Here is a 72,089-nt window from a genome sequence, read left to right on the forward strand (position 1 = left end):
ATTGAACTTTTGCACAAAGTAGATCACTTTGAGAGCAATAGGCATTTCTTGTGAAACCCTAAAAGTGATTCTTAGATGTAACATTTCAAAGACCATTTAAATCCTGCTAACAAATGGAAAATAACTGGTAGTGTTTCCCATGTGTATGGTTGGGTGAAGAATTGGGCTTTGTAGAACCGAGATCAATGTGAACGGTTTCTAATCTTAGACGTCTTCTAAAAGCTTTGTTGACTAAACAACACATGTTCATAGAAGAAAGTTGTTACACCCGGGCTGGGAGTGGCTTCTGTTCCGATGTTGACCCAGGCAGCCAGCACATTCACACTACTTCCCAGCCTACTTCCTATCTCATGCAAACTTGCTTAGGATGTATCTCCCAAAGGCCATTAATTTTTACTAATCAGCTGGGTCATCTCAAAATCAATCAGACAGTTAAGGAGACTATTTGAGCATGTTTCCCTGCTTATTCAGTGCTCCAACATTGAGCTAAGCACTCAGTGCTAAGCTTCTCAACACGAGGCAAACAACCCAGGAATTAGTCCAAAAGGAGGGAATAAGGGAGAATCCAAAAGGAGGCAAAAGTCCAAAGCTGGGCGGTCCATCCAAGACAAACGGGGTTAAAAACAGGAACCGGGACGGGACCGGCACGGGAACAGGAACAGGAACAGGAACTAAAACCTTAACAGGACCAGGCGCTTCCAGGTCCCGGACTCGCCTGGTACGGAAACCAGAGCAAAGCCCGAAATAGAGTGAGCGCCTGGCTTTTAAGGAGAACTGAAAAGGGGGTTAGAACAGGTAGAAAACAAGGAAGGGCTGGAGCGTCCTTAAGAGGAGGGGCTAACGAACGTAACACACACAGTGGTATGAACAGCAGCAGCAGCAGCAGCCATAGTTGCAAAGAACTATAATGTAAGGTGTGAGTAGATTAGGTTGAAATAATAGGTTTTCAGTCTGGATTTAAATCCTGAGATTGACTTGGCTGTCCAGCAGACTGTTCCACAAACTAGGACTGAAGCACAGCAAAGGTAACAAAAGTTACAGATCGGAGGAAGCCACTTGGTCCATCTTGCTCAGAAGCTTGTGGATCCAAGGATCCAGCCATTTTTGTGAAGATTCCAGGGAATCAGTTTCAGCAACCTGGCTGGTACCAGTGCACGTGCCTGACAAGTCACAAAACCCTCCATTTGCAGGATAGCTGACAGACCACAAGCTGGCCAACTCCCAATACAACTGTGGCAGCAGTCTGCCAGTTAGGGACTGCTGTTTGGAAAACCCAGGATGTTTTTTGGATTTCATCATCATACTGAATGGAGTGAACACTCTGTCCTTGAAAAATTTGCAATGCCTGAAGTGCTGAGAGGGCCTTGATTTAAATGAGCTGATATTCATTTCCTGAACAACAGCAGCATCTTTTTTTAATCTAAGATGATTTCTCCATTAAATAAAGTTTCTAAAGAAAATGCTTTCTTTAGGAAAAGGTAAAAGTTCATAGCAGAGCTTACAAGAAGTATAGAATTTCTTCCAATTAATCAAAAGGTAAGGTTGAGACAAAAAAGATTAAAGAAACAGGGAGCTTGGTTTGAAAAGTCAGAAGACATCACTGCCCCACAGGAATTGAGTAGGATTCCCTGGTATGAAGTCTCATCTAGAAAATGGTACCTCCTATAGCATAGTACTCACTCTTTCCTTACACATATAGCAGTCATACAGGTACATCAAGACCAGCACCCTTGAGACATTGAGTCTTGGGGTCAGGGGAATTTAAATGGTTTGTGACCTGTACAAGATGGTGCACGGGGTGCTGTTGTGAGGAAATGAGGCACAGTCTCTACTAAGTGATAGTAGTTCTTTCATCTGGCTCATGTGAGAAGACACACCTCAGATCATCTCTCATCACTAGCACTAGGAAGCTGTATAAATAGGATATGCCTATGTACTGGATGTTTATTGGTGTAAAGAATCTCGCTTACAGTGACCTGTCTCAGTGTCACATATCTGTTAGTTCTCTGTCTAGAGCTAGACAACGTTCTGACAGCTTGTTGTTGCCTGAAACGTCCTGAGAACTTCTCGTTTTCTTCCACCTGATATTTACATGTGGAATTTCTAGTCACGATTGAAGAGCACCACTTACCAACCCCTAATTCTCCCTTTTTGATAACATCCATCTCAGTACTGACCCGTTACCACACGTCATCTGCAGCTGCAGTAAGATGCACTTAGGTTGCATAAAGATTTGGTGAATGATTATTGTGTGTTACAGGGATTCCTCAAATACAGACTGTTCATTTTAGAGATTATTTGCATTACCATTTAACAGCTGTAATGTGAAACAACGTCTAAACTTTTCTGATATCTCTTGATGTTTGTTGTAAAATATGACAAATGACCCTTTTGTGTCATTTTTTTTTTGTTTTGTCAGAAGCTGCTGCTATGGTACATACTGTACCTAAAAATGTAACCACACCATATATATTGTTCATTCTTACGGCTAATGAAATGCGTGATTAGAATATTGAAGTACCGTTTTAGTGTATATACTCTACACGTCACTGTAATTTTTATATAGATGTATTCTGTATGTACTTCATTTCATGTTACACTAAATGATTTGAAACATTTACTTCTGCTTTTAGTGTAAAAAAGAAACACGAACAGTCCGAGAGGGAAGAGGGGAGGGGTGTGTGGGTTAATTTATGAGCCGATTTTATTTTACAGTCACTTTAACAAGGCGCTACAGTATTATAGAATGCAATTATGAGTCGGGTAAAGGTAAAAAAAAATCTGAGAAGAAAAAGATCAGAGAATAAGAGTACAGTAAATGAAAATTTCAAATTATACCCAGTTATGAAGTTAATTGCAAATATTCACTGTAATAGAATATAAAACGCACAGGACACACAGCGTATTGAATGCCCATGTCGCATTTATCTACGGGAAGCGTGCGTGATCAACTACCTTCTTTATTCTTGCATATGTTGCATATGTTGTAAACTAATTCTAGTCTACTTAGACTAAAATGTTAGTAGACTAACATTTTGAGGGATGAAATTGAACACAAACATACAGTATATAGTAACCAAGCAGCATCCTCCGCACTTCCACAGCAAGACGCGGACATTTGATGTTTGTTTCACTAAGGCGCTCCAATACTGTAGATGTATGTTACACATAGCAGCGAAATGGATTGTTTTCCACAGGGTTAGAACAAAACGTGACGCTGCGTTTTTCGATCTTACTTTGAACATGTATTAAAAGTACATCAATTGAGATCGGCGTTTTGTAAAGAACACAAACCACCTGCTTTAACATTTTGCCTGCTGATCTGATTGCTGCTGCCGGGTAGAAGAGTGGGGAAAACAAAGTGAAGGAGTGTCACTTCAGTCGGTGAAGACAGCTAATGTCTGCAGTATGTCCAAAATTCCTGAGCTGTCCGTTCCTTGCTGTGATTAGACAAATACCAGTTTTCACAAGTCCACAGGTAAGAAAATAATTTGAACATAGCGTTGCTGTTTTAATCGCATGTACTATAAATTGGTTTGTTTGGGAACATACAGTAATCTGAAAAAATGTCCTTTTTTTGAATTACTCAAAATGATAGCAAGAGGTTAATGGATATGTAACTCTGTTGAGTAATTATATTTTCTTGTAGTATGAGTCTTTTAAAATGTAGTAGGCAATTGTATTACTTGATGTAAGATCCTGAAAGTAAAAGCAATATGCAAAAAAAACTTGAAACCGTGTTTCAGTCCAACTGGTATGTTTGAGAGCGACATGTGTACAGTACTGTATATTTTACCAAACATTCTGAAAATGAATTGTACGTTATGTTCTTCTTTATAGTGTTTTGTATCCAAAATGTCAAAAAGCAATGTCAGTGTTCCAGCTGAAGCCCTGATATTTGCCTTTATCACGTTTACGTCAGCTCAAGGTAAGTTTCTTCAGTTTCCGATTTGATTTTTTTTCGACTTATTTACAATTGGTAAGCACATTATGCAAAACATAATATTAAGAAGATTTCAGAGATCCTGATGTTTGTACACCTTAACTACATCTAAAATGTGGTATTCTATTTTGTGAGTTACTCTAGATTATTATTACATTTGAACACTTATCAATGCTCAATGTTCAGAGAACATAATTTGCTACTTTATGCTTTCAATAGAACTGCTTCAACAAAATTTCTTGTGATAACATGTGAAAAGATAAGGAGAAATATAACTGACACAGATGACACTCACTTTATGTTAATTTTTAATTTTGGAGCATCTGATATTAGAGAAAAAATGACAGCCTTTCTGCAGCAAAACCATGTACTGCTGAGTACGCAGCATACAGTTGTCCTATTGATTTAGCATGAGTTCTAATAAATGTTTCTTGATTACTGGCACAATGTTGTCATTGGAATAATTAAGAGATGTGCAAGTAATAGGTTTATTCCATGCTGAAAAAAAGAAGAAAGAGAACACAACGTTTCGGCCGTGGAGCCTTCTTCAGGTGTGAGAGAGACAGGGCAGTAGGCAAAGGTAAGGTAGCGGGAGAACAAAGGTTGGGAGGGAGGAGGAGTGAGAGGCGGGAGCAGGGGACAGAAAGAGAGGCCAATCAAGAGGTGTGAAGTCAGAATGGGTGCAGAGAGGTGTGAAATGAAACTTCCAATGAATGGAGAAAATTTAAAAGAACAGTAATCTGTCGTTAAGGGAAGGGAGAATGTGTGATCCTAGTTGCAGAATAATTTTAGTTTCGGTGGTCTTTCTGATGTATGAGTTCGGAAAACCGTCTTTGAGAACACAGACGGAGAGATTAGAGTGGTCGTGGCCGTCAGAGGTGAAATGAGAAACAATGGGCTTGGAGAGATCTTTAATCTTCACAGCCCTGACGTGTTCTCTGAAGCGGTCTCTGAGTCTCCTTCCTGTTTCCCCAATGTAGATGGCTGGGCATTCACTGCAAGAGATACAGTAAATGAGGTTGCTGGAGGTACAAGATGCTGTCTGGGTGATGCAGGATTGTCCTGAGGGGCTTGAGTGAGTGTGGTGGCTGTGTACTTGCAGGTGATACAGCGAGCTCTGTTGCAAGGGAAAGTGATTAAGAGATGTGTGTGAGTGTGAGTTGACGCATGACTGTGTAACAGTTGATATCATGCCATTCTTTTCTGTATGTGCAGAATGAAGGCATTCATATGAAGTTTCCCCATACAGACCTACAGTATGCAGATATAATATGCATTGCCCTATAAATATATTGTATCAGTATAGGAACAAGTAATAGGTTTGTCACACCTGAAGGAGGCTCTACGGCAGAAAAGTTGTGTTTTCTTTCTTCTCTTTTCAGCATGGAATAAACCTATTACTTGTTCCCTTGCAGCCTACGCATGCTGACGCAGCTACCCACCTGAACTACTTGTATCTGTATATATCATCCTACTAACAGTTTGGGAGGATGATATAGCATTGAGCTCACTATATTCTCATGGATGTCCATCATAATGGAAGTCTGGACTTTGGCTTCTAGCCTGAATTGACTGAGCAATGCTATAACCATTTCAGTGTAATCAACTGCTAATATTTGACCTAGATACAGTGATTGATTTACAATCTTTCAACATCTTTCAGACATACTGTATAGTCTACTTAAACAATTCCTCTTTAATGCAGTGGGATGCAGTGTTGGGAGGATTAACAATTAAAGGGGACTAATATTTTATCTTGCTATTTGCAGTGTCTCACTGCAAATGCTGCGTTCTGTGCACCTGCTCCCTAACGCCTTCCAAAACCAGCAAGCTCATTTTAATGAGAATCTTGTAACATTATAAAGAAATTGCAACTTCAATGCTCAATATGTCAAACACATACTGTAAGTGGTTGTTTTTCGGACTGTCTCAGGAACAAACTAAGAATGGGGGAATCTCTTTATCAGGATACTCTATGGAGATTTAACTGACATATTCTACATTCTCAAAGAAATTGACAATCATTACAGATTATCTCAAAATCAACAGTGGTACAAGGAGCATGTAAAAATGTGTCTCAGGAGCTTTACCATACCTTTCACAATTGTTTGTTGTCAGTGCTTTAGTTTTTCCTTTGTTGTCTCCAAATATGTAGCATGTACATTAAATACAATGTAGAATAAATACAATAAGTATTTATTGTCTATAGAATATTTTTGTGGATGCCAAAAAGCATGTAAAATATTTATTTCTGTTCAAAATATATTTAAAAAGAACATGATAAAAAAAACTCAGGAATATTGGAATGAAAATGTCTTGGACAAATGGACGACCCTTATAACCATACTCTGATGATCATACAGGCCTTAATTAACTATCCACGACTTTGATGGCTTTGATGGTGGTGAAACATCAATGCTGTAGATTTGCATTAAACTGTAGATGCTTGAAACTTTTGCTTACCTCAAAAGTGCAGGCAGTAGGCTTTCAGTCTGTCTGAATAAAAACAGTGTGATGTGTGAAATGATGACATAGTATTTGAGTCAATGGACAGTTGGATGCTGCACATTGGTGGTGGTGGAGGAGAGTACCCATTACTTGTAAAGTGCTTTGAGTGGAGTGTCCAGAAAAGCGCTATATAAATGTAAGCAATTATTATTATTATTATTATTATTATTATTATTATTATTATTATTATTATTATGACTATCTGATCTGGACTGAAAGAGTCTCTGAAAGTAGCAGTTATCATTTCCTTACAAAATCAAGTACTCAAAATGCCCAGTAATCCCTTGCTGTACGCAAATTTACCTTACGCGATTTCAAGTATCCGTGAATTTCTGTATACTATTTTGTCTTGCACGACCCTCCAATTTAGAGTATCCGCGAAGCTGAAAGTCATCGATGAGCTACGATGCATACTCGGGCGATAGTTTTTTTTTTTCCCGCAAGGAAGACAGTACCCACACGGTCTGATGTTTTTTCTCACTCAGTCTCCTTTGCCAGAAGACGTGTCGGCATTAAAATGGCTCTGAAGCAAATGAGAAAGGGTAAGGGAGTCTAGTGTTTTCCTAGGCAATCTACATCCGTGATGAATTTAGAAAACGAAATTAAAGTGCTAAGTAGGTTGTATGAAAGATCAAGTAATAGTGCTGTTGGGCGGTCTGTACGTCATACAATAAGCGAGGAAGCAATCCGACCGAGTGTTAACAACGACGTCATACATGACATGTGACTCAATCTACTTGGGCGTTATTGTAGCAACAAGGGGAAAAGTATGTCAAAAACACTTTAAAAGCTATCTAGAACTGTTTATACCATATTATTCCCGTACTGTATTATATTTTCTTTACTTTGATGTTATTATTTTATAAATGAAAAAATGTTTGAGGAATTTTAAAGGTTGAATCGTGACTTCAGTTCCCCTAGCCCTGTTTTTTCCTATAAATTTACCAAACGCAAATTTTTGTAGTTTTCAGAAACGTAACCTTCGCGGTTGGCAGGAGATTACTATATTTACTTTTGTAAAATTCCAAGGTATTATTGCCATTCTTATACATTTACGTTATTTTTCCATGGTTTAGATCACTTTGCCTTCACTGTGGTTAGCTGCAATGTATTTGGCTTTTGTGGTGGTATGCTAACAAAAACATTTCTAAGGAAGTGGAGATTTAAACTCTCTTAGCTCTTAGCAGCTGACAATGACAAATGTCCCTAGAGCTGCCTTTCTAACTCGCCCATATTGTCCACTTTGGGCAAGCTGGAAAAACTGCCAAGTGTACTGTATAAGGGATGTTTACTGTTATTTGGTGAGTTTACCAATTCTTTGGTGAACAGTGGGCTTTTGGGTCAGTGAATTATGTTAATAATAATAATTCCTTACAATTATATAGCACTTTTCTGTATAGTTCATTCAAAGCACTTTACAGGTAACATGTAAATGTGCAACATCCACCTGGATGATGTGACTGCAGTCATAGTGCACCAGTATGCACACCAGCTAACAGTGAGGAGAAGAACCCATGAGTGATGAAGCCAATTCGTAGATGGGGATTATCTGGAGGCCATGATTGGTCAAGGCCAATGGGAAATTTGGCTAGGATGCCAGATTAACACCCCTACTCTTTCTGAGAAACATTCTGGGATTTTTAATGACCACAGAGAGTCAGGACCTCGGTTTTACGTCTCATCTGAAGGACGGCACCTGTTTACAGTATAGTGTCCCCGTCACTATACTGGGGCATTAGGACCCACACAGATGGCAGGTTGAGCTCTCCCTATGGCCCCACTAAGGCCTATTCAAACATTAAGGGCAATTATAAACTAATTGAATAGCTCTGCCGTCTTATATAATTCTTGTGTCTTGGGATCATATAATTACCTCCCCTCTTAAAAAAACAGCAGTCTTTTTACATTGTGTCTCACATGCATGCATACACATGCCTGCTCACATTAATGATTACTATGTACAAGTACATGAAAAAGACCATACATGGAGAAAACCTGTCTGTTTATAAAATTGTGCAGCTGCTTGAGGAACATAATGATTTTGTTTCCTTTTTAGATCTAGTTTTATATGTGCCTTTTTCACTTTACATAAAGCAAAAATTAGTATGAAAATAGGTGAAAGTAAGAGTATGTATGATAAAAGAATATTGTAATGAAACAAACAGGAAATAAAAGGGTCAGAGTAACATCTCCCATATACATTTTATATCTTCAAATTAATACAGTGCTTCTTAAAGTACGAATGCCAGGTCACAGTAAATGTGATTATTTTGTATAGAAATATCCACAAATGTGAATTGAAATAGCACAAACTATATAATCACTCTCAAAAAAAGCTTTCATTTAATATCTTTCGGAACCTTTGTTATTGTTGCCTGTACTAATTGATTGCTTTATTGAATGGCAATTCATCTGGTAGCAAAGATTCCAACCAATAAATATGTCTCCACAGCAATCTATACATCTGTAGAGATGTACAATCTATAATACTGTATATACAGTGTAAGAGGACCCGGGGAAGGGTCATCTATAACCGGTATTTCCAGAACGAAACACTGAAAATACTAGATATGGACCTTAGCAAAATGGCGGCCAAAAAGAATCAGCTGACCGGTAAATGGAAAGGGTCTACCCTGAGAAACAATGGGACACAGCTGAGCCGCATCAGGAACCGAAATATAAGTGCCCCGGAGGCAGTGAACAGGGCGGAGGCCGATAAGGTGAATGCGGTTTGGAGTAAAAGAGAGGAAAGAGGTGGATGTTAAAGATCGGGCTAAAGAATAACGGACTTCTGAAAGGAGAAAAGGTTTATGGTTTTTGGATTACGGACACTGGATAAAGATACATCGCAGATTGGCTCTATTACGGACTTTTGGAACTCGGATCGGATCAGGGTTAAGGGAACGGATTACGGACTGTTTGGAAGACAGTTGGAGGAAGAAACGCCACGAAACTCAGGAAAGAAAAGTGTGGTGTGAGTATTACTTTCATTTACATAAACTTTCCCCCGGAGACACCACAACAGATTTATTGTACTTTGTCCCTATCAGACTATAAAATTATAAACTGGTTCTTTCGTGTCAAATGCAAGAAAATTATATTACAGTCCAGTATATAGAGGTCATGTTCAGTAAATGCAAGTACAAGTCATTGAAATCATTTTTAAATACTTTTTTTAATAAAGCTGCTTATATAAAGTTGACTTTGAATATAGATAAATATTCAAATTCTATGTCAAATATTAAAAATTGTTAGTCCCAGGAAATTTTGTGAGCTTAAATTGCTTAAGGCAAGGGAGAGTTTTTTTTTGTTCTGTTCTGAGAACTCCTTAAGTACAAACTGCCCTTGTGCCCCTGACTGCTTGTATAACTATTGATGTTGAAGATGTTCCTGAATTGATTGTCACTAATCAATTCTTTAAAGAATTGAATACCAGCATCAAATCCCCATATAATCTTCCGTGTTCCAGGCTGACAAGCTTCCGTTTCTGAATCTATTTGAATATGGCTTTCACTTTAATCCCTTTTAAAGGAATTATTTTGGTTGCTCTTTTTTGTACTGCCAGCTCTGAAAAATCTTTATGTAGCATTCAAAATCAAATGTACTGTAGTATTCCAAAGAGTTATTGTAAAATTTCTCCCATTGGATAGCATGATGGCAATTGGTATTGGTGCCTCGCAGGTCTTGGTTCTTTGGTTTGACTTTGGACCAGGACACCTTCTGCATGAAGGTGACATGTTCTCCTTATTCTTTCATGGGCTTTGTCTCATAAAATAACAGGCTGCTTTCTTAATTAGAGTCCCTAAATTATTTCTTTGTACGTGTTTCCTCAATCAGTCTTTTATTTGCTATGTAATTTTTAGAAGAAAATTACATAAGTTAATATTGTACAGTAACAGTTGCCCAGTGGGTACAGAGGAGGTACAATTATATACATTATATATCTCCCAGTGGGGGAGAATAAAACACTGGGTGTCCCAGGCCTGCTGGTTGTAGCTGAGGTTTACTGGGTCTGTCATTTTGAGTGGGGACTTTCAGGTTCTGATATCAAGACACGCATGCTCCCAGCTCAAGGAACTCAATCTCTTATGTGATTTGACAATTAACGCCACTGGTTAATAGTCCTCTGAAAGCTCAGTGAAGTTGGCTGCCCTACAAACACCACAAATGATGAAACCCACCTCATTCGTTAGTGATGTGTTTGTGCCTTTGAAAGTACTGTTCGTGCTGCTTTCGCTTCAGAGATATTGCACCTTCTTTTTGGGGGGTGTGACGTCACCCAGCCCCCATACAACGTCGTAGGGAACCGAACCAGTCTCATTCATCAGTGCTGCGTTTGTGCCATTGAAAGCAACATTTGTTCTGCTTTCATTACAGAGATATAGCGCCTTATTTTACGGGTGATCACATGACCAAACATGGTGACGTTGACCTCCAGTGACCCCCCGTCTATCAAGATCAAGCCCTCTATTAGTGGTGCAGGGAAAACAATTCTGCAATTTTGTTTCTCTGTTTGCCCAGGTGGAGGGTGGCGGTGGATTTTTTTATTTAATACTAATATCTTCTGTGCATTTCAGTAGGAAAATTAAATTTGTCACCAATATCATACTCTAATCAAAAGAGTTGCGGGTGTAGCCTTAAAAAGCAAACATTAGCAAACAAATACACGTTCTTACCAAGAGGATTTAACAAGCACATCTTAATACTTTGTAGTGGTGTCCTTTTTTAAAATCTGAAGAAGTAATTAGTTTCTTGCTGTCTCCTTCTTAAATAAACATGCGCACCAAGGGACGTGTAAAGATTTGACCAGTCTACAGAGCCACATATTTAAAAAGTCTTGAATTTGCAACTTAATGAGTGGAGACCACTGTTGCACTTGTTATGCAAAGCACATTCGTCAACATGAAAAGAACCAGGATGTTTTAGGGGTACTATGTACAAAGTTGACACAGGTAGTTTGTATAACATCCGAGAAACAACATTGGAAAGTCTGCTGTCACACACAAGCAGACCGTGGCAGTATTGGAAAAATATTTTTATTTTCACATAACACAAGTGAACGTATATCTGAGTTCTTTAATAAACTGTCATTATCCACCTGTTTGTATTTGCAGGGTTCTTATGCGCAAAAATTAAATGATTAGCTCAAAGTCCTTTTATCTTTGTGTTTCTGGTCAATCCTTGATTTAGAATAGTGCGAGGGCACACCTTGACCTCTGAAGACACAGATATGAGTGCTTTTGTTAGATCATCATATTTTTCCCAGGTGAAGTCATGTATGTTGTATGTAGTGTGCTCTCTGAAGGCACCAGTTCTGTAGGGTTTGGGCATTTACTGGGACAATTATTAATTGTAGCAGTAAATCACAAAAATGATTCTTTTGATGGTCTTAGAATCCAACCATGCGATACAACGCACACACACAGGTACTAATACACGAGGATACATTTATTAATACATGGAATATGCATGTAAACCTAACAGATCTTATCGAGAGGGTTATCAGAATACAAAAGGTATATATTCAGTCGGTTACAAAGAGTTACACATCAAGAGGACATATGTTCAGTATATCATTCATTTAGACCGTTTCATAATTGAACTTGATTACAACTTCTACATTAGATACTCAAAACAAGTACATAACTCTTAGGAATTAAATTGATATCAACTGGTTGGGATAACAATTGAATTCTCGAGCAGTAATGCAGAGAAGTTGAATACTTATCCAATCTCTGGGGATTCAGATCTCCTGCGGGCACAAAGAAACAGTTGCAGGCTGTTGCTGTCCAATCCGCGCTCTCTGGCTCGGTGCCAGGCTGTGCTGTGCGGCTTGCGACGGTGCGCTGCTGATGCTCACTGACCGGTTAGTTAGTGTTGGCTTTAACTAGCACAGTTTGTGCACAGGAGAAAAGATGACTGTGGGTCCCAGCAAGTCGGGAAGAGGACCGGTTCGTTCCTGATGAAGAGCTAGTTCTGTATAGTGATTCAGCTGTCCACAGTTCTGACCTGTTCACGAGGCCTGCTGCTGGTGCTAACCTTGGGTGGATCCTCTGGTTACTCTCTGGCAACTAGACTCTTAGAACAAAGGAAAGTTCTGGCACTCGGACACACTGGCCGTTCCGTGGTTGTCCGGGCTGAGTCTCAGGATGGTCAGGAGGCGCGCTGTGAGAATGTCCTGCCCTTGGGAGCCTTCTGCTCCTGGGCCGTCCTGCCCTGGAATTCTCCTTTGAATTCCCTTTAGAATTGTCCGAAATAGTCCACTGAATCCCACCACAGGCTCTCTGTGTTGCCTGTTTTTACCTGGAGGAACTTCAGCTCGTGCATTGGCTGAAGGTTTCATGGGCATCAGAGTCCCACGTGGGTTACTTGGCCCTACCAGTCCCTGATTGGTTGATCAAGGTGAGATATGAGTCACTTACTCCTGACGCTTAGGAATGCAGTCCAGATGTCCATCTGGCACTCCCTAGACTGATAGGCGCCAATGGATGACCATTGATCATGATGGCCAGGCTTAGCTAAGTGCATCCCCATTTGGGAGCTGTCCCTTATCAAAAGAAAACATCTTTAAATCAGCCTGCATGAATAGTTTGATGAACAGAGAGATGAGGCCTCATTTGGGAAAGCACAGAAACACTTAATTCTGTCTTATTAATAAGCATTGCCGCTACATGTAGTATCTTCTCACGAGGCACCAGTAAATGTAGGGTTTGTGCATAACTGGGACAATTATTAATTTTGGCAGTAAGTCACAAAATGATTCTTCTAATCTGATTAGAATCCAACCTCAAACTCAACTCTAACAACACACAGATACTAATACATAAATACATTTATTAATACATAAAATGTGCATATAAACATAACAGATCTTATCGTGAGGGTAGCAGAATACATAAGGCATATATTTAATCGCGAAGAGTTACAAATACCAAGAGGGACATACGTTCAGTATATCATTCATTTAGACCGTTTTGTAAATGACCTTGGTTACAACTTCTACACTAGATACACAAAACAAGTGCATCACTAATAGAAATTAAATTTATATCAACTGGTTGGAAAAACAATTGAATTCTTGATCTGTAACGCAGAAAGTTGAATACTCATCCAATCTGTGTGGATTCAGATCTCCTGCAGGCACAAAGAAGCAGTGGCAGGCCTGTTGCTGTCCAATCGGCGCTCTTGGGCTCGGTGCCAAGGAGTGCTCGGTGCGGCTTGCGACGTGGTAGAGATTCCTGCGGCGATTCGTTCCTGATGCTCTCTGAAAACCAGCTAGTTACTGCGATTCCCAGCAGGTCAGGAAGAAGACCGGTTTGTTCCTGATGAAGTACTAGTCCTGAATACTGATTCAGCTGTCCACAGTTCCGACCTGTTCATGAGGCCTGCTGCTGATGCTAACCTCGGGAGGATCCTTTGGTTATGCGCTGGCAACCTCCATCCTTGACTCTTGGAACAAAGGAAAGTTCTGGCACTCGGACACACTGGCCGTTCCGTGGTTGTCCGGGCTGAGTCTGAGGATGTTCAAGAGGAGCCCTGAGGCTGAATGTCCAGCAGGCATGCTGCGAGAATGTCCTGCTTCTGGGAACTGTTCTACAGGTGCTCTGTGTTGCCTGTTTTTCCTGGAGGAAATGCAGGTCGTTCATTGGTTGAAAGTTTCATGGGCATCAGAGACCCACGTGGTTAACCTGCCCTACCGGTTCCTGATTGGCTGATGAGTAACCATGCCCTCTGACCTTAGAGTTGTAAACCAACTTTAAATAACACCTTCCCTTGGAATCTCCCGGACTTTGAGCCGCCAAATGACCATTTATTAAAGTTGCTGGAGAATATCAGCATTATGAGTTGTTTCTTATCAGGACACTCTATCAGCTAGAACAATACCTTAATTGTGAACTAAATGTAATGGCCTCTCTGTATCGAGCACCACCAAGATGAAAGAGAGAGGGACTGGCAAGGGAACAGAAAACTTAATTTCTGTATTTTAACAAGCCTTGCCGCTACAATGTCATATACTGTATGCTTGTCCAGCTCCATGAAGTTGCCCCCTCATCGAACAAACAGCACAAACTATGAAACCAACTGGAATCGTTGGTGCTGCGTTTGTGCCGTTGAAAGTAGCATTTGTGCTGCTTTCGTTTCTGACATAGTGCCTTGTTTTTTCAGGTAATGACATGACTATCTACAAGGGAGTTTACAGGTACCAACACACTCAGTACTTTAATTCCTGGATGTGATGAAAACAATGGATGCAGTTTGTTTTCTGAGTCTGTCTGGTCAAGCGTGGTGGATGTTTTACATTTCAATATAGAGCCTATTTTTTTGGCTGTGATGTCACTCTGTGAGACCAGTTCCCCTACAACATTGTATCTCGGAAACAAAAGCAACACAAATGCTACTTTCAACGGCACAAACGCAGCACCAACAAATGACGTTGGTTTCATTGTTTGTGCTGTTTGTAGGGAGGGCAACTTCACAGAGCTTCCTCAGAAGGCTCTGCTGCCAATATTTAATTTGAAGATTCCAGTCCAGGAGTGAGACAGCTCTCTACTTGATGTGAATGTTGTTAGCACTTCACTTAAATATTGTTGAAATACAGCTGAACCTTTTAAGTGCTTTGTAGGCACTTTAGGGGCACTTTAATGTTCATTCTAAAAAAGTCTGGGAGCTAATGTAGACATTTATCTCTGTCCACCCAGAAACTGTTCATTTGAATTTCAATTAGCTTGGGTTATTTTCTGCTGTTGATTTTCAACAATAAATGTTGTTTCGATGCAAAGCAGCTTTATTCACATATGCTATTAAAAATCCAAATATAGCATTTAAAATCTTAGAGATTTGTTGTAAACAGCCAGAACCAGTTGTCCCTAAACATCTAATGAGGACTTTAGGCTACAGAAGTAACTTAAAAAGTAATAATTATGGCTTACAGTTAGGTTTGTAGTTAAGAGCATTAATCATGAACACTATGTATGCTAACATTGTTTTATGAAGATAAAGGGATTACTTTGATTTAAAATGAATAATCTATCCATGCCCACATTTTAACAATTAAGAAGGATCACATCACTAATTTGTCTATATGATGTCATGTCCGACTTGAGGTGTAGTATTTTGTGATCAGTGAAAAAATTGGGACATCTAGATTTGTTTTACAGGTTATTTTTGGAAGCTGATAAAGAGTAATATTGTGGCACAAGATTTCTTGACAACCTTATGGTGGCACAGGTAACAAGTGCAGCTATATTTTCAATATTTTCAATTACAGATTGAACAAAATAAAATAGTGGATTTTGGCATGTGCAAACATTACTATATTTAAATGATATACTATATAGTAAATTGCTATATTTAATTTGTGTTTTTCAAAGGTCTCAAAACTTGATCGACTTAAATTGTCGGTTGAAGACAGTTACAGAGTCAAACAATGACTCTGACCCTCCTAACCTCTCAGCTTGTTCTGCCTACTTTCAGCAACCATGGGCTCCTCTAAGCAGCTGGCTGAGGACTTGAAAATAAAGATAATTCTCTCTTACAAAATAGAGGAAAGCTATAAAAAGGTCTCTCTATACTCCCAGCTTGCAATTTCAGCTGTCAGAAACATAAAAATGGAAGTTAAAGTGAACTGTTGGAAGTCAAGGCAAGATCTGGAAGACCCCCAAAAAATCTCTGATAGAGCTGCCTGAAAACTGGTCAGATCTGCAAAGCAGGACCCACAAATTACTGCAAGGGACAAACATTTAGCTGACATGAGTAGTTATCCAAAGGTCCACAGCACAGTGGTGCTTACACAAGAGCAATCTGCATGGGAGAGCTGGAAAAGAAACTCGTCACAAAAGTCAACATCCAAAGTATGCAGAACAAAACCATGATAAGCCTTAAACGTTTTGGAATAAGGTGCTATGGACCAGTGAAATTAAAATGGTTTTCTTTGGCTGCAAACACAGAAGATGCATTTGGAGAAAAACGGGTGAAGAGTTTGAAGAAAGGAACACCTTACCAAATGTTTAGCATGGGTATAGATATTATTCTTGGTTGTGTGGCAACCAGTAGCACAGGAAATATGAAGAAGAATTAATTCAAATAAATATAATCAAATCCTAGAAGCTAATGTCCCAGAGACAGTGAAGCAAGACAACAAATATCAACCAAGAAGTACTTACAGGAATGAAAGATTGTTTTGGAATTACCTTCTCAGTCCCCAGACTTCAATATCATTAACAATCTGTGAGGAGATCTCAAACATGTAGTGTGTGCAAGACCACTTAAGAATATTTCTGGGCTAGAAGAGTTCTGCAAGGAGTACTGACTGACAGGGTGCCCTGACTTTTACATCTGCCATTTTATTATTATGAATATCTACAAATTGATAAATACTTTACATTAAAATGTTATGTTTAAATTTGTACCACACAGAGTTTGTGTTAAGTTATTTTCATTAAAAGATTCAAAAACATTCAATTTACCAGTGGTGCCAATGCTTTCTCACATAATTAAATATTCTGTACAGTATGTCAGTAAAAGAGTCAACACCAAATACTGTTTTCATTCATGTTAGTAACATATAACACAGTTTGGTTTTCCCATTAAGGTTTTCCAAGTGCTCTTTCTTTTGATTTGAAATCATGTTATTATAAAACAAAGATTTTTTTTAAAAAAGTCTGTTTTTTTAACATTTCGCATTATAAGAAGTACTGCAGTTGTAGAATCATCCTGCACGTCGAGGGGATGTGTTTCTACATGGGTTTGCGTGGACAAGAATGTAATAAAACATAACCCAAATCACTACAGCAGCTGCATATTTTTCATTGTGAAAACACCAAGTTTAGAAATACTTGTTTAGAAATACCAACCCACAGTAACCCAATAGTAATACCAAACCACATCACTGTTACAACACATATGTAAAATAGCCCCACTTTGTTTAATTTAATATTTACCATACTGTAATACACAGTTTAAAATGAATAAAAGTCTCAACAGTATACAACTGATTATCTATAATTGGAAAAAGATAGGTCTCAAGGGGCTCCTTGACCAGGATTTGAAACCAGGTGTCTTCTGGCAACAAGCATAAATGTTTCCATCCACCACATTAAGCATTCAGTGCGCCACCTGATGTTTTTACAAAATAGTGCAGCTGCACTGAGGTGTGTGCATTGTGAATTTCTGAATGGCTGGATCTGTATGTACACAATAACACGTTACTAAACATTTAATTTGGATTCGCTACATTACCAACTTGTCTGGCGAACACATGCAGCTATTCCTTAAAGGCAAAAATTCCAACCCTTTGGCACACTTTGTAAAAAGTATTACATTTCCCTACACACCTTGTTCTTAAAAGCCTGAAACTGCCCCATCCATGATGTAATCTGTACCCTTTTTAGGTATTATATGAGGTTTTAATTGAGAGATCTGGATTTTAATGATGAATATTTTAAATTCTTGAGTGGTATTTATTAATTTTACGTGTTTGAAATAATTTCTTTTTTAATTTTAACGTTTTTTCCATCCACACTTGACCTTGACTCACAGCACACCAGTGTGCAGTGGCACAGTAGTTGGGGAAATTTAAGTCTTCACTGCACCTCCTTACAGTGTTACAGAATAGTGCAGGTCTGCATTTGACACCTGGTTAACAATAAGAGTGAGATGTCATACTGTAATATGTATAAGTAATAGGTTTATTCCATGCTGAAAAGAGAAGAAAGAAACATGTTTCAGCCATGGAGCCTCCTTCAGGTGGGTTTTCTTTCTTCTCTTTTCAGCATGGAATAAACCGATTACTTGTTCCCTTGCAGCCTACGCATGCTGACGCAGCTACACACCTGAACTACTTGTATCTGTATATATCATCCTACTAACAGTTTGGGAGGATGATAGAGCATTGAGCCCACTATATTTTCATGGATGTCCATCATCATGGAAGTCTGGACTGTGGCTTCTAGCCTGAATTGACTGAGCAATACTACAGTATAACCAATTCAGTGTAATCAACTGCTAATATTTGACCTAGATACAGTGATTGATTTACAATCTTTCAACATCTTATACTGTATAGTCTACTTAAACAATTCCTCTTTAATACACTGGGATACAGTTTGGAGGATTAACGATTAAAGGGGACTTGTGGACTCCTAATATTTTATCTTGCTATTTGCAGTGTCTCACTGCAAATGCTGCATTCTGTGCACCTGCTCCCTAACGCCTTTCAAAACCAGCAAGCTCATTTTAATGAGAATCTTGTAACATTATAAAGAAATTGCAAACAATGCTCAATATGTCAAACACATACTGTAAGTGATTGTTTTTCGGACTGTCTCAGGAACAAACTAAGAATGTAGGAATCTTTTTATCAGGATACTGTATGGAGATTTAACTGATGTTCTAAATTCTCAAAGAAATTGACAATCAATCCAGATTATCTCAAAATCAACAGTGGTACAAGGAGCATGTAATAATTTGTCTCATGAGCTTTACCATACCTTTCACAATTGTTTGTTGACAGTGCTTTAGTTTTTTCTTTGTGTCCAAGAATGTAGCATGTACAATAAATACAATGTAGAATAAATACAATAAGTATTTATGGACTATAGAATATTTTTATGGATGCCAGAAAGCATGTAAAATATTTCTGTTCAAAATATATTTAAAAAGAACATGATCAAGAAACTCAGGAATATTTAGAAGGTGACTTTTTTGGCTCCTGTTGTTTCTTTTATCTATAAAATAAATATTTGACCTAGATACAGTGATTGATTGTCAATCTTTCAACATCTTTCAGACATACTGTATAGTCTACTTAAACAATTCTTCTTTAATGCAGTGGGATGCAATGTTGGAGGATTAAAGATTAAAGGGGACTCGTGGACTCCTAATATTTTATCTTGCTTTCAGGGGCTCAAAGAAAACTACTTTCTCTCTTGCCGCCTCAGTGTGTGTAGGCTCTGTTCATATCGTATTGTTACATCAATTACTATTGATTCTTTGTTTTTTGTGAAAATGAGGTCAGGTTTTCTCAGTTGATTCTTTGAGTCTGAAGTGTGATTCTTTTCTGATTTCCCAGTTTTGTTTTTTAGCCTCTTCGGCTAGATGTCACAGATCTTACCCACTGAAGCTCAGCAGGTGTGAGCCTGGTCAGTACCTGGATGGGAGGTTGCTGCTGGAAGAGGTGTTAGTGGGGCCAGCAGGAGGCGCTCACCCTGCGGTCCATATGGGTCCTTAATGCTCCAGTATAGTGATGGGGACACTATACTGTAAACAGGCGCTGTCCTTCAGATGTGACGTAAAACTGAGGTCCTGACTTTCTGTGGTCATTAAAAATCCCAGCGCATTTCTCAAAAAGAGTAGGGGTGTAACTCTGATTTCCTGGCCAAATTTCCCATTGGAACTTACCAATCATGTCCTCCAGATAATCCTCATCTATGAATGTGCTAAATTACTCTGCTCTCCTCCCCACTGATAGCTGATGTGTGGTGAGTGTTCTGGCGCACTCTGGCTGCCGCCGCATCATCCGGGTGGATGCTGGACATTGGTGGTGGTGGAGCGGGGTCCCCATTACCTGTAAAGCGCTTTTTAGTGGAGTGTCCAGAAAAGCGCTATATAAGTGTAAGCAATTAATATTATTATTATTTATTATTATTATTTTGTTTTTCTTAAGCCATTCAGAGGTGGACTTGCTGGATGGGCCGTTGGATGGGGAGGATAGGACCCCGATGTGACTAATGGGGTAGCTGCAAAGGTGGAGAGGGGGTGGAGGAGGGATGCAGAAAACAAACGAGGAAAAGGAGAGGGTGACGTTTGATATATATGGAGACCGGTTGCTTACATCAGGATTAGTGAGAATAGCAGCGCCTGTGTCGAATGAGCGCGACTGCCTTCATTCCTCCCAAACTTTCATTAAGAACTCCATTTCACGAGGAATGACGGCAGCCGAAAGCTTGGGAGAAATTAGAATCATTTATTGGGATGTGGAGATTTGGAGTTACCCGCTTGGCTGAGGGCCAACCTCCCGGCCGTTGGAGGGGGAGGATAGGACCCCCAAAAGAACCAAGCAGGACCCCCAGTCACCAGTGCAGAAAAACAAAAACAAAAGATTGGACCAATTCAGCCGAGGAGAGAAAGTGCCAGCTTGAGGATACTAGGGTTAGTTTTAATGTATGCATGGTAAGCCTCGGAGGAACAACGGCCGAGTTGCTTGATGAGATACTCGGGTATGCCTTGGCGAGCGGCAGAGGATGTGGCCACTGCTCTAAAGGAGTGCCTGGAGATTTGTTCAGGAGGGTATCACGATACGGCGCTTCACGTTAACGAACAGAGGGACAGTAGGCAAAGCTCCGGCAGAGGTGCGAAGATGTGCGTAATGGGATAAAGGCTCGTAAGGGCTTATGTAGGAACAGAGCTTGAAATAACAGATGGAAGTGGCGGACCTGAGTTGGTCAGTTTCGCTTTTCTTGAGATAGAAGGTCAGTGTCTCGTAAGATAAGATGGAGATGTCAGATAAGCAGGGTTGAGAAGAAGGATCGAAGGATGTGGAAGCAGCGGTAATTTCGGAGCACCTTAGGGAGATGAAGAAGGCTAACAAAAATAAAGATTCAAGAGTGCGGTCGACCCGGGGTGAGTGGTAACCCGACCTGAGAACGTAGATGCAGGATTCAAGGATGTCTGAGGTATGTGGTGCGCGTAGATTCGGAAGTGTTTTTTTTTTCCAAGCCGCTGAAAGCCTTTAAGCAGGAGAGTAGTTTGAGGGTGGATAAGGGATGGACAGATCATGCTGGAAAGGAGTTTATGGAAGAAGTGGATGCCACACATGTATACTTTGGTGGTGGATGCTTGTACCTGATGAGTTTCTACAATAGCAAATGAAGGATGATACGGTGAGAATGTCGAAAGAAGGGAATTTTATGTTCACGGACAGGTGGAAGGATTGGACGTCCTTCCAGGCAGTGCAGTAAGAATTGAGAGAGTTTGAGGGGCAATCCCTAAGAGGATAGTTTGCTGGGCCAGCTGGAGATAGTGATGAAAAGGATGATTCAGAGGAATGCGAGTTCCGAATAGGGAGGTACTGTGCACGGGTTCAGTCTTGCATCTGGTGCCAAGTCCCTGAATTCCTGACATTGAAGCGAGAGAGAGAGTCAGCTATCTCGTTAAGGTGGCCTGGAATGTGAGCAGCTACGAGGATGAATTGATGTCTGAGAGAAATCCATTTAAGGCGGCAGAGGAATTTCATGATAGATTGGGATGAAGACCTTCCTTTGTTGATTATATGAACTACTGCATAGATGGCCGAATAGATGAGGACGGATTTTTGTTTCCAATTGTGGCCCCAAAGAGAAGCAGCAACGACAATTGGAAATATTTCTAACAAGGCCGATGACTGGTTGGCGAGAGAGATTGGAGAGAATTCAGGAGGCCAAGGGGCCGCAAACCAATGGCCTTTTGTAATAGCTTCCGAAACCGACTGAGGGGGCTGCGTCTGTGAAAAGCTGGATATCCGTGGGGTCAGAGAGGAGGTCATCATAGAAGAGTGATATGCTATTCCAGTTGGCCAAGAGAAGCTGCCAAAGCCTGAGATCGGATTTGCAGTTGGCTGAAGGCTTACATGGAGGTAAAGAGAGGGCACAGAAGAGGCAAGGTCGAGAAGGTAGATTGTCCTTGAGGAATGATACGCATGGCGTAATTGAGGTGGCCGAGCGGAGAGAGAAGATCCCCCTTTATGCAAAATTTGGTGGAAGAATAGATAGAGATGTATGTCTGGATCCTGTCGATTTTGTCAGGAGGCAGGGAGGCGGAGAAATTAATGGAATTGGGGATGATCCCGAGGAATTGGATTATATGAGAGGGGCCAGTTGTTTTGTCCGTGGCAAGAGGTACCCCTAGTTTCCTAAAAACAGAAATAAGCGTGGAGGAGGCTCTAACAGGTGGGGTGCGAGGAAAATCCATGGTAAGGAAATCGTCGAGAATGTGGACGAGAAAAGGAAGCTTATAGTTATTCAAGAGGATCCAGCAGAGAGCTTCAGCTAAGGTACCGAAATTTTTTTGGGGGGGGCTACTCCTACGTCCGAAGGTAAGGCGGACTGTGAAGAACTTGTTCCGCCAATGAACTCCGAAGAGGTGCCAGAAGTCTGGGTCAGGAGGCATAACTTTAACAGAACTGGAGATGTCAGCCTTTGCGAGCCAGGCACCCGGACGGACTGCTATACCAATGGGATTGATGTGGTATGCAGGGAATGGGGGAGAGTCAAGTGGGCCAATCATGAAACCATTCTCGACTTCGGATGCTAGCAGGGAAGCAACGGACTGGGGATCGGCGGTGGCAGATTGCAAATTTTTGCAAAAGACAAAGGAAGAAGGAAGTGTGCACGGGCCTGGTGAGAATCCGAAGGAAAGGCCATCAAGTAAGATGTGGGTGGAAGAGGGGTTGGGGTGGCTGAGCAAGTCGGAAGCAAAAGCGGGGGATATCGATTGGAATAGCCAGAAAGACCAGTAGTCTTTTGGGAACGCTGAAGGTGGAGCGAGCATGAGCTTCGCCACAGAAGCTGCAAATATGAAGGAAGCGACTAAGGGGAGAGGTACGCGTCAAGGATTTGAAGATGTTGGAAATTTGTTGGCCTCTGATCATCACGATGGGGTCGACCGCGAACGTCTTTGGACCGGGAAGGTTGGAAGAAGCCCTGGCAGGAGGATAGATGCTGTGGGGGAGAAGGGGCGGGGTCAGGGTTGAGCTTGTGGACTGGGCAAAGATTTGCTGAATGTGTCCAAGAGTAACAGAAGTCTCAGGAAAGAGCTCGGATGCCAGTGAAAGCGTGCCAGTAGAGCTCAATGTCGAGGGCTCCCCAGTAGGTGCGCTGGTTCCGTTGGAGCCCGCCTCGCCCAAGAACTGCTTATGGTAATCGTAGAACAGGGAGCCCTCAAAAAGAACAGATAGATCGGGGATGCTGTGCATGTAATCGTCGAGTTCCTGATGATGTTCGGGAAAGGCGGAGCACATGATGTCGCAGAAAATGCTGCAAGCCAAGCAGAAGTCGGAAATTCGAAGGACTGAAGCAGAGTGAGGGTCAGAAGATTTGAGAGTAACGGAAATTTAGCCACAATCGACTGTTCTAGAACAGTCGATTACGAGGAAGAGAGAAGGTGAGCTAGATTGACGTCCGCACCTCATAGAATTTGCTGCCGGAGTGAAAAGGGAATGGGAGGAGGACTAAACTTTAGTGTGTTAGGAGGAGCTAGGAGAGGAACGGCTGTTCGTAGAGGAAAGTCCTTAGTAAAGGGGAGAGTGGAGTCCAGGGCCGAAGGCATGGGATGACTGATGCCGTGTTGGACACCAGGGAAGGGAGAAGATGAGGAGGGAAGAAGACCGGAAAACAGATTGTGGTAGGAGTGGTTAGACGGATCTGGGGCCTGAAGCTCGGTGGCTCGGTGGCTTGGGATATGGAAGCCGAAGACTGTTGAGGAGGAATTGAAGCAGGGGCGAGGGCTGCGCGAAGGACTGAGGAGGCTGCCGAGTCGTCTTGGACACCAGGGGGTGGGGAGAGTAAGGGCCACCTGCTGGCTGAGCTGGGGGTCGTTTACTAGCTGGCCTTTGGGCCGTGGAGACTGCAGCAGGGGCTGAAAGAAAATAAACCGGGGCCGAAGGCACCAAGCTGGCGGAGGTTGAGCCATGTTGGACGCCGGAGGTAGAGACAGAAGAGAGTGCAGAAATGAGATTAATCAGAGAAGGGGGTGGGGGAGGGGGGTGAGCCTGGGACCTTAGACTCAGCAGCAGGTGTTTAGGGAAGGAGGCTGGGTGGAAGAGGCTAGGTGCAGTTGTTCAGCAGAGGTATGGATTGCTTGGGGAAGAGACACAGACATATCAGGACAAAACAAGACAGAAGACGCAACAGGCAGAGGCGCGGGCGGCCTCAGGGTCCTCACGTTGGGATGAGTGGTGGCGGCGCGGGTGATGTCCTCAGGGCGCCGGGGGAAGCTGTGGAGCTGATGTTTCCAAGAGATGATCCAGGAGAAGGGGGAGCCGATGTGCGTGAATCGCGGTGGCAGGGACATCCTCGAGAGAAGCGGGGGGAGAAGTGTTATTTGGAGACTTTGCCGTGGAGGAACGGGAAGGCTGGGTTTGTAATGAGAGAGGGACTACGACGGCGGTGGCACGGCGGCTGAAGGAGGCGATGAGACAGAGGTGAGGGGAGTAGTTGGGGGAGGGCTGAACGAGAAGGGTAGGAGAGTCTCCTGCGCTGCAGAAAAGGTCTTCATCGGAGCGGCGGATTTGTAGATCCATGAGAAGGGAGCACGGATTCGAGCTAGGCGAAAATGAACCATGCAGAAAACAAACGAGGAAGAGGAGAGGGTGACGTTTGATATATATGGAGACCGGTTGCTTACATCAGGATTAGTGAGAATCGCAGCAGCTGTGTCGAATGAGCGCGGCTGCCTTCATTCCTCCCGAACCTTCGTTAAAAACTCCATATTGAAACAAAAAAACACTGCTAGAATCATTCCCCAGGTTTACAGATAAAAAGCACCACTTCTTAAAGAAATACCATTTGCAATGGTAGTTTCCTTTTTATGTAAACCTTACCTGAAGTTAAAGGTGTAACTCTGATAATTTCTTTTCATTAAATAACAGCAAGAGTCTTGTCTGAACAGCATAATGATTTTCCTGGTCAGTGATTAACTGACCAGCAAACTAAGAAAGTGTGGCAGTCAGAACAAATTGGAGATTATTTGTAGGAACCTGTTTTATAATCAGAACGGCAGACGTTTCTGTGAATCCCTTCAGTCTTATTTCTAAGAACTTCTTTTCTTAGGGCTGTGTGGAAGGGAGACACAATATGTGGTAACTAATACTGAAAATCTAATAATTTTACCCTTAATTTATCATACAGTATTTACTTTTTATTATATATAAATAATTGTATAATTATATAATTGTTATAAACACTGTGTTAATGACAAAAATTATTACATATATGATGTAATGGTTATTGTCTGGTCAGGATTATGATTTGTTATGAATATGCAACTAGAGTAACATTAAATATAAAGTGGTGTGAAAACATGTTTGCCCCCTTCCTGATTTCTTATTTTTTTGCATGTTCGTCACACTGAAATGTTTCAGATCATCAAACAAATTGAAATATTAGACAAAGATAACACAAGTAAACACAAAATGCAGTTTTTAAATGAAGGTTTTTATTAAGAGAAAAACAAAAATCCAAATCTACATGGCCCTGTGTGAAAAAGTGATTGCCCCCTAAACCTAATAACTGGTTGGGCCACCCTTAGCAGCAACAACTACAATCAAGTGTTTGCGATAACTGACAATGAGTCTTTTACAGCGCTGTGGAGGAATTTTGGCCCACTCATCTTTGCAGAATTGTTGTAATTCAGCCACATTGGAGGGTTTTCAAGCCTTAACCGCTATTTTAAGGTCATTTTGGGCTGGTTGGTATATCACCCTGCAACTCACAACTGGCAACCCACTGAAGCTAAGCAGGTGTGAGCCTGGTCAGTACCTGGATGGGAAACCTCCTGGGAAAAACTAAGGTTGCTGCTGGAAGAGGTGTTAGTGGGACCAGCAGGGGGTGCTCACCCTGCAGTCCATGTGGGTCCTAATGCCCCAGTATAGTGATGGGGACACTATACTGTAAACAGGTGCTGTCCTTTGGATGAGATGTAAAACCGAGGTCCTGACTTTCTGTGGTCATTAAAAATCCCAGGGCGTTTCTCGAAAAGAGTAGGGGTGTAACCCCGGCGTCCTGGCCAAATTTTTTCCCGTTGGCCCTTACCAATCATGGTACCAATCCTAATAATGCCCCTCTATGAATTGGCTACATTATTCTGCTCTCCTCCCCACTGATATCTGGTGTGTGGTGAGCGTTCTGGCGCACTATGGCTGCCGTCATCCAGGTGGATGCTGCACATTGGTGGTGGTGGAGGGGAGTCCCCATTACCTGTAAAGCGCTTTGAGTGGAGTGTCCAGAAAAGCGCTATATAAGTGTAATAATTATTATTATTATTATTATTATTATTATTTTGTTTTTCTTAAGCCATTCAGAGGTGGACTTGCTGGTGTGTTTTGGATCATTGTCCTGCTGCAGAACCTAAGTGCGTTTCAGCTTGAGGTCACGAACAGATGGCCGGACATTCTCCTTCAGGATTTTTTGGTAGACAGCAGAATTCATGGTTCCATTTACCACAGCAAGTCTTCCAGGTCTTGAAGCAGCAAAACAGCCCCAGACCATCACACTACCACCACCATATTTTACTGTTGGTATGATGTTCCTTTTCTGAAATGCTGTGTTACTTTTACGCCAGATGTAATGGGACACACACCTTCCAAAAAGTTCAACTTTTGTCTCGTCAGTCCACAGAGTATTTTCCTAAAAGTCTTGGGGATCATCAAGATGTTTTCTGGCAAAACTGAGACGAGCTTTTATGTTCTTTTTGCTCAGCAGTGGTTTTCGTCTTGGAACTCTGCCATGCAGGCCATTTTTGGCCAGTCTCTTTCTTATGGTGGAGTCATGAACACTGACCTTAACTGAGGCAAGTGAAGCCTGCAGTTCCTTGGATGTTGTTGTGGGGTTTTTTGTGACCTTGTGGATAATGGCTCTCACTGTGGTTCGCTGGAGTCCCAAAGCTTTAGAAATGGCTTTATAACCTTTTCCAGACTGATAAATCTCAATTACTGTTTCTCATTTGTTCCTGAATTTCTTTGGATCGCAGCATGATGTCTAGCTTTTGTGGATCTTTTGGTCTACTTCACTTTGTCAGGCAGGTCCTATTTAAGTGATTTCTTGATTGAGTACAGGTGTGGCAGTAATCAGGCCTGGGTGTGGCTAGAGAAATTGAACTCAGCTTTCCAAAGATGTGATAAACCACAGTTGATTTATGTTTTAACAGGGGGGCAATCACTTTTTCACACAGGGCCATGCAGGTTTGGGTTTTTGTTTTCCCTTAATAATAAAAACCTTCATTTGAAAACTGCATTTTGTGTTTACTTGTGTTATCTTTGTCTAATATTTCAATTTGTTTATGATCTGAAACATTTCAGTGTGACAAACATGCAAAAAAATAAGAAATCGGGAAGGGGGCAAACACTTTTTCACACCACTGTAATAATTAAAGGTGGCTTCTCAAAGTGCTTTACAGAATGACAACAACAATAAATAAAAATAATACACAAGATAAAACACAATTACAATATACAGAGGAGACTGTGGATGGTGGTACTAAGAAAAGTAGAAGGAGAGGGGTAAAGAATGGAACCAGTTAAGTAAAGGCTCTCCTAAAGAAGAAGGTTTTGAGTCTGGATTTGAAGGAGTTTAGAGAAGGTGACTCTCTGATATCCTTGAGCAGAGAGTTCCGGAGCTTGGGGGCATAACAGGAGAAGACCCTGTCACCCATACAATTTAGACGGGCTTGGGGGAGAGTAAGGAGAGCAGAATTAGAAGAGCGAAGGTTGTGAGGTGGGGAGTAGGGCAATAAAAGTTCAGACAGGTACTGAGGTGCCAAGCCATGCAGAGCCTTATAGGTGAGCATGAGGATTTTAAAGTTGACATGAAATGCCCTGAAGAGACGCCAGGATGGTTCGGGCTCATGTGGGCTGGGGAATTGTTGGCTAGTCACCCAGCACCCTCCTCATGGTGATAAGACCTGTATAATCTTTTGAGTATAGTTATATTTTTGTTACATACCAATTACTTGATTAATATAGCATGGCTATATAAATATAATGGCTTTAAAAGATGATAGGACAGTCATAGCACCGGTTACTATGCAACAAAATAAACACCTGAACTGAATTACTGAATGTGTGTTTCTGTCACTAAATGGTATATACTGTAATAATTGAGAACTTGCTCAGAGAATCACATTACTGGTGTTTATATCAAATCCACGTGGGGTGCGAGTTCAGCAATCACATCTAAAATGATCAGTCTTTCATATTTCTTTAAAGCTCTCTGGGTTTTCTTTATTAATGAACTGTTGAATTCTGCCTTAGTACATACTGTATGTACTTCAGGGTAAAAACTGTTCTTGTATCGTGTTGAGCTAGAGAATGGTCTCTGGACACTGTTGTTGTGAATACTAATGCCAGAGAGCTACTGTGTATGCCTTTTGCAACGTTTTAGTTGTTCCTTTTTTCATTTATTTAAAACCAATTCTATATGCTGAAGCATATACAGTAGCACAATATTCATTATTTTGGTAAAGCATTATTCAACCATTACTATAACCAATTCTTTATACAATAAGCATATAGCATATTACAGCTATTGCATCCATTTGATTGACAGTCTGGATCATTATATGAAAATATATTGAATATATATATACATATGGGAGGAAAAAGGAGCACCTGGAGGAACCCATGCAAATATGAACAGAACATGCATACTCCATGCAGATAGCAACACGGGTCCAGAATTTAACCAAGTGCAACATCACTGCATGGCAGCAGTGCTAATCACTGTGCCATTGTGCCTAAAGTACAGTATATTAGATTAAATAAATGTATGCAATGGTAACATACTTTAAATAGAACATCGTAAATAGTTCACTTGCTTCTCCTTAGTGACAAGATAGATTATTTTTATAGTTTGGTGTGAATGTAATGTTTTTTTTTCAGGTTAATTAGGTTAACAAGTAATTAGGAAACTTAACCATAGATTTAGATTATGAAAAATATATTTCACACAAACTGTACACAAGAAAACAAGCTCAAATTCCTGGTTTAGTTACACCCTTGCCATCGGTCGGTATCTCAAAGGAGTCAATAGAATCTTCAAGGTCTAGATGAATTCTTTTGATTTTGGCAATAATGGCTATGTCCATTTTTAACCCTGAATTGACTGTATTGGCTTTAAAACCATATGGTATTATGCTGTACTTATATATACTGTATATATACAGTTTCCTGATCGTAATACAGTTAATTGTATGCTATTGTTTCAGAATACATCTCTAGATATGACTTTATGTGTTTCACTTGTGTGGCATACGGGGAATTGTAGTCTTTGTTTTCCTAATCAATTACATTTCCGACGTTTTAAAACTACAGTACATACACTGTGAAGGAAAGAGACCATACCACCTCATGATGGAAAATGTAGTTAGACCACCTTTAATTGCACAAACAATGTGCTGTAGAAAGTAGCATTTTTACTGCCAGTAACTTTTGTGCTGCAGAGAACATGCAGATCTTTCAAATGACTAATGTAAAAAAGACTACTACAGTATTTGTTTTTCCATTTTTTCAACAGGTACTGAGAGATTACAGTGTACAGCTGAGGAAATGAGCAATTACAGTATGTGTGTTTGAAAAAGATTGTGTTGCCAAAAGCATATACAATTATCACAACATTTAATATTTAATATTTAATATTCATATTTTTTATTAACATTGCACTCCCCTGTTAAGTTAAATTGTTTTTTTTTGTTTTACAATCTGACAATTTAAGACAGAACAAATGCATTTGTGAAAATATTTTAAATTTTAAATATTATTTGTTCAGTCAGTTCTCCCAGAACCTGTTAATTTCTATGATGAGTTCTTGCTCTCCGCTCTGTTTTGCCATCTTACGAATATGGTCTTTAAGGGAGTGCCAAATGTAGAAGTAATGATGATGAAACAGGCTAATTTTTAAAACCATTAACATCCACACAGAACATGAATATTTTTTTTCAAAGTGAAACACCAAGACTGAACCTGTAAGTAACAATTCCACCCAACCAATAAGTTGCGTGTATGAAACGCAATATTAGGCAAAAAACAGCAGAATTGCAGTTACATTCGCTATTGTATTAACAGTTATAACAGATACAAAATTTAAAACAAATCTGAAATCTTTTAAAACAAAAGTTATTTACTCTACTGTATTCAGAGCTGCATGTGAGATCATAGTGAGCCCAGTGAGTGTTGTGTTTTGATTATACTGAGGGCATAAAGATTCAGTGAGGATCAGGGGGAGATTACTGTGAGATTACTCAACCAGATAACTTTAGTAAGTTTTTTGTGCATTTGTGTGAACAGTTAAATAGAACTCTCTCCAAAACAGTCTTTTTCAGTGTTTCGGTCTTAAAAAGGGAACGTTGGCAAACAATTACATTTTCTTCCAAAAGGCCTTTAACTCGCAACACTCATAATACTTCAAGTTCAAGTTCAAATTTATTGTCATTATACTCAAATACAGGTTTATGGTATAACGAAATGCTATTTAGCTAGCTCTCGGACAATAAGTAGTGCAAAAAAACAATACAATTGTATAATAAAAGAAAGACAGAGACAACAGGCAGTGTGCAAAACCACAACAGGCAATGTGCAAAACAACAAAAAGGCAACAGGTAATGTGCAAAAACAACATCAGATGTGCAAAAACATGCTTCAACAGAATGAAATAAAAAGATAGAAATTATGGGGAGTGAGTTTTTTGACATGTAAGGTAGAGGTAGATTTCAATGTGTGTTTGAGTTTTTGGTAAGAAAAAAGGCACTGTGAGTTTCAGATCATAGGTGAGAGAGTTTAATTGTGCGGGGGTAAAAACTGTCTCTGAGTCTGGTAGTCCGGGCCCAAATGCTCTGGTACCATTTTCCAGATGGTTGAGGGTCACAAAGTCTGTAGCTGGGGTGCGTGGGGTCTTTGATGATGCTTAGAGCTTTCCTCAAGCACCGTCTGTCATAAATGTCCTGTATAGATGGAAGGTCAACCCCAGTGATAGACTGGGCAGTTTTTACCACCCGCTGTAGGGCTTTGCAGTCATACCACTGTGATGCAACCTGTCAGTGTGCTTTCTGTAGTGCATCTGTAAAAGTTAGTGAGGATCTGGGGACATATCTTAGCCTTCTTCAGCCACCTTAGGAAGTACAGGCACTGTTGCACTTTATTTGAACAGACAGGTGGTGTTGAGAGACCATGTGAGGTCCTCGGTGATATGGATGCCAAGGAATTTGAAGTTACTGACACTTTCAGTCCCGTTGATGTGGATGGGGCATGTCCGTTTTGCAGTTTCCTGAAATCAATGATCAGCATCTTGGTTTTGCTGACGTTGAGGGTGAGGTGTCTTCACACCACGTTGTAAGCAGATTGACCTCCTCCCTGTAGGCCCTCTCATCATTGTCTGTGATCAGACCTACAACTGTGGTGTCATCAGCAAACTTGATGATGGGGGTTGGTGTTGTGTTTGGCTTTACAGTCGTGGGTGTAGAGGGAGTAGAGTGATGGACTAAGCACACACCCCTGGGGGACTTCATAGCTGTGTCGAGTTTTTAATAACTTTTATGAAGTTTCAACCCATCTGTCACACCACACGTTAACTCAGTAGTAATAAATCTGTAAGACAACTTTGGAAACAATACTTGGTCTCACTTGGTATCACACATACAGCCTTCAGTAATGTTTGAAGATATTACCCGAGGCGCCTTTTCTGATGGCCAGACTGTGTGAAGCAGCCTTAGCTTCTAGCCTGCTCTCTGCGTTGCTGAGCACAGCAGTTTCAACTTGTCCACACTCCAGGTTTGCACACGTGCTCTTGGCTTCTGCCCTGGAGCCCTGGACTCTCCTGCTGGCCTCCTCACCAGCAGTTTTGTTCTGCTCCCAGCAGCTTCCCTTGTCCAGGGCCACAGGGGTCTTTCCGTGCCCTCATCATTCCCTCAGCCTAACAGCCCCATCACAGTTTCTAGAGAGTTCTGCCCTTTTCTCAAATTGTATTGATTTTTTTATATTAAAATCAAACTGAACAGTGTTGTGTGAGTGAGGTTAAAGTTCAGCAAAACCTGTAAAGGAAACACACAAAGTGAAATTTATTAACTGCATACTGTCACGGATGTTGGAAGGGACGAACCGTGGAAAGACAGTAGAGCGAAAAGACCCTATGCGTAGACGGGGGTTAGCCCGGGCTCAGCTGTTCAGGAAATGCCGTAAAGAAACCTATGCCCTCAGGTAGCAGACGTGGCATGACCTGGTGCTAGGCGGGTTTCAGAACATCCGAACATCAATGCTGAGTGAAGGCAGACTGAAAGACCCGGAAATATATAGCCCCAGAGAGAGAGAAACACCGGAAGGACAGCAAAGAACTGGAAATGAGAGACAGGACAGAGAAGGAGCGCCCTCTGACTGCAGAGGGCATGACATACATTTTCAGCCTCCTAAGTCAGTATCTAGTAGAAGCACTTGTGCTAGTGATAGCTTTTGTTGATCTGTCTGTCTTCTCTGTCATTATCTTCTGTCTTTCCTATTTCTCCACAGCATTATGTATCCTCAAAAAATACTTTAATTAGATTAATCCATCCATCCATTAGATAGCTCTCCGATAATTTTGAGCAGTGGGGTGATGTATTAATTCCTCCTCTTCCTGGTAAAATTGGTCCATTTTTGACAGGGATAATGGGAATCACTGGATTGCAATCTACAAAACTTTGTCTGGGCTGTTCAAGGATATTCACTCTTCTTGGCAGACCACTGCAGTGTGGTTTTGGCCTTGTGCTCATTGTGTCTATACGGACTTTTAAATTCTTGACATACTCAAGAAGAAACTTTTCTTCCAAGTTTCGCCTGCACTTTGTACCATCAAATTTCTCCTCAGCTTTAACAAGCTTCCTTGTCCCTGCTGATAAGAAGATTCCCTATAACATGATGCCGTCATCACCATGCTTGACAGCTGGGAAGGTTTTGACTGGTAATAAGGCAGTAAAGTTATGTAATTAGACCAAGAACATACTGTATATATATTATTGCTAGTTATTAATCAGAAAATCTTTTTCAGTTAAGGTTTATTTCTTGCCACTCACCCATACAAGCCAACTTTATATGGGGACTGGGATACTGATGATTTATGAGAACTGACACTCGTCTCTGATATAGAACACTGCAAATCTTTCAAAGTCAGTGTTGACATCACAGTTGCATTTCTAACCAGTTTCTTGCTTTAGCAAACTGTTCAGTTTGAAAGGGCAACCTGATCTGTGTAGTGTCTAGGTACTATGAGTCTGCTTCATCCTACTTCATAATGATGGCAAAATGTTCTCCATACACTAAACATTATCAGGTGTGTGCTTAGTCTTGAATATGATCTTTATGGGCCTTGGAGATTTGTTAACCTTGAGTGCCTCTAATACCTGATACCTCTTCTATAATAATCATGCTTTATTACAGAACTTTGTTCTTCTGCTGCCTAAGGCTTGTTGTTGACTTTTTGCCTTTTTTTACTGTTGCTCCACAGATTTCTTAATCCTTTATGGTTCTTTTGCTATTGAGTCTTGAATGAACTATATTATTTATTTTAGCCTCCAATGTAATGTTCTGGTGTTCTGGGGAGTGCAGGGTGTGTTCTTAACATAACCTTTTTATACTTTTCCTAATTGAGATGTTAATTTTGGGTATTTGTTAGCTTGATTTACTCACTGTAACGATAATCTATTCAGTGCAAGCTGAATCTCTTTAAACTGTTGCTATCAATTCTCCACTGATTTCATATCTATCTTATCCCATTCTACTTACTGTATATTAAACTCTGTCTCATTCCTTCAAAGTCTGCCTTCCAGAAATTGTAAACTTTTGATTTGGACTCAGCCTGTAATTTCAAAGTAGTGTCAAAGCAGTCATCATTATGATCATATTTCTCAAATGGTTCTCCTAGTTCTACATATCTCAATCTGTCTTTATTGTTTGAAAAGACTATATCAATACAAGCATTTTCTCTTGTCGGTGTTCTGAAAAATTCAGTACGAAAGCATTAATTAACCACATCTACCATTTCATTTTCTGCAGAAGACATTCTTGTAGGTTTTAAGTAATGTTCTTTCTTCACATAAAACAAATACTGCTTCTTTTGTATATAAAGTCTCAATTTCATTATACAGTTTTGAATTATAACAAACATTTGATTTTGTTAATCTATAGCATACTCCTAACACTATACCTTTATGAGTCTGACCCATATACTGTAGATTTTTGGAAATTTATAGTATCCATACATATTTCTCTAAGTTAAGTTCCTGACCCTGAACACTACTACTTTTTGGCATATAGTTCTACACCCTCCCTCTTCTATCTTTCATGTTTCTCCAGAACATTGTGTATCCACTAAAATGGCATTATTCTCTATCATTTTTGATTAGCCATGTTTCTGTAATTTCAATTCCTCTTAAGTACTTTGATGTTTGCTGTTTTGACCTTTGGTCCTTCTTGTCCTGGCTCCCCATGTAAATTCATTTTAAAATCTTTGGTTTCTTTGCCCCATTCTGTTTCAGTTGAAATGTTTCTGGATTTCTTTCTGGTCATCATGTTTTCCAGCCATGATGACTGGAGACAGTGTCATTTAGATATACTGTAGTCCTTCAGGTTTATAAGGTTCATGTCATGTCATAGTTTCCAGTGAACAAGAAAGCTGAAGCCACCTTCATCATGCATGTGTTACTTTGAAGGATTAACCTTTGTTCGTTTGTTGCTTGCTTTAGTTAGTTGTTTATGGATGATATCAACAGCCTCAGCTTTAGGAAGACATCAAACTGTTGTCATTACATTACATAGTCCCTGATGGAGATCTCACTTGCCGCAATTTAGATTACCCGTTCTCCAGGCCTTTGACTGAAATTCATTGTCAGTGCTGGAGTTCTGGTTGTCTGATTCCAGTCCTGGATTGGGGCAAATTTGTTTGGCATGTTGTCAGGTGATATTATTGAGAGGAATTGTTTAAATTTATTTCCTTTCACCACCACCAGTTTTTCGTAGTCACATACAGTATTCTTCGTTTTTTTTTCTGACAGTTTAGGGAGCACTCTTTACTGTATGTTTGTTTTGTCAGTCCTGGAGCCCTTTTGTTTTCCTTGTCCAGTGCATAAACGTTTTCAAGAAGGATCTGGGTTTTGTTGCAGTTAGCACAGGTTTGGTCTGGCTGTTGAAGTTCTGCTAAGGTGCTCCATACAGTATGTCACACAAGTTGCAGATCACTGGTTAAAGAAGTACTTTTTAGTGTTAAATGTAATCTATATCTGATATGAAAAGGTATTCTTTTGTTAGGAAATGAAAAACAGTACAGCTGCTTAATAACAATGCGATAACTTCTTTTTTACAGAAAGAAAAACATTTAGAAAATTAAAGTAAAAGAATTTTAATGGGTAGCACTTTGGGTTATGCAAATTGCAGTTATGCACTGGAGTACATTAACAATGGTTCCTTCTAATGGTTCTTAATAAAGCAGTGTTATGAATGCATGCCAATGATTTTCCAAGTTATAAAGTATACGGAAAAGTTGTGTACAATACTGCCTTCCAAAACCCTTTCTTTTAATATCTCTTCACTCATCACTTCATACATATGGTGTACTTTGGGAAACCCCTTGCGCTCTCACCCACTAATGGAACTTTTACAGAATGTCTCCATGTCAGTCTCCTTTCCTCAAAGGTGTATTTGTTAACTGATGTCTCTCATCAAACAGTAGCAATGCAATATAAAAAACACGGTCAGGGATGAATGCAGTTACAAAAAGACTTATAAAGGTTTGGGTGGAACTTACTATGTCTTTGACATCAGTTTGATAAGACATTTTGCTTCTGCGATGATTCACTGCTCAGTTGCAGTGAACATCTGTTGCCACAATGTCAGCCTGGAACTCTTTGGTAAGCATCGCTGTTATGTAATGTTCAGTAAAATTCTGGTTTAGTATACTTGGTACGGCACTGTATTTTGTCATTTGAAAGAGGGGATATAAAATCAAGGCTGTTCCTTCTGTTCCCAAAACCCTCATGAAAATTCTTTTGTGGTAGCTGGGTATTATTAACCTGCTCCTGCAATTAACCTTAGAAAACTAGTACTTGCAGGTGATTCCATTGTTAAACTTGTCAATAGAGCCCCTTTCAGCACAGAAAATAATTGCTGAATATTTCCCTGGGGTTACAGTCAAAATTATTGTTTTAACTAGAATCTGTAATGACACAGTGTAATCAGATTTCTATTATCCTGGCACATAATGATACTATATATTACAGATACATTTATAAGGAAGATTTTTTTTAAAATGCATTAAATGTTACAAATAAGAGAAAAATAAAGGTATAATTTCTTGTCTGATTCAAATCAATAAAGATGTATTTATTTAAAGGTTTGCAGTTAAAGATAAGGATAAAAAAGGAAGAATGGACATATAGTATAAACTACTGCATGTCTACACTCAAAACCGGTACACTGAGTGAAAAAGTGGTAATTTCTACCTGGTGTACTGGATTTTGATAAAAGTTACTTTTTTTTGCTAATCCTGCAATTTATTATTGGACTGGACTCCAAGATAAAAATAGACTGGCTAGAATAACAGTTATTCTGGAAAACAAATGTTTGAAGTGGATTTTAAACACATGACTGGTGTTTTGTCTAATACTAGTTACATGATCTTTCATGTAGTTACATGAAACATTCTTTGAGGCTTATTTAGAATTTCAGTGTATTTAACATACAGTATACAGTAATCCCTATATATATATGCACTTGTGACTAATATACCAGCAAAATCATCTCCCAAAGGCAGATGTGCTTGTTGAGACTCAAAATCAAATATTGTCAAAGTTGGTAAATAAATTTTATAAAACGTTTAGGATATAGAATCAAACAGGGTGCACTTTATCAATAAAGCTAAGTCCTAAGCCACGTACAATTCCGTTGCAGAATACGATTCACAATATTATTTTTACCCAAGATGTATCGAAATGGACATTCCACCAAACACTGTTTTCAAAGGAAGTTTAGAAACTTGGCTCTCTCTGTTAAGTAAGACTCTACCTGATCTAATGCAGTCGTTTGAGAGTCATAATGTTAGAGTCCATTGAATATACAATAAAACTGAGAACTGAGCACTGGCACTGCAAATGCACAGCACATACAGTAAAGCACAATTAACAAGCATAGTGTTAAAGTATTCAAGATTTAGTGGAGTTGTTGAAAAAAGTCATACTTCAAACCAAATAAATAAAAACCTGCTTCATTCAACAAGCTCACAAACTTCACAAGGCAGTCAGCCTGTTTGTCCCAAAACAGCTGTGCATGTTATAATAATAATTATAATAAATAATAATAGTAATTGCTAACACTTATATAGTGCTTTTCTGGACATTCAAATCAAAGCGTTTTACAGGTAATGGGGACTCCCCTCCACCACCACCAATGTGCAGCCCCACCTGGATGATGCAATGGCAGCCATAGTGCGCCAGAACGCTCACCACGCATCAGCTATTAGTGGGGAGGAGAGCAGAGTAATGAATAGATGAGGATTATTAGGAGGCCATGATTATTAAATGCCAATGGAAAACGCCCCTGTTCTTTTCAAGAAATGCCCTGGGATTCTTAATGACCATAGAGTCAGGACCTTGGATTTACTGTACATCTCATCTGAGGGGCGGCACCTTTTTACAGTATAGTGTCCCAATCACTATACTGGGGCATTAGGACCTAAGACCGCAGGGCCCTCTGCTGGCCCCACTTACACCTCTTCCAGTATCAACCTTAGTTTTTCCCAGTATGTCTCCATCCAGGTACTGACTAGGCTCACACCTGCTTAGCTTCAGGTATGGCTGCTGCTTATACTGTATGTGGAAGCCTTCCTGTTAAATTCTATCCCTGGCTTTGATAGAATGTAAATCCAAAGTACACAAATCCGAACAATATGTACAAGAAAATTGGATTGGATTGACTTTGTAACAAAACTGAAAAATTGCTTCCAAATGCATTTTTTCCCCATAAAATAACACTACAGTCTAAACAATATTTTTCAGTTGTTTACAAATCCTGAAAAATGTTTCTTCATATAGGAATGTTCTCACACAGCAATGTCTGTCTAGTCATGATAAAACAGGTAAACCTACGGAACAATGATTAAATTTAACAGTGCGAGATAAAACACTGGACGTTTTCTTTCACTCCATTTTTCATCCCTTCAAATAAACCTAAAACTATTAGTCTGGTGATGCATTTTAGACATGTTCCTGATAATGTAAATATATTGCTGTGTTGTCTGCAATACTGCTGAGTAGTAGTGTCAGTAGTCATATACAGTACAGTACAGAACATCAATGTACATCTATATGCTTTTGCACATTGTGGTAATTAAATTACTATTTGACAGAATTAAGATACTACAGGGAGATGATTTTTTAATAAATGGCTTTAGAACAGGTGCTGGATGACTGAAATACAAGTTGGAAAATTATTCAATAAAAACTCCTGGCCCTAGTTACATGTATTGCTTGGGACATCATCTCCACCTACTGTACTTACAGTAGATGAGGTGGTAGTGTTTAGCGAGGCAAAGCCGAGATTCTCTCCTGTTGCACAGTCCCCACCATTGCTCAGGTGGTGCTGAACAATATTAGAGAAGCAACCTTGGTCTAACCCCCCAATAAGAATGAGGTTTGTGTATCAGTAGGGCAGTTAGTAATGACCTCAGGGCTGTCCTGGTCCCATATCAAAAATGCCTATTTGAGGCTTATTTGTCAGTACTGTCTGTTTATCTATGGCTTTGCAGAATGCACAGTTCCCTCTATGAGAATTTGAAAGTCTGCCTGTAATGTCAGTGCCATGCCCCAGGTGCATTTCCTCACAGCAGGAGATACTGTACCTTTAGGCTGAGCTTAGGGAGAGGGTAGTAGATGGGTTAGCTTTTGAATAGCCAAATTCAAGGGTGCTGTTGCCCTAAGCAGTCAGCAGTGGGTTCAGGCTTCCAGCTGTGACTCTAGGGCAGTAGATATGCACCTACTGTAACTATGGACTGTTAAATTTTTGCAGTCTCAGGTAGGATTCAGCTGTAAGACTGAATCAGCAGTGATGAAGTCAGAGAGGTGAGAGAAGGGAAGGACCTCTCTTTATAAAGTGCATTTCAGACCTCTTTTAAGCACTCAACAGTGGTACAGTAGCTCTTAATCAGTGGTTTATGGAGCTGAAAGTAGAAGAAATTCAAGAGTTTTCATGTGAGAATATTACATCTTGAGCTGGAAAATATGTCTCAGTGTTTGGGGATTTCTAAAAGCAGTGAAGCCTGAGTGTTATGTAGGTTGGGAGAAGAACTAATTAAAAAAAACAGGTTTCCTGATTACTACAGTAAATGTACCAGAACCAAAGACTGGTCCCATCTCCCAGCTGAAAGACAGATGTGGGGATTTTTCCCCTGGCTGTGCTGGTATAAAGGGAAATCCCCTTTGCAATGAAGCTGATTTAAAGTCTATGTTTTTAATGACTAGATTGGTTTTCTAATTTAATAAGGGCCACAACACAATCATACCTTTAATAACCTTCTGAGGACTGGAAATTTGTATACAGTATCTTCCATTGTGCTCTCTCTGATACTCTCTCTGATTGTTTTTACAGTTTACAATATATTAGGCCACCTTGGCATTACTTAATATTTGAATTGGACTGTCAGAGGCTTATTGAATTAGTAAATGTAGTAAAAATGACAAATACAAATTATTATAAATAAATATTTGTAATTTGTCAATTTTGTGTATCAGATTTTTTGTAGTTTGTTTATATCTTGTTTTTGTGAGGGGGAAGTACTTAGAGCTTTTATGATGTTTGTTCTGTCTTGATTTGTTTTAAATGTAATTGATTTTTTCATCAAAACTACTCAAAGCAAAAACAAATGTGCACAGAAGAGATCTATTTGTGGAAAAGAGGTTTGTGAAAATCAAAGGTTTGTTTTTTAATGATAAGTATTGTCACATTACCTCACTGACATTTTGTGAACTGCAAAGTTTGCCTCTGGAGAGCCACTTTCAATGAGCTGTTAGAAAAAAATATATGTTTTTGAATCAATATTTTTATTTTTTGAAACCTAAGGACTTGAAAGAGCAATTTGGTTTTATGAATGTTAGATACTGTATAACGACTGTTATGAGTTACTGGTAGCATAGTTTTTTTTTCCCAGAAAGATGCAAACTCTTCAGGATAAAGAATACAGGGTATTGTTTTGAGATGTTTAGCCACCCATAGGTAGGATAAAAGTCAAATGAACAATGAGTATTTTTGATATTCTACTCATATTAATTGACTTCAAGGATGAATGTTCAGCAGTTAAGATCACAACATAACAAAGACAAAGACAAGGAAGGTAAAAAGGAAGTAGAAGAAATACCTTCTGATCAGTCTTGGACACTAGATCTGGCTCCATAATGTGAATGATATTATAGAAAGCATGCTATTTTATGTATTTTAGGAAACTAAATGTTCTCTCCTAGTTTGCTAAAGCATTTTTAATTAAGGAGATTGATTCCCATTCTCCTTTAGGCATGTTGTAGGAAGGAAGATGTAGCTCAGAATATTATACATTTTTATTAGGATGCAGGTTTTTTCCATTTAGGCTTATGGTGTTTTGTAGTATAATTGGATTACAGGGCTAGATTTAGGGATTTTACTAATCTATAGGATGTACTGTAGCCCCTAGAACACAGATTTGTACTGTACATACATTATTGTGTAATGTACAGTATGTTGTGCAGTTGTTATTTTATTGTTAATAAATATTTGTCTTGTCAAGTCTGGGGGCTGATTTATTACTCCATCACCAGAGTTGTGCCAGAGAATAAAACCTCATATTTTGACTAACACTTCAGTTACTGTATTTCCTGATCAACCATGTTCTTACAATGCATGCACAGTAGTCTTACGTATCAGAGGGTACGAAACTTGTGAATAACAGAAAACGACCAAGCAGATTAATCAAATCATCATAACTCCTAACTTATTTTGAATATACCAGAGTGGTTGGTATAACTAGAGGCACCTGAGTTCTTTGTTCTGTGGCACATCTTTGATGAAGCTGAGTAATCAGTAATAAGAGTAATAATCCGGCACACTGGAGTAAATACATATTTATTAACAGTGACAGTAATATACTAAACAAAACAACATAAAAATACTACATTCAAGTTTAGCTATTTACAAATTTATAGAGGCCTATAACCGTGATAACCACCCAGAAAAGCTCTAGATTGCTACCAACTAATGAACTCTTCTACAAGGCCACGAGATGATAAAATTGTATTCTAAAGTAAAGAGAATATGACCTACACTTAAATTTCTCTCTCTCTGTAAACCTGGATGCCCCAAATTAAATGGGAACCTATCTCCCTGTTATTCTTTACATAGGACATCAGAGTTCCTAACAAAAGCAGAATAGCAAACTCTTTTAGCAGGGTTCAGATGCTTATCTCCGATTCAGTCTTTCTGGATGATCAGGACAAGGAGCTCTCACTTTCTGCCTTTCCTCTCCTGTACTCTCCTATACTATCCTTTCCTTTTCTCTTCACCTCTCCTTTACTTCTTCTCGCAAACCTTTCCTCTACATTTTCAACCTTCAGTCCATGCTCTTGTTGAGTCACTTTTACTCATTATTTGTTTCTTTTGCAAGCTACTGTACTTTTCATTTCATTAGTTGAAGTTTTCCCACTGTCATTCATTTTGTTATCTTGCTCTTGCTGAAAGGTACTAAATATCTGCATATACACTATACTGCATATACTGTATACCCATATCTACTGTACCTGTCCTACAGTCCTTACATTAATGTTGCACAGCTGCAGGGAATAGATCTAATAGATCACTTCCCTGAAACGCACTATCAACTGTAACAATCTCTTCACTGGACTTCATGGTTATCTGCCATTCCTCTGTACAAAACACTACTGTCACGGACGTCCAAAGGTACTAACTGTGGGGAGCAGGAGAGCGGAAAAAGACCCATATGCGTAGCGGCGAGATGGGAAAAAGGCCCGGGCTCATTAGTGCAAAGAGTTCAGGAATGCCGTATAGAAACCTATGCCCTCAGGGAGCAGACGTGGGGCGCCCTGGTGCTAGGCGGGTCTCAGGACATCTGAACGTCAATGCTGAGCGATGACAGAGTGAAAGACCCGGAAATATATAGCCCAAGGGAAAGAGAGGGACCGGAAGGACAGCAGACCGGAAACTAGAGACAGGACAGAGAAGGAGCGGCCTCTGGCTGCAGAGGCCGTGACAACTACTATACAAAACATCTACCTGTAAATTATTACCCTTGCACATAACTGTTTCAACCAGAGAACCAGAGAATCCCATACTGACACTGATAATACCAACCACTCAGGTATATTCTTGGCAAAACCATTAACAAGGTGGGGGTTATGATTATTTTGTTTATTGATTAATCCACTTGGACATTTTCTGATATTCTCTATTTTCAGCCCCTCTGTAATAATAGTGTAACAAACTGTAATGAGCGTTCCAAACCAAAGCTAAGCATCCTGCTGTAAATGTCAGCTCATTCTTGACTTGTCACAGGCACTGTCATTTGACTTGCTCCAGTGTCAAAAGGTTGATGTTACTTTGAGCACAGTGTGAGAGTGGTTAGTTAAAGGAAAGAAGCCACCTGTTTGGGCAATAAAAAAAAGTTCTCCTGCACTTGGCAATAGTTTTACAAGTTACGTTTAGTGACTGACCTGATTAACCGCCGTTCACACAACCATCCTGGGGAGGAGAGCCTTTCGCATTGTAATTCCAGGTGTACCTGTGGACCTACCCATCTTGTTCATCACAACTGTTTAAAAGCCTATTTGACATCTACTTATCCACACAGGATGTCCATTTCAGGGATTATGTTGTAAAATGAATGTGAACAAAAATGTGCGCAAAGTGTTTCAGTAATTTCATGTTGTTTAATATTAAATGCACCTAGTACTTGTTACATGTTATGAAGTTTAGTTTTTTTCAAACAGTAAATATGTTTTGCAGCGTAAGGGAGCTTTTCCTTTCTGTAGAATGTAACTCAAAATTATCCTGGAAAGTGAACAGATTGCTGCTTCATGGTCGCAAATTTCAAGCATCTATAGTATACATGTTCTGAAGTAAGGAGGCATGAGAAGTCTTCGGTATTTCTCTGACTACAGTCATATATTCTGTTACGTCCCAGTGTGTGTTCTGTGTGTGTTTTTTCTATGTTCCACACTGCTGACCCTTGATTGTTCTCCCTTCCCCATTGGCCAACCATCACACCACTGTTTCAATATGATGTCATCATCAATCAGCCCTCAGCCAATCAGAACACATCTTATTCACTATATAACATGGAGGCTTTCAGAAAGAAAAGGCCTTTCGTTTGACTTCGGTCCCGTTAGGTTTTGGTTATCGCTTCGCTTCGCTTCGCTTCGCTTCTTGTTATTGCCTCGGCTTCGGCTTCGGCTTCGGCTTCGGCTTTTCATATAGCTTCGGCTTTGTTGTTTTGTTGGTTTTACGTTAGTTTCTTTGTACTTTCGTTTGTTTGTGTGTTCATCCTTGTTTTGTCATTTCCTTGCCCCAGTGTTACATGTTCAACATTTGTGTTCTCTTGTACCCTGCTCCTGTTTATTACTCTTGTTTTCCCTTATTTGTCTTCCTGGTTCACTTGTGTTTTTGTGTGAACTTTTGTATATAAGGTTAGTTTAGGTTGTTGGGTACACTTACACACTTAGTTGATTTTGTATTAGTACACTAGGTTAGTACTGGTGAGTGCCATTTGTCTTGTATGGTTTTGGGTAGTCAGTGCAGGTTAGCTACGGTGTTGAAGATGCCGAAGACCGTGTGTTTCGGGTTTTCTTTTGTAGTCGGATTAGCTTTCCCTCACTGTCCTAGCCAGCTCCATTTTGTTTGTTATTTTCTTTGCTTTGGCACCACTCTGGTTCCTTTCCCTTGTTATCACGCTTCCTAGTCCCTCACCAGAATCCCCCTGCTTCCAAAAGAATTATCCTAAATGTTACACCCCTTTACCCCTAGACACTTGGGGTCGTAACATATACAATAGAAGAAACACAAACCATGGTATACAGTAGGTACCAGACAAGGTCATTTGCAGATAGGCAATATCCACAATGCAAACCAAAATTAAAAATATGCCTTATAATCATGCCATACCAATAGTTATTTTGTTGAGTGTAAGTCAATAGTTAATAGTCGGAGTGGTGTGTTGTCTAAGGATCTGCACCTGTGGCTAGAAAGTTGGCAGTTCGTATCCTGCAGCTGGCAGAGGAATCCAAGTACGTTGGGCTCCTGAGAAAGGCCCTTAACCCCAACTGCTCCAGGGGTGCTGAATAAATGGCTGACCCTGCGCTCTGACCCCAAGCTTTTCTCCCTGTCTGTGTGTCTCATGGAGAGCAAGCTAGGGCATGTGGAAAGACAAATTCCTAATGCAAGAAATTGTATATGGCCAATAAAGTGATCTTATTTTATCTTATTTAGAGTGCAGAGAGAACCTCATCAGTAAGGCCGCTCCATCTGTACCTGCCGAGTTCCAACTACTGGAGTTACTTAATAAGTTTGAATGTGGCCTGATGTGCCTTTGTTGCCATCTGTGTAGAATATATAGAATATATCTAATGATATTAGATTTATAGAAGTTTTCATTTTTTTTACATGCCCTGCGTTGTTGCTAATCTCCTGTTAGACAGACTCTATATGCAATGCTGACAGAGTGCAGATTGGGCATCATTTTATTTTATTTTTTACCTCTGCTGTCAGAATCAGTGCATGGCATCCATATAAATTGTCTAATTTTGTGCAATAAACTAAAAAAATGCACACTCTTGAAAAAAGCAAGGTGTAACAGGTTTTGAGGTGTGCTGTAGAATATCATCACCTTGTCAGTGCTGTGATTGCCTTTACAAGAGGATTGGCTAGTTTTCAGGAGAGCCAGCAGAATATCCATTTGCTTGATAGAGTTAACCTTTTCATTCAGATTGATTAATTTTAGATCATTCTTAAATACTTGCTATGAGATTTATTGCAATTTAGGCTACATTTAAAATTTTTAAAGATCAAAATTAATTAAAATTGAATTAACTTTTTTTCAGATTTAACAGTGAGCTTTGCAATGCACTTCAAGGCTCATTCTGTGCTTGCTGAATTATTGAACTTCTGTTTTAATAAGTTTGAATATATAACTGAAAATGATACATAGAAATGTGTTCATGTACTGTATATCTGCAGATATTATTCTGTCACATTACCAAGTACCAGTAAATCCCAAGAGAGAGTATTCTGGGAATGTTCATATCAGGGATATCAGCCAGAGCTTACAGAGCGGGCAAACATATGGCAGAAGAAGTTTAATGCAGACAAATACAGGGTTTTTGTGTGCAGGCAGTAAACAAATACATTTTGAATGCAAAATAGAAAATGCTGAACAAGAAGAGGCGATTTATGAAAATGATTAATGTTTTTCTGCTGACATGTCATTTGGATTTTAGACAATGTAAGGAAGCAAATAAAAAGACTAATAAAATGCTAGGATATAGTTAAAAGTATAGAATTTAAATCTGTACTTATCTATAGTACGTATGTTATAGAAAATTATGTAATATACTGTACTACTCTAGTAAGGTTTATTTCCTAATGTTTTGTATTTTGGTTAGTGCATTATAGAAAAGATACTCCTACTCTGGATTCAGACCAGAGAAAGGCAACCAAATACATTCTGGGGCTTAAAGTAAAGACGTACACTGACAAGCTCAGTGAACTGAACCTTTTTGTTCTTGAACGTTGAAGGCTATGAGGAGACCTGATTCAAGTATACAAAATCCTTAAAGGCAAAGATAAAGTCACCCCAACAGAATTCTTCAGAATGAACAGTGAAATGCAAATCAGAGGACACAAATGAAAACTACACTATGTAGACATGCATTTAAAACAGAAAACAGAAGGCATTTCTGAACCCAAAGGATTGAAGAGATACACTCATTTTTTTCAAGACCAGGCTGGATGAGATCCTCGGACCAACTAACTATTACCACTGGCCCATTCTTTCTAGTCCTTTCTTGAATTCTGTTGAATCTGTGGAACGATGGAAAGTGCTGTCCGTGAGCCACGAGACAGCTTGAGTGCATCTAACAAGAAGAATGGGCAAAAACCGAACCAAGGCAGTGCGCAAAGCTGGTAGATTAGACTGCTAGCTGCAATTGCTGTGAAATGTGCTTCCACCAAAAAATAAGGTTATTGTTCTGAATGCTTATGCAATCATCATATTTTAGTTTTACTGACATTTACTTACCCACAGAAGTCTTTGAGCATTCAGATTAGGAATTTAGGAGTTTTGTTATAGAGCTTGAGAAGGGTCTGAATAATTTTGAAAGGCACTGTATGCTTTCAATTGGACAAATGTCCTTTAAGTAAAGGACACTGGAAACGTTTCTGATGAAAGATTTAAAAAATGCACTTACAGAATCTCTTGTCTAATATACAGTAGATCCTCACTATATTGCATGGGACAATTTGCTTGTATATAACTCTCTGAGAGATGTCAATTTTGAACAATCCATCATACAATTTAAAATTAATTTTAGGACATGTGTATTTTGGGTGAGATTGCTGCCTCACTTTGCTGGAACCCTGGGTTCAAATCTGGGCCATGGATGCTATCTGTGTGGAGTTTATATATTGCCTCATGTTCACCCGGGTTTCTTCTGGATACTCTGCTTTCTTCCCAATTACATATTTTTTTAAAAAGAAAAACTTTATCTCAAAATATGCATCTCACAATGAGTACACACTCTGACAAACCATATAAATTATACTACAGTACATTATAAAAATTTCTTTAAAAGGTGATTGTCCTTTTTCAATCCATTTAAGTGGATGCTAGGCCTGGATTTCCTTCTAAGCCCTACCACTTGCTGTTGTCCAAGCCCTTTTCCCTGTCCTGGCTCTGAAACTGCAGTCATCCAATCCACTACAGGAGCTCAAAGGAACAGGGTTTTCCTTCTTAGTCCCTGTACAGGGCCCACAGTCCCTTCCAGCGCTCGTTCGCTGTGGAGAAGCACCATTTGGATACTTCACACTTCATCCTCCTTCTGAAGTTCGCAAGGATCCTCTCCTCCAGCTCCCTCGCTCCCCTCTCTGTGTTGTGTTGGATGACATTTTTCCCCGCATTCCACAGTCCTTGTTTTATTAAGGATACCAACAGCCAAAGCAGGAACATTGCTGCTGCCACTCCCAGGAGTTGCCTAGTGTTGTCAAGTCTGCTCCACACTGCTTTGGCAAAGAAACGGCTCCAGAAAACGTCCTCCTGCGTCTCCTCGACGAAACACGTGTTCAGGGGGCAATGTGGGTTCCTGGTGAGTGAGAGTCTATAGAGGACCTCTCTGGTCACCAGCTTCCAGTTGACGTCCTTTAACTTGTTGTCAGGTTCCTTTGGTTGTGTCCTTTCCCAGACTTGTCTGGGAACCCGCAGCCTCTCTTCAGCCAGTTGCCCTCTCACCTCCTTGAACAGGGCCCTGTGTTGGTAAAGAGCTCTGGCTGTTTTGTGGCCTTGTACTTCCAGCTCCACTTGACAGTGTGGGTGTAGGTCTCTGGTTGTTTTTTTCTGGTTGTTGTCCAGTGTTTGTCCACTGGACGAGGTACCTCATTGGGATGGAGAACCACAGCCTGTTACAGTACTGGAAAATCAATTTCAAAGACTTTCTTTACTGCTAACATGCTCTACAATCTAAACTAAATTAGCTTCAAGCAGCAGTTCTAGAGTCTTTATTCCACATTGGAACAAATACCAGACTTAATGTCAAGCTGACATGTCTGTTTGCAGATAACAAACTATCACTATTTAAAAGTAGAAAATTCAAGTATTTTCAATGGTGGTTAAACCATACCATGAAAATTTAGTTCACATTACAAAGTGTATGATTAGCATGAGACGTCTAGTTGTCAAAGAGATTTGAATTATTTTTTTTAATTTTCATTTAAATGTATTTAAGTCTGATCCTTGAACTTTTATTTACAAGAAAGGATGTCTAGCTATCATGCCTATTACCCTAAGATGTAACTCAATGAGAAATTCGTCATAACTGTTGCCATTAATAAATTTTGTATAGCGTGTATTGTATAAACGTTTAAAAAAGTCTATACTGTTTTAGTATGAATGTGCTTGAGAATGTGACTGTAATAATAAATGGTTTATTTTTTATGGCTATTATTTATGGAAACAGCTGCATTTACATACAAAAGAGAAACCTTATAATGCTTCCTGAAAGGAGTTCATTCATGCTATTTCAATCTTGTTTCAAAAATGTCTAAATAACCTATGCAGCTGGGCATGAATGCATCTCAAATAAATGCCTGAAATATTTTTAAGACTGCCTATGTTTATTATGTCTTGGCCTTAGTCTAAGAAGTGAAGCCTGACTGGTTAGTGCCTGGAACTGCTGATAGGTTGATCAGAGATGCTCTTTCCTCTTAACCAGAAATTTCCAACCAAAGTCTCAGTCTGCCAACTGGATTGTGATTAAGCTCCATCCCCCACCCCTCTTTCTTGAAATCAGCTTATTCACAATACAGTACTGCTTTATCTCCTTATAGGACTGATGACAGTCGTACCTTGGTTTTTTCACTTCCTTTTCTTGAGAAAAACACAAACATGAGATTATAAATGAAACAATGAAAACAAATGAATTAAAACCATTTTTTCCCATTCAATCAGTTAGCTATTGTTACTGAGCACGTGCCCTTCTGCTTCTCTGTTCAGGGGGGCACCCAGTACTCTACTTTTGTCACAGCTTTCAATCAGACAGCTTTCAATCAAGCCTGTGTGAAGCCTCCTTTCATTTTGTTCAGATAAAGAAAGCTGCTGTTTTCTTCAACTGAACAACAAAAAAAAGAAATATAGAAACATCCTGTCTCCCCTGAAACATTCTAGAAGGCACAAGAACTTTATTTCTTCCATTTTCAGTACAGCCTTTTCAGATCTGGCAGTCACAGTACAACCTTCCAGGCTTTTCTACCTTCCCCATTCAGTGTCCACCATTGCAGGTTTAGCAGTTAGATACAGAGGGCTGGAAAAACCTTAAATAGATGCTCATCTATTAAAGGCTTCACATAAATCACTTGCAATGATTATGAAAAGATGTCTTGCAGTCTCAAGACAAGAATATCTGCTGGGATACAGAACCAACCGGCAGCTGATTCCTGGTATGAGTTTGCAGTCCAGCAGAGTTTTTGATTTATTGAAACTTGTTGAGAAGAGAGTTAGGGAGCTCATAGAGTAAAGTTACAGAAATGAAGCCTTGATGTTATAAATGCATAAATCTGGCACTCAGCATCGGATATTGATAAAAAAAATTGCCTAATGCAATCAATGAAAAAATATCTTAATAAAAGGTCTTTTATTCAATCACATTTTTTACTTGATGCTCAAAAGACAGGAGAATATCAAGTGTGACTCCCAGATTCCTGTCTATGGCTGATGAATAAGTGTGGAAGCTATCTTTCTGTGAAGCTCACATTTGCTTTAGCTTTAAAATAAATCTCAGTATCTGGGGATCTGGGTACTGTGGGCTTCTTCCTGCACCAGGTCTGGGATTGTCTAATACTCTTTTGCAGGGCAGGGATACTTCGATTCTGTCCACTATCTAGGAACAGAATATAACGGAAAAGTCTTTGCTCAATATGTCAGTGTAATAAAGAGGGATTTGGTTGGCTTGTCTTCTGACTGCTAAAAAATGCTCATAACACCCAGATACACCACCCTTACAGAAATGAGGATCAGGATTTCCTTGATTGTTATTTGAAATGCACATTTCCACAGCAAAGATCCATGGCGCTGGGGGTGTGACACAACTGAAGCCTGGAGGTTTGCTACAAGATGTGTGAAAAGTCCATTATTTTTCTCCACAGGTTTATCCATCTAGCTGAGATAATTGAATAAGGCTCTTTTTTCCTTTTATGAGGTTCCCTACATGTAGTGTTGGGGAGGGGGCATTTGGGAGCTTAGTTTATTTAAGGTATTGTGTACCTTGTGTACCTATTGTGTACCAGAACACACTGGTTCTGCCAGTTCAGGGCTTCAGTTCATTACAAGAACTTTTTATTGCAAAGAGCTAAATATGATTGAATACCAATTTTTATCTTTATTAAGGTCAGAGCATCGATCCCCCAACTCTGTCTCCCAGTGGAGGGCTACAGTCTGTGCTGGAGAACACTGTGTCGCCGGCGTTTGGAGCTACCATCATCATCATCATAACTGTCATCATATCAGGAAGTGCCTACTTATGTTTCCTCAAGTACATCTGTGCAGGGTGCTGCAAATCTACCCAGGTTGTACCTGTGGCAAGAATGGACCCCAATAAATCCGAAGAACAAGTCTAACTGATTGTTGGACTCTGAATTTGGACTTCTTTGATGAAAAAATTGTTGACAGTTTTCATGCATTACAGCTTGAGCTTATTAGCAACACAACAGCATGATTGCACATTCATTTGCAAAGGAGGCACTTGTTGCTGTGAAGAACTCCTTGGCCACGTTTATTTTTTCTGTGACTGCTGATCTTAATTACTGTTGAACTGTGCTGAAAATGAAATCCTTTTCATTCAGTTCTACAGAAACCCAGCTTGGAAGCTTATTGAAAAGACAAAATAAGGTAGGCAGAATAAATTGGAATTTAAAAATCAATTATTTGTTAGGGGTTTTTCACAGTGTGCCTGTCCATCTGTTATATAATGCAAAGAGGTCAGACTTTGGTTGCCTAATAGAGCGTGTATATCCACCTACAGGCTACAATGTGCTTGTTGAAGACAAGGATGAGTTCTGTATAGAGGAAAAAGAGGAAATGTATCAATTTCTGCTATTTTTATTTCAAGAAATGGAAACTTGCATACTCTTTGTTTTAATGTATGGCTATGCTTGCTGCTGTACTTGTAACGTTTTCATGCCATTACCCCATTTGTATCAGAATCAAGATCAACTTTCTTTTATCATCTTTTATGATTTTTTAAAAACCTGTCATAAGTAGAGAAAGGTTTTTTTACCAAGTTAATTTTAAATATAATTGTCAGATTTTGCATGTCCATTCATTCAAACAACAGTAATGCACTTCATCCAGAGGGAATTGTGGTTCCTTTTCTTGCCTGTGATTTCCCAGCAGTAGATATTTGCAAGGACAGACATGCATATGTCTTTCTGTCCCATATCAGGCTCCACTACAATTTTGAGACCCATTTGATGGACATGCCAAGTTAGAAGAAGCAAAAAAATCTCACCCCTTCTGGACCTGTCTTGTCACATACAGTACATGTCATGACAGTGGATTGCCAAACAGAGAATATTTTTTCACCTACTGTACTGTGGTGGACTGCATGGTTTACAAAAGCTGGCTAGGACCTTAATTTAGTACCACATATAGAAAATGGCTCTTCCTGTAGCACAATGTTTCCCTTTCACCATACTGGGTAGATGGGTTGTAGTCCTAAAGGGGAAGGACATGTACTAGTCCATCAAGTCTTTTTCTAATAATGCTTTGATGTGCTTCAATTTTTTTCTACCCAGTGTTGAGGATGTTCAGCCTTATTTACATTTTACATTTAATGAGATTAGACACATGCTGCATTTCATCCTTTTAATGAGTTTAATTAGCTTTCTCTTAGAATCAGCTCTGCAGAATTCAGTTCCAGAACAAAATGAACAAATCACTCAAAACACACAGGACATTTGTAACTTGTAAGATGTGAACATGAAGTACAAACACTGTCCACTTTTCCTTTAAATTTTAATGTAATGCTTGGAAATACAGCACTGGCACTGGTGAGCAACAGTGACACTGGGTTGTACTCCTAAAGGGGAAGGACACGTACTAGTCCATCAAGTCTTTTTCTAAAAGCGCTTTGATGTGCTTCAATTTTTTTCTACCCAGTTCTGAGGATGTTCAGCCTTATTTAAATGAGATCTACATTTAATGCGATTAGACACACTAAGATGCTGGCTGCCTGCAAGGTCCACACAATAACTGATAGAAAACACATTTTCTATGATTTACTTTTATCATTTCTGTAGCATTTTAGATATTTCACATTTTTTGAAAATACACATACTTACCACAACCAATGCTGTGTTGGAGGACATTAGCACTGAAATTCTTTGTAATTATGTTTTTCCAACTTGATGCCTATTGTAGAGAATCGGTCCAGATACTACTACATGCTAGATTACCAAAGGGAATACTTATAAAGCAGGACTGGATTTGAAACAAATACTAACACAAATAGTGCAGAGACTAACTGAATTAGAGGGATATTGTGTGTGGGTGATGCATTACTCAGTGGCTTTGTGCTTTGTGTCTGTTTTGTATGTTTGATAGCTGTTGTTTCTTTATGTAGCCGTTCACAATGTAATTCTGTCTAATTTGAGGTTCACCATCTTGTTGTTTCTCTCATCTTCATATTGTGGCTTTGTGTTTAATTAAACTGAAGAGCCAGTCCTTTCCTTGTAAAACTTTATTACTAGCTGTAGCACTGGGCCTATTAATAGAACAGGTGGATTAATTTACCAGCTGGAATCCATACAGGCAGCATTCATAAAAGCTTCAGTATTTTTGTACTTAATTACATGTTTTACTTAGCACTAATGAGAGTGCAAGCTATGTATGTTATTAATTAAAGTTCCAAAATAATTTTTCTGTTTTGGTTATTGTTATTTTTGTTTTTGGAGCTACTGTAAAGAGCTAGGGTGGCACAGCGGTACTTAACATAATGATAATGATGAGGACGATAACAATACTGCAACCAAATAGGCCAGCGATATCTCAGCACTCTGATCAGAAGAATACTGTTCAAAGGCTGAAACCCTAGTTTTATTCTGAATCTTTTTCTGTTAGTGAACTTTTTGTTACAATTATTTATTACTGTTATGCATTTATTTGTATAACACTTATTGAAGGGTACATATTCACCATCCCAGGTGTATATAACTGAAAATAAAAACTCAAAACTGTAAAAGATACCTGTATGTTATACTGTACAATGCTAGGAAAAGTAGGATGTATGGGAGCATAAGAACCCTTTATCACTGCCAATTTACAGCTCTGGGATCCTGGGTCCACTTCTTTCCTGGTGTACCTTCTAGGTACATGCTGCATGTCCTGTGTTTGTGTTGGTTTTCTTTGGGTGCCTCATTTGCCTCCCACAGGTCAGTAACATGCTGCTCAATTTCAACTGCTCCTGTTGCATATGTGTATGTCCTACTTTGGACTGATGTCCTGTTCAGTGTGTAATCAACCTTTTTGGCCTGAGCTGACTGGGTTTGGTTTCAGCTCACCATGACCCTCTAAGGATGAAGTACAGTAATTACTATAAATAAATGGATAGATGAACACAAAAGAGGTCATACAGTAAATGAGACTATTAACTACAGTCCTATTGCCAGTTTGCCTTTTCCTCACAACATTTCTGGAACAGGCACTTATAGCTGAACAGTGCCTGTTCCAGAAATGTTGTGAGGAAAAGGCAAACTGGCAATAGGACTGTAGTTAATAGTCTCATTTACTGTATGACCTCTTTTGTGTTCATCTATCCATTTATTTATAGTAATTACTGTACTTCATCCTTAGAGGGTCATGGTGAGAATTATTTTAATCTTTTCTTTTTAGATGTCATTTATTTTTGTGTGCAATAATAAGGCATACTAATCAAAAATCAGGAAACAACTGCACTTTCACCCTGACACCCTCTCTCCCATTTCCATCTACAATGGCAATCGATAAATTGCAACAATGATATAAATAATGTATATATATGAGAAATTAGAACTAAAACAATGATTTAATTAAGACAATTGCAGACTCTAATGCTCTTACTGTCTCTAGTTTGGTACCATGAATGTGGGTTGTTGAAAATTTCAGAAATCAAATGTCCAAAAAAATAAAAAGTTTAATTGACGCCAAGGGAGAGCACCGCAGGTCAGCCAACATCCCACAGTTTTTTAGCAACCACAGTACCTGCTAGCCAACTTTTTGTAAGATAGATAAATTTAAAGATGAATCATCATTAAGTAAATGCATCCCCTGGTGAAAAGGGAATATTTCTCTGTAGTATGTCCAATAAACAGGAACAGATTTTATTCCAAAATATTCTGTACCGACTTCAGGGCATTCCCGAACCTAGTGAAAGAAGGTCCCCGCAATGCTTTGATTACACAATAAACAATGTGGAAAGTCAGATGCATTCAAAATCGTTTAGGTAAGGTTAAATGCATTCTTTTAATAAATTTGTAATTGATAATTTATGATCAGGGTTTTTGAAGACATACATCAGATTGTTCCACATGTCTTCCCATGAAATGTTATTCTCATCAGAGAATCAAAATCTTTAAGCCAATTCACATAAGATCTTTTTTTGAACAATATCTTGTATAGCAGGTGGGAAACAAATGATGTATTCCAGGGAACCCAACAGGCATGCATAGCAGCTCTCGAGAGATAAACAAAAAAAGAACCTAAAATGTCTTATACAGTAGCTCCTGTAAGTCTTGGAATATTGTGTATTCACAATGGGTGTATACCCCATGGGTGCAGACCACTGTGAAAAAACAAATAGCTGACTATCAGTGAAAAATATGGATTTTTTAAGCATGGAACAGTAAAAAAAACATTTCTGTTTCAGTGTAAAATGTTTCTCCACCTAATGCCATTATCTCTGTAAGATGGAAGACCTTAATGTTGTAACTTAATGTTGTAATGTTAAGAATGTTGTAACTTGACTTACAGATAAACCAGAAGAGAGCACATCATTTAACCTTTACATAAATAGCTACATAATTTGATTAATGAAACCGGGATGTTAGAATTCAGCCACAGTGCAGCACAGATGACAAAAAAATCTTAATTTAGAAAGCTTAAGACAAGGCCTCTTCTCCTCTTCTAATAAAGTTAGAGAGTAAGAAATTAATGTTTTCCAGTAGTTTTTAGGAGGGAGTGAAGGAATTATTGAGCTGATAAATTCTGAACAAGAATATTTACCTTAACCATGCCTGAATCAAACTGAGGATTGCATCCATTTAGATAAATCAGTCTATTTTCTTCTAGATGGGAAGAAAACTACGCTCTACAGTGTTTTTTAGTGAATGATACATACCGATGCTCAGATATTTCAAATTAGTGACTATTGTGATGTAAATGGATTATGCATTAACATAAGCATTAACATTTAAAGGAAGAAGAGCTGATTTTTCCAGCAAATCATAGAACCTGAAAGCCTGTTAATTCTGTCATTTTTTAAATAAAGGTAGGGGAGATTTTGGTATAGTCTCATAGAATAATAAATTATCGTCTGTATATAGAGAAATCAAATATTGCATATATTAATAGGGGTAATTTCCCTGTAGCTATAGGTTCGAGCTAGGAGGATTGAGAGGTAGCACAAACACTAAAGGTGAAAGAGGATAGCTCTGTCTTATACCGTACATCTAGAAATATCATGTGGTACCCATAAGAACCTTTGTTGCAGGATTGGAATAAAGGAACTTAATCATTTTGATGAACTCTGAACCTAAACCTATCAGGTATAGTACCTCCCATAAATAATCCCATTCCAGTCTGTTTAAAGCTTTTTCGGCATTGAGGCTGTTGTTTTCCTCTGTGGTATTTCAAAGAATATAGAGAATATGAAGCACATCATCAGAACCCAATTGTTAATAAATACTTCTTAATCTATATGTACGGAGTTGTTCAGATAAGCACCTAATCCTTTTGCCAAAATGTTTGCATAGAGCTTTACATTACAGTTTATTTATAAAATGCCCCTGTAAGTGGGACACATGACAGAGTCTTTAGCTTTTTTAGCCAAGAGCAATTGGATGAACATCACATTTGTACTTCTTAAAATTAGCCAAGCCCTTTTGAGGGGCATTTTGTACCATACAGTATCTAGTAATAATGGTCCAAAAATATCCCAGAATTGTCTCATAAATTCCAAAGGATTCCCATGAAATCCAGGCAATCTCTCTTTGGATGTACCTTTAAAAAGCCATTGTATGCTCTTTGAACCCTTTCTGGCAGTCTAGACAGAGACAAAGCACTGAAAAAGCTCTTCATAAGGTAAATAACTCTGACTTAATATTTTCCTCCTTTGGTACCTAAATGCAGCCTTTGATACTGCAAATTACAACACCCTGGTGCATTACACTATTTTACACTATTGTCCCACATGTTCAGGGTGTACCTGTCATGACTCTCCTGCCACTTCGCCTGCAGTGTGCTGCAGCTGTAGTGACCGCAGGCCACACCTCCTTCATCCTGCCTGTTCTGCATCAGGTGTCGAGGAGACAAAATACTTAGAGCACCTGACTGCAGTGAGAAGTCACACTGCATCAGGTGCTTGGGAGTTATTTAAGCCCTCCTTTGTTTCTCCTCAGTGGTCTGGAATTGCTTCATGCCACCTGTATTGTTCCTCCCCTGGGTTCCACTCACAGACCCCCAAGTCAGCGTTTACCAGCGGAGTCCTTCCTGCTTTCTTCCTATTTCCCGTCTGCCTGAAACCCTGCGGTTGCCCATCTGTTCCTTTTTCCCTGCTTGCCTAGATTTTCCCTGTGACTTGCCTGCCTCCTTACAGTCCCAGACTAGGCTCTGGGACACTGTCCCTTGCTGTGCTTGTCTCCACCAATCAGCTTGCTGTGAGCAGCATGAGGTCTCTGCTGGTGGCAGCTCCACATGTGGCTTTGGGTTTGGTGTGGCAGCTGCCTGCTGCCAGAGAGCACACTCCTGTTTCCCTGGCAGTTGCATCCATTGGATTTCTCCAGCATTAGTGGTTTTTGTCCCATTGCATTATACTGCGTTGTGTCCTGCAGTGGGTGTGGCGCTTCTGTCTCCCTTGGTGTGTGTGCTGGAGGTGAGGTCTGCTGCTGCATCAAACTTGTTGTCCTCATGTGGTGCTGTTTCTGCCTGGGGGCCTGGCACCTTAGCCCCATATTCTGGAGTTCAGCCTGCATTCCATTCCTGTGTCCTGCCTTCTCTCTAGCCTTGTGTCCAGCTTGTTCTCCACTTTTTGGACTCTACCCCTGTCCTGACCTGCCCCTGGGATTCTGTGCTGGTTCCGGTCCTCAGTTTGTGTACGGTTCAGGTTTACCCCTGGTGCATCCTCTGCAGGTCTGTCTAGACAGCACTCTCATTGCCCACCCCGGGCTCTCATGCACCTGCTACAGACTGACCCAACAGCGTGTGTCCAGTTCAGCCTGGTCTCAAGTGAAGACCCTGAAAGTGCACCTATTTCTCAGCCTGGTCCCTGGAGAAGATGACCCCAAGAGCATGCACCCCATTCAGCCTGGTTCTAGTGCACCCCCTAGTCCTGATGATATTGGCCCTTTCCTGCCCGGATCCAGGTGCAGACTGTCCAGGGCTGCCCTTTCCCTGATCTTCCTCCCTGTATCTGTCCCAGAAAAGCCCATTCTGGAGCATGCCGGCAACTACCGCTGGATTGTGATGCTCTTCTTCTTGAGTCTGTAACACCTGCGGGCCCACCTCTGCCATCTGGGGGGGAGCGTGCGTCATAATGGTATGAATGCTTTTTTGTGCCCTTTGGTGTTTAATTTTGTCTTGGTCAGATTGCTGACATCATTGACTTTGCAGGTGTCTGTCTGACATTAAGATACAGTATGGATACAACAGAACATTATTAAATTCAATTGTGATTAGACTGTGGTTGTTCTCTCAACATCAGGTTCAGGTATTGGCTTCAGTGTTCCTGTTGACTGTTATGAAATCAAATCATACGTAGATGGAAGTTGCTCTTTGCTCTCTTACAATGTTATGCAACCGTACAGAAGCAAAGATGACTAAAACTAACAACACCACAGATATATCAGATTCCACATTATGGGAAACACTCAGGATGATAACAAGAGGTGATATTATTTTTTACAAAAGACTTCCAAGACTGAAACACAACTTTCAGCCTCAGAGCAACCACATAGACTTTCCTTGCCACAGACCGACTTTAATAACATCCTAAAATTAAAATATGAATACAATACCATGTTTAGCAAACAAGTTCAAAAACCTTCTGTTGAGGTGAAACAAAAATTATTTGAACTGAGGGACAAAGCAAAAAAAATAGAAGAATAAACCAGCTGAATAACAGTATGACTCAGCTAATACTATAAAATATGGAGACATCTCCAGTTCACGAGGAATGACAACGCCCAAGATCAAAGCGTAATGAACTGTAGTGGAGCGAATATTTGGCTTAACCCACTTGGCTGAGGGCTGACCTCCTGGCCATAGGACGAAGAGGCCAGGACCCCCACCCAGGGTAACCAAGGGGCAGTGCAAAAAGTCGCACGCAATGGAGAGAGATATCTCATTTGGTATTTATAGTGTTCGATGGAGGAAGGACGAAAGGGTGATTGCTAATTACTGACGGCTGGGAATGATTGAGCGTGGTTGTTGTCATCCCTCCCGAACTTTCATTAAATAAACTCCATTAATCAGAAGTACTGTATTGATTCAAGTAATTTGTCATGAAAGGGGATATAAAAGGATTTACAAATCCAACATGGATTTTATTTAGTAATATAATACTAAAACCTTGATTAAACAGTATTAAAGAACAGTAAGAAGACACACTTGTTCCACTGTGATGTATATCTTTTTCTTAAACTAAAAACTAATCTCCCTTTATAGGACACAGTATAGCTTGCTCTTCAGGTCCCAGCACAATCATCTTCTACCAGATTCAAAGAAGACATCTTAATGAAGTCCATCAATTCTTCTGCAATATGTGTGTTTGCCTGAAATAGCAAAATTAATTAATAATTAATATTTTTCCAAGTTGCAACTTTCACATTTTGGAGATTTCTCATGACTTTGCCATACTTTTGCCCCCATGTTTCATTTACTCTCTTAGTCTCCTGCTGTATGTAGACTGCTTTGACCATCAAGCTCTTAGCAGGTTTTAAATGTTTTAAACTCTTACTCATGTATTTATTAAGGTATCATATGAAAGTTTTTAAAGCTAGCATCATCACTTTACTGCTTATTCTATACATTTTTAGGGGAATTAATTTATAACATGAATCAATTTTTGCTATATGCATTGAGGCTGACAGTTTTTTTTACTGTGAACTTGAACTTGAACTTTATTGCCATATGTAACCGGTACTGGTACAATGGAATTCTTACTTACAGAAAGTCTCTCGTTTGTAAAACAAGTGTAAAAAACAAAACAAAGTGCAAACAGTGCATCAAGACAATGTACAAACAAACAATAGACAATGTGCAAGTAAACATGCAGACAGTTTGAATGTAAACAATACAGACGTGTAAACAATGACTGGAGACGTACAATAAATAAATTACAATGAGGTAGATGGTGATGGTGTAGGTGTGGTCCGAGGGGGATGGCTAAATGTGTTCGCCAGTCTCACTGCTTGTGGATAGAAGCTATTGAAGAATCTAGTGGTAAGTGACCGTATGCTCTTATATCTCTTGCCTGAGGGCAGTGGGGTGAAGAGCTCATGCCCGGGGTGGTGACTGTCCTCTGTGATGGCCAGAATTCTACCACGGCAGCGGTCCTCATAGAGCTGTTTAATCTCGGTGAGACCGCAGCCGATGATCTTCTGGGCCATATTGACCATTCTCTGCAGTGCCTTTTTTTCTCGCGAAGAGGTGTTGCCATACCACACGGTGATCCCGTTGGTGAGGACGCTCTCGATAGTGCAGCGGTAGAAGTTCACCAACACATGTATTGGCATCCCCCATCGCTTGAGGCACCTCAAGAAATAAAGGCGCTGCTGAGCCTTCTTCATGATAGAGTCAGTGTTCACAGTCCAGGTTAGATCTTTAGAGATGTGAATTCCCAAAAACCTAAAGCCGGTGACTGTTTCCACTTCCGTTCCATCAATACTGAGTGGGCTGTGAGTGTGTGGCCTGTGTCTCCGAAAGTCCACTATTAGCTCTTTCGTTTTCTTTATGTTCAAGTCCAGGTTATTGCTATGACACCACCTAAGCAGCTGTACAACTTCATCCCTGTAAGTGGACTCGTCATCATCACTGATTAGTCCTATTATAGTGGTGTCATTGGCAAACTTAATGATGCGGTTGTTGCTGTGTCTTGCTGTGCAGTCGTGAGTAAATAGGGAGTACAACCTTGGACTCAGACAGCAGCCTTGTGGGGTTCCAGTGCTCAGGGTGAGTGGTGTTGATGTTTTATTGCCTATCCGCACCACCTGTGGTCTCTCGATAAGAAAGTCCAGCAGCCAGTTGCAGACAGAGTTGCACAGACCTAATCCCCTGAGCTTTGTCACCAGTTGACTGGGTATGATGGAATTGAATGCTGAACTGTAGTCCACAAACAGCATTCTCACATAAGAGTTCTTAGTGTCCAGGTGTTCCAAGGCTGTATGCAGAGCCAGGGAGACAGCATCATCCACTGATCTGTTGTTCTGGTAGGAGAACTGCAGGGGGTCCAGGGACTCTGTGATGGAGGAGTTGATATGTGACAACACCAGCTTCTCCAGGCATTTCATCACCACAGATGTTAATGCCACTGGGCGGTAATCATTCAGGCATGTCACTTTTGTCTTTTTGGGGGTTGGAACAATAGTGGTTTTTTTAAAGCAGGTGGGGACCATGGACTGTGACAGGGAGGAGTTAAAGATGTCTGTAAACGCGACAGGACGCAAGGTGGTATCCCATCAGGCCCTGCAGCCTTACGGATTTTCACCCTGCTCAGAGTCTTCTGCACGTCCTGCTCTGAGAGTTTCAGAACAAACTCGCCCTGCACACTTGGGGTCTTCTCAGCATTGCCCGTGTTCAGAGCATCAAAGCGGGCATAGAAGTGCACAGCTGTGTTGTGAATATAAAAATTTAAACCAGTGAACACCACACACTATGGAGTTAAGTCAAGGGATCCCTGTCCTTTGTGGTATCCCGCCCTTCTTAATAATGTCAAGGACATCAGTTCAAGTTCAAGTTTATTGTCATTATACTCATATACAGGTATATGGTATAACAAAATGTTATTTTGTTAATGCTCTCAGATGATACGTAGTACAAAAAAAACAACAATTCAATTGTATAATAAAAGAAAGACAGAGACAACGGGCAGTGTGCAAAACAACAAAAAGGTAACAGGTAATGTGCAAAAACAACATCAGATGTGCAAAAACATGGATCAACAGAATGAAATAAAAGGGTAGAAATTATGGGGAGTGAGCTTTTTGACAGGTAAGGTAGAGGTAGATTTCAATGTGTGTTTGAGTTTTTGGTAAGAAAGAAAGAAGGCACTGTGAGGTTTAGATCATAGGAGAGAGTGAGAGAGGCTAGTTTGATAGTGCGGGGGTAAAAACTGGGTGTAACTCCGGCGTCCTGGCCAAATTTCCCATTGGAAGTTACCAATCTTGGCCTCCTAATAATCCCCATCTATTAATTGGCTTAATTACTCTGCTCTCCTCCCCACTGATAGCTGGTGTGTGGGGAGCGTTCTGGCGCACTATGGCTGCCACCGCGTCATCCAGGTGGGGCTGCACACTGGTGGTGGTGGAGCGGGGTCCCCATTACCTGTAAAGCGCTTTGAGTGGAGTGTCCAGAAAAGTGTTATATAAGTGTAAGCAATTATTATTATTACATGTACTTTACACTATGATAAAGCACTATCGAGACAGAAAGTTACAGCGTTACAGATGACCAATGTCTAAACTCACTTGTGCGGCAGATTTGAAGCTTACATGGCATCAGGGTGGCCAGTACAGCATGAGTGGGGAAATTGTATGATGTTTCTCCAAATCTTGGTTGACCTAATCTTGATCCTCAAGAGGTGGCAGTACTAGAGTAAGAGTACTGTAAACCTTCTATAATTAATGGCATGCCTCTTGAGTTTTATCTGACTGTTTGGCCCCATTTGCAGTGCACTCCAGAATTATTGGCACCCCTTGATAAATATGAAGAAAAAAGTCATCATAAAATAAACCATATAGATAATGACAGATATTTAATATTATGTGTTACTTGTCCTTTTTTAAAAAAAAAACATTTTTTTCATTTCAAGGTTCAACTGTAAACAAGTAATGCTGTTTTACCTGAAATACATAGGTGCCAAAATTATTGGCACCCTTAAACATCCCTTCAAATACAATCAAATAATATATTTATACTTGTTTGAGTTCAATTTTGTCTTATGGAACTAATGTGTGTACTTTAGAGACTTCCTGTTTCCCTAGGGTATAAAAATGAAGAAACATGCTGATAGCAGATCCTGCAAACATGCTTCTATTTTCTTGTTTCTTTCAAGTTGAGTTGGTTCTATTGGACCTTGTGGCAGTCCAGCCTATGAGAAAACTGCAGTGGCAATGAATTTGCCACTAGATGTTATTGTACAGTATGTTATAGTCAAGTTGAGTATCTATAATGCACTAATTGTATTATTGTTTGAAGTTGCACATTATCGCATGGTGATTGTCACATGGATAATGCTTTTAAAGTAAAAAAGGCCTCAGAAACTGGAGGGTCTGGTGTCTTCGGCTTCTTGTTCCTCTCATATTCTCACTGACATTTTTGTAACTTTCTGCATACAGTAATTGTATGATTTCTAACTTGGTTCTGATGTGATTTATATCTAACTGTACTATATTATAAGTGCATGTCTTGTGCAATCAACTGAGATTGCTTTTACCTGTAAGGACTTCAATTCTGCATAACGTCTTCATGCTGCCTTTCTCCTGAATGAGTGCAACATACACTTCATCATCTGTTGGTTTTACAGGAGATAGACACACACAAATATTTCCCTGCCTTAATTCCTTCAGGAAGAAGCTTGTTCTATTTCTATATTCTTCAGTAACATGTTGCATCTCCTCTTGTCCTTTATTGAACACGTGGACTGTTTTGTCCTTCTTTTCCACTTCCCAATAGACCCTAATTTCCTTCAAGTCAATGGGCTTTTCTGTCTTGTAAACACAGGGGATGATCACTGGTCGGCCGATGATTCCAGTGACTGTTTCCTCATGTATGTTGCACATAGCTTTGAATACTGTAATACAAAAACAGTTAATTTAACTTTATCAAACAAACCTAAGTCTATACAATGTGTTATCCATCAATTTTCTAACCACTTCTTCCAATTCAAGGTTGTAGAGCAGCCAGAGCCTTTCCAGCCAGAGCCAGGCAAGTAACCGGTACAGTACATCAGCTATTACATCACAGGACACCGACACAAATAGACGCAAACACAAACATACGGTAGGGTCGCACACACTCACACCTACTGTAGGGCCAACTTTCCCAAAAACAGATAAACCTACCAGTATGTTTTTGGACTATGGGAGGAAACCTACGCAAACACAGGAGGAACATGCAAACTCAGTGTAGATAGCACCACCCCAAGAATTGAACTCAAGGCACCAGCACTGCAAGGCAGTAAAGCTAACCAGACCACCACCATGCTGCCCACAACATGACATTAAATTGTTAATTTTTTCTGTTACTGCTGATCAAAGGAAACCAGCTCATGGAAACGAACTGCTATAGGTCTGTGACCCAGAATCACAGGAATAAACAGGTGCTGGTTTTGTCTGTCTATCCATTCCTTTTCAGACTGGGATTTATTTCTGAATAAGGTCACTGAGAGACTATCAAGGAAGCATAAGACACAGGGGAAGGTGATTGGCTGACTAATGGTTCCAATATAGAATCATTGACACTATAGTAACTGTAAACTAAATAACATTTTGGGTACTATAATATAATGCCATACATTCTTATTTTCTTCTCTTAGCTTTCAAAGCCTACTTTTTTTACACAAACATAATTCAATAAAACATGCGTCAGCTTTTCAGTTATCCATTATCTGAATAAAATGAAGCATCTATAGCAGAAAAGGAGAGCTACTGGCAGATCATAACGTAAGCCTCATGCTAATCTGTGCTGATTTTGACTTTCTCCTTTAAAAGCAATAGGCAGGTAGCATTCCAACAACACAGACACTGTAAAAACCTGCCAATGTTACTACCTTTTTCTGTCTTTCTCCCTTTTTGTTTTCAATGGAGTAGAATATCGCCCAGTCTGAAGAAAACAACTCAGCAGCACATTTAACATTCATTTCTTTAGTGGATATTTACTGTGCATGTGGAATTTCAGTCTATGTAGACAAACAAAAAACAAATAATTATATTAATAATAAACTTTATTATATATACGGTAGCACCTTTAAAGGTGGCTTCTCAAAGCACTTTACAGAATGACAACAACAATAAATAAAAAGAATACACAAGATAAAACACAATTAAAATATACAAAGGGGACCATGGATGGTGGTACTAAGAAAAGTAGAAGCAGAAGGGTAAAGAATGGAACCAGTTAAGTTAAGGCTCTTCTAAAGAAGAAGGTTTCTGGATTTGAAGGAGTTTAGAGAAGGTGACTCTCTGATATCCTTGGGGAGAGAGTTCCGGAGCTTGGGGGCATAAGAGGAGAAGACCCTGTCACCCATACAATGTAGATGGGCTTGGGGGACAGTAAAGAGAGCAGAATTAGAAGAGCGAAGGTTGCAAGGTGTGGAGTAGGGCAATAAAAGTTGAGACAGGTACTGAGGTGCCAAGCCATGCAGAGCCTTATAGGTGAGCATGAGGATTTTAAAGTCCATACAGACTTTGACACAAAGCCAGTACAAGGACTCCAGGATAGGAGTTATGTGATCACTTGCTCTAGACCTGGTCAGGATTCTGGCTCCCACATTTTGGACATACTGCGGTTTGTTCAAAGTAGATTTAGAAACCCCAGCGAGTATTACAGTAGTCAATTCAAAAGAACACAAATGTGTTGATCAGCTTTACAAAATTACAATTTTTATTAGTTTTGTGGAATAACTCATCAGGTCCATCGTCACACATCATTGGATAACAGTGATTTTAACAATTTACAAAGTGATCTTGTAAAAGATTCTGCTGATCACATCAAACATCACATGTTTGAAGACCTGTGGTAATGAATCTTCACATTTAACCTGCATTTTAAAAGAAAGCAACATAAGGAACATATCTGCACTTTAAAACGATTTGCGATCTTGAAAAGACTAACAGACTCACAATTTTACTGAATGAGCCAGGAGAATGACCTTGAAGGGAATAGTGATAATACAAGACTAGGAAATCTTGGCGAATATGGTAATTTGAGGTTGTGCTCCTTATCACCACTTATAGGGAGATGTCAGCTTTACATCTACAGCTCCTGTCAGCTCTGCCCTGGACTGTCAGACAGCCTTCAGAATGACTTCTGCAGTTAATAACCTTCTTAAAGTAACAGTAGGAAAATAGAACAGTACAAGTTTGCCCTTTTAATGTGGCAGAATTCCTAAATTTTCTAATGCGTACTGAACACCTCCAGGAGCTCAAAAGTTTTATTGTATGAATAAATCTGTGCCAATACTTATTCTAAATTCTTCTTGCAAATACATTTTATAGAACAATGTATCCTATATTAATTTCCATATCCATGCCTGCAGTATATTGTGATAATTGTCATCTTTGAAATGTGTAGAATTCTGGCAAAAAAATAAAAAATATATTCTTCCTTTTGTTCCTGAAATCTATAATGGGGTGCACTATTTCCTGTAATTAGTATGAGCTCTCCTTGTTCCCACAATTATGATTCATATCATGCAGTGTCTATTTATTTGCTGTGAAATTGGGACTATACAATATCTTACTGGACTGGATTGTGTTCTATTTTGTAACTGTTCTTAGTGGGACTTTCAAGACTGTAAAAGTGAACAAAACGACAGAAAATTATTCACCTTTGAGAAAAATCAGTTTAAAGGATTAAAGTGTCTTCCACAGACATTGTTGGTCACTCAATAACCTGTCCTTATAGGGTGTTGCTTCTATTATCACTTACAAGTAGATGGTTCTCATCTCATAGAACTGGGGGAAAATATATCTAGTGTATTGTTCCAATACCTTCAGCATATTTCATTTGGTTAAGTTTTATTTAATATCCCCATATAAGGGAAATACTGAAGCTTGCCATAAATGAAATTGGCACAAGGTTAATTCCCAATATCCTTAAAACATTTCAAATTCAAAAGTACATCTTGCATAGAATAAGTAAGCACACAATCAATCTTGCCTGCAGCCATATCACCCTGCAGCTCTGAACTGGTAACCCACTGAAGCTTAGCAGCATTGAGCATGGTCAGTACCTGGATGGGAGACCTCCTGGGCAGCTATGGTTGCTGCTGGATGTGGTGTTAGTGAGACCCTGCAGACTGTGTGGATCCTAATGCCCCGGTATAGTGGCGGGGACACTATACTAGAGTGGGCACCATCTTTTGGATGAGACATTAAGCCAAGGCCCTGACAATGGTGATTAAAGATCCCCAGGCATTTCTCGAAAAGAGTAGGGAGTTATCCTGGTGTCCAGGAAAAATTTCCCCCCTCAGCCTTTACCGTGGCCTCCAAATTGTCTCCATGTATGATTGGCTTGCACCTGCCCTGCAATGGACTGGCACCCCGTCCAGGGTGTATCCTTTCTTGCTGCAAGGTAGGCTCCGGCTTCCCACAACACCGTATGGTATAAACTGGTTTGGTAAATGATATGACATGACAAAGAAGCTTGATTAGAGCAGAAAAAATAACAGAAGCTAGTGTTCTAACAGATTCAGGTAACTGAAAGAAAGAAATGATTTTAGAAATTGATACTGTATAAACAAATGTTAAATAATTACAATGGCTCCATAAATGTTTTTTATGTTCTACTGTAGGTGACCAGGACACAAATTGTATCTTTGCTTTTAAATAAATATGACAGAAATAGTAACTAATGAAAGTTACTTTAGCCTTTTTTCACTCCTTAATTGTTTTCTTCTATTGCACAAAATAATCTTTAATTGATGTACATAATGAGGCAGGGCTCTCTCAGGGTTTTTAATGCTTTTTGACAGGTTTAATAAATACCAACAGACACTAATATTATACGTTCAGGTGGGTAGCTCCGTCAGCATGCGTAGGCTGCAAAGGCAGCAAACTAATATTATAATGCTGCCAGATTTGTAGATTACTTACTTCTGCTTATAAGATAAGATCACCATATACAATTTCTTGCATTAGGAATTTGTCCTTTTACATACCCCAGCTTGCTCTCCATAAGACACACAAACAGGGAAAGAGAAACTTGGGGTCAGAGTACAGGGTCAACCCTGTTAAGGGCCTTGCTCAGGGGCCCAATGAAATAGGATTCCTCTGCCAGCTATCGGATTTGAACCAGCAACCTTCCAGCCAGAGGCACAGATCCTTAGCTACAGTGCCACCACTCCTACCATGCTATGATTTGAAGTACAAAGACAAGAAAATTGACCTTTCTGAATTAATCAGTGGCTAGGAATACTCTTAAAGACATTACATTTTAAGATCCATTTTGTAACTAAACAGACTGTAGATAGTCTAAGATCTTTTGTCCTTCTGAGACAAACCGAGTTTCAAAAGATAAATAAAAATAGAAAAACATCTTACCTTTACTTTAGAGAAAATGGATTTTCTGATTGATGAGTATTTGAAATAAGATTAAGACTTTTTTTCCTTCAACACCCTATAGTCTTTGCTACTCTTCTTATAGTGTAAAGCTAGACTTTGTGATGATTGTGACTGTTAGAATCAGTACCTTGGTCTCTGCCCATAAAACAGAATATTGGTATAGACTCTATATTTAGGTGAAACTAAATAACAATTTCAATATAATTTGACTTCATTCTGAAAACATTAAAACCTATTTAGACACTGCACCACTGCACATCATAAACTCAGGGTTCATGATCACTGGATCTGAAAAGACCCAATTGGCTTAATCTCGTTTGCAAACTTTGTTCTTCTTTGTAAGTGAGAAAAGGTGTTGTTAGTGAGGAAATTATGTGGATCTTATCCACATCATTTTTATATCTGTGAACAAGTCTATAAATTGCTCTTTTACAATAATACTCTTTTCTGAAAAATGTAGTATTATACAGTACATGTACCTAGAGCATACTTTCCACTGCCTACCTGGAATATACAGTATTGAGGTAAAAACGTATTTGTTGCATATATGCAGGATTGCATTTGCAAGGAAAAAGGTTGGCCAGGTTTGGTAAAAAAAATATATTAATCTTTACATGCTAAATATACTGGTGGAAAAAAGAAATGCAACATCTCCTCCTCCACTCTCTGGCCCTCCCATCTGTGTGGAACAGGCTGTGGAGTGACTCATCTAGGAAGAGGACCTGATGCCACTGCTGATGAGTTCATCGCAGCCTCTGTCTGGCCCAAGCCAGTCGGGTGTGATGTCTAGGAGGTGTGTTACCCCCTCCCCCCATCAGTATAGTTAACAGTTAAAATACACTTTTGAACAGATGGACATGATGAACCTGATTAAACTTTCCAGTTTCTCTTAAAGCTTTTCTTTACATAATAAAACCATAAATCATTAATAAATGATAAATAATAAATGAATGTCCCTCTCACTTCCTCATTAGAATTTGTGGGAGAGACAGCAAACTATAATTTATAAAGTCATATGGAAAGGGAAGAGACTTCATACTTTTTTTTTATTCTGCAACATGAATCATGGTTCTACCAAATTTTCTCTCTAGTACAAGCCCCAGCAAGCCAAATTGATTGACATATGGCATCTTCAGATTTGGACGTTCTAAAACACAAATCTTAAAACCAATTCTCAAGAAGGACTCAAACAAGGTTTGTATTATCAAATATCTTTTTCATCATTTCCCATTCTCAATTACTATTGCAACCCCAACATACCATTCAACATAGATTGTGTCAGGGAACCGGCAAGTAGTTTTCCGAGGATCCTGTGCATAGCCGTGAATTCTGCGGGATACAGAGGCAAACAATCCAAAATCGTAATCCAAAAGCAAGGTCGATAGGAGAAGCTAGAGATCAGTTTTACCAGAAAGAGCCGAGACAAACCGAGAAGACAATCCAAAAGGCAAAATCCAAGAGACGAGATCAAAAAGGGAAAAGTTAAGTCCAAAAACCAGGAAATCCAACAAACATGCACTAGAAAACTCTAAAGGAGGCTTTTCAATAGTGATCAAGGTTTGGTGTGTGAGGGAACTTTAAATAGTGAAGGGAGAGGCGCGTGGTTGGATAATTGATTCAGATTATCCAACCATTCTCAGAAGTGAGAATCTGTGGAATATGGTGCCTGTGAGAATGTGAAGGGTTCAGTTAGGAATGAGATCGTGGGTTTGGGAATGTAATGCCATTTGCGAGGGGGAGTGCGGGGCGTGACAGATTGGTGTCCTTTGTAAAAGAGCGTTGTATCAATAAATACTAGATACATTTACAGTAGCACACAGATTCCAGTATTCAGAGGTAAAAGTATTACTGTATACAGTATTTTGTGTTCAGTGTATTTTTACTGTATTCCAGTACAGTTGCAATATTTGTAATTATAAAGCTGCTAAGGACACTTTCTCATACAAGTAAAGAAAATTCCCAACAATCTCCAAACACCAGTAAGTAAACAAGAGATCTGCTTTTCAGTTGTAATGTTAAGTTGTAATGTTAAATAAGTTGTTATATATTGCAGATGACTGCCATCTTCACAACTGACCAAATTCAAGTTAGCCTGGATCAAATGTTATGACATCAGATCTAAGAACAAATCTCTATTTTGGTTAGAACCAGACTTCCGATTAATGTCAGCCATCCACAAAAGCAAAAGTTTGAAATATTTAAGCTTGTTTTCTAATTTAAGTGTAAACAAGCATACCTCTTCAACTCATTTTTTTGTTGAAACCTGTATATGCATTTTTATCAAGTAGTTTGAGCTACCAGTGAAATTCACGAGAAACCACACAGTAATTTTCCATGGCTCATTTCCTGTCCATGTCATCGTACCATGATTAAATCTAATATGCACATGTGAAAACACTAGATATAAAGTTAAAGGGAAAATCATTTTTGTAAATATGCACTATATGTGCTTAGGAACCTACTGTATATACAGTATAGAACTTAGATTTTATCTATAGTGTAAATTTGGTGTGCACTGAGTAACATAATAATGTTACTCAGTGCAAACCAAATTAACATTATAGAATTAACCCTTTCACAAAGATTTTTATTTTGCCCTATATGTCTGTAGTCACATTTTAAAACACAAAATTATCTCTGCATCACTGTAGATTGAATCCCACTTATCTCTCAAAAGGCATTAGGTCATACATGAATAATGCAGTATCTACTGATACACAGACCATTTCCTATACTGTGTTTTGCAAAAGCACCTTCATTACCCTGCAAAGTTTCCACATTTTGTTGCCCTCTGAGCTTGTCATGTACTGTATACTGTACTGTAGTCTGACATTATATTGTTTATGACAAGACACTTGTATTTATAATCTCTAATCCAAACTGATATAGCTAAAACTGCTGGTGGCATTTAAATAAAACAGAATATATTGAATTCTCAATTGCATCTGTATTCAACCATTGTTTTCTGCAGTCATTTAGTCTACAGCTTTTACACAAATGTCTATAGTCGCATACATACAGGTGCTCTTAACAGCCAACCTCATCCACGGGTGGTGAAGGATCACTTCACAAAAAGAATGTGTTTGTTTGTTATGGATATGGGTCAGCCAGGGTGATAGCCCAAAGTGACGTGGTCACAAAACGATCTACAGTACAAATCCATAGGATATTTCAGGTACCACGCAAAAGGCAATGCACTTTTATTATACTTTAAATCCAGAAATTATGGAGTGTAATCTGCAGGAAACTAATAATAGGGATCTACTGATCTGCTCTAATCTACTGATACTGAAAAAACTCTTAATACTATAATACACCAAAGCATTTGCAACCTGCCATAGCAGAATGATCATTTCCAGGCCTTGCTCAATTCAGGAAAGTAATATAGATCTTTGTACATTTACTAGAGTAAAAGGGGGTAACAAAATTCTAATGTCTTGAAAGGCAGTCAAGCATAGTCCTTCACTAAGGTCTGTGGTGCTGGATCAATAGGGAGGTCAGCCAGCTTGCTGTATAATGTGATATTAGGAAAGGACATCAAACACTAGTCTCACTCACTCTCACCTACCTATCTTAAAAATATCACAATTCTAAGCCAGTTGCATTTTTCGCTTCATAGCCCTGCTGGCTCAGCTCTTATAGAAAGGGGGATGAAGGGATGGGAGTTTGCCAGCCTCTCTCTGACTGTCAGTTTGATGTTCTGGCGAGTAAAAACAATAAAGAAACTCATTCAAATTCCACCTCAGCTCCACCATAATTTTGATTTGTTCAGACTACTGATATGGAATTATGGGACAAACAGGGCAAATTAATTGAGTCCAACAGATTAAAAAGAGCCAGTCTCCTTCAGATATTGTCTGAAGAAATTGAACATGGTAGTGATGCCAGTGGTTCTCCAAGCTGAAGTGTATTATCCATGCTTGTGTGTGAAGCATCATTTGGTCAAAGGTGATTTTTAAGTCCCTTTAATGCCACTAGTGCTGGTATTCTTTTGAAATTAAGATTATTAAATTATGACTATTTTAATACACAGTATATTTCTTCCTATAATCTGTGTCTGTATATATAACACATTGTCTGTGTATATACAACATAGGTTAAGATGAGGTGAATTTTGCTGTCTCTGTGCTTATGTGTGAAAATTATAACAACTTTGTACACAGTTCAAAGCAACGACACCTTAAGGTATGAAATAAAAATGAATGTTATATCTCATTGCAATAAGGCACTGCATACTATTAAGAACACTTTGCACCACCAAATGGTCACAGGTACTAAACACAGAATATATTCCAAACGTCTGTTCAAGGTTCCAGTTTGGATGTCGTGTCTGTTATGAAAGTAGTAGAAGATTAACATTAGTGTCGGTACAGTATGTCTGAGAAAATGTGAAAG

At 39.5% G+C, this 72,089-nt stretch overlaps 1 long non-coding RNA gene across 2 annotated transcripts; it reads left to right on the plus strand.

The window, feature by feature from the left end:
• Positions 1 to 3,103: 3,103 nt before the first annotated feature.
• Positions 3,104 to 52,857, plus strand: LOC138223156 (uncharacterized). 2 transcript variants are annotated; one of them, XR_011181677.1, is made up of 3 exons: positions 3,104 to 3,478; positions 3,841 to 3,928; positions 50,332 to 52,857. It is a non-coding gene; the product is annotated as an uncharacterized lncRNA (long non-coding RNA). The 2 variants fall into 2 exon arrangements; XR_011181676.1 differs by lacking the exons at positions 3,104 to 3,478; positions 3,841 to 3,928 and adding an exon at positions 9,144 to 9,425.
• The last annotated feature ends 19,232 nt before the right edge of the window (positions 52,858 to 72,089 follow it).

This window comes from Lepisosteus oculatus, chromosome 15, assembly GCF_040954835.1.
Source record: "Lepisosteus oculatus isolate fLepOcu1 chromosome 15, fLepOcu1.hap2, whole genome shotgun sequence".
In the NCBI taxonomy this organism is placed as follows: Eukaryota; Metazoa; Chordata; class Actinopteri; order Semionotiformes; family Lepisosteidae; genus Lepisosteus; species Lepisosteus oculatus.